General features: G+C 43.6%; 2 protein-coding genes and 2 pseudogenes across 2 annotated transcripts; all 4 read right to left on the reverse strand.

The window, feature by feature from the left end:
- Positions 1-17,216: 17,216 nt before the first annotated feature.
- Positions 17,217-32,386, reverse strand: S100Z (S100 calcium binding protein Z). Its single transcript, XM_066615311.1, has 4 exons — positions 32,321-32,386; positions 28,207-28,348; positions 22,522-22,689; positions 17,217-18,242 (listed from the first exon to the last, which is right to left on the reverse strand). Exons 2-3 carry the CDS (start codon positions 28,345-28,347, stop codon positions 22,531-22,533), a joined length of 300 nt encoding a protein of 99 aa, XP_066471408.1. The 5' UTR covers position 28,348; positions 32,321-32,386; the 3' UTR covers positions 17,217-18,242; positions 22,522-22,530.
- Positions 26,023-26,139, reverse strand: LOC136642252 (5S ribosomal RNA; annotated as a pseudogene).
- Positions 32,387-41,912: 9,526 nt separating the features above from the next.
- On the reverse strand, positions 41,913-45,215 carry F2RL1 (F2R like trypsin receptor 1). Its single transcript, XM_066612542.1, has 3 exons — positions 45,203-45,215; positions 43,436-43,522; positions 41,913-43,325 (listed from the first exon to the last, which is right to left on the reverse strand). The coding sequence occupies exons 1-3, from the start codon at positions 45,213-45,215 to the stop codon at positions 42,232-42,234; spliced, it is 1,194 nt and encodes a 397-aa protein (XP_066468639.1). The 3' UTR covers positions 41,913-42,231.
- Positions 45,216-66,993: 21,778 nt separating this feature from the next.
- LOC136642387 (5S ribosomal RNA) lies at positions 66,994-67,113 on the reverse strand (annotated as a pseudogene).
- Between the last annotated feature and the right edge of the window lie 4,976 nt (positions 67,114-72,089).

Here is a 72,089-nt window from a genome sequence, read left to right on the forward strand (position 1 = left end):
TGACAAAGTGCGTGGCGATGACGAGGGTCCAGGTTCACAGCTGCTGCTCCTCTCTGGTGCTTGCCCAGAGTGCTTGCTCTGGTGCTTGCCTCTCTGGCTCCTGCCCACTTGCTTGGGTGTCGGATCGGCCAAGCCACAGGGAAAGCCTCTTGCCCCCTCCAGTCACCCTCCAGTCAACATGAGGGTTCTCTGGCATTCACAGTCCTGTTGAACTTCTCAAGGGAGAGCTGTTGGCACTCGAATTTGCCTGCAAGCCACTTCATAACCTCTGGCCTGAAAGCTCCTCCCCCCCCAATTCGAGGTGTAATTTCAGCACTGAGGAGAAGGCACTCTTCCCATGCTCCAAGGCACTCTCGGCTTCATAACTCATCACATGTTCTAAGGCTACATCCTGGAATTGGTTCCAATTCAATCCTGATTTTCAAAGGCTAACAAGAAATCTTTCTTCTTTCCTCTATCATAGAGTTCCTCTTTCATATTCAATTCAGAGCCATCATGAGATTGTGTCATCAAAAGGCACAAAGCTACCTTTAGTGTTTTGAGATCACCATGTGACTTTGGATAAGTAAATTTCTCCTAATTTCTCTTTCCCAAATGGTAACACAGATGTGATTTCTTGTCAGTATCAGCAAAAAGAACTATTTCAGTTCAGCAAAAAAACACTGAAGTATTTCTCATACTTCAGATGCTATAGAATTTTTGAATAAACATCATAATCTTAAACAGTGTGACGTATTTTCTTACAGTCCCAAAGATCCATTTCTAAGAAACAAAAGATATAATAGAGAATCTACTCTAGTTCCTAATGCTTGTTTTTAATTCCTCTTGTGATTGACTAGGGGGACCAATGGTTTGACTCAGCTTCATGTGTTCATAAGCACTTACATAGTAACGATCAGGGATGGGCAAAACCTGTATGGCTTGACTTGAGTCGAGTCACAAGTCTCTGCCCCTGCAATTCGACTCTAACATGAGTAATAACGGGCACTTTCCAAGGCACCTTTTTGTGACTTGAAAGGACTCAAGTCACAAGTCCGTCAGTCCCTTTAAAAAGCCAGGCAAGGAAAGAAATAGGGCTGCTGCCAGGGGGGTGTGTGTGTGTGTGTGTGTGTGTGTGTGTGTGTGTGTGAGAGAGAGAGAGAGAGAGAGAGAGAGAGAGAGAGAGAGAGTTCTCTTTAACTACTCCCCCTGCCCATCTGTAAACAAGGCAGGAGGGGATGGGAGGGACTGCAAGAGAGTGGGAACAGAAACAAAAAGAGGGACAAGGGTCATGTGCAGCAGCTGAAAGGCTTACCAGAACAACCCACTCCTTTGGAGATCTACTTAGAAGTAGCCCCATTTGTGTCAGTAATTCAATGTGGCTCCCTCCTCCCAATTCACAATGGAGCCATGAGTTGGAAAGTGTGATCACTAGGAACTGGATCCCCCCCCCCACGCAGCTTCCCTGTCTCCTCCCCCTGCCTGAGCTTCTCCAACCTATCCCAAGGCAAGAACCCCCTTGGGCTCCTCCATCTGCCCTATCTCAGCCAAAGGAAATGTCAGACCACTCATCCAGTGGTCCAGTGATCATAGGTTCTTTCAGAGATGGGCAAGACAGCCCACTCCCGCTTCCTGCCTCCTATTCATGCAAAACATTAACCCTTCCCTGCCTCCTGGCTGGAACTTCCCTGCTGCTTGCCTGGTCTGGATGATGGCCCCACAAAGTCCCAAGTTATTGCAATGGTTTCTGAAGAGTCTGAATGTCAAAGAGTGTTAGCCAAGCAAATAGGACTGCTTACTGCTTGAAGGAGTGGGGTCAACAGCAGTCTGATTCCCTACTACATGCAAGTAGGACACACTAGTATTGCTTTCAGGACACAAATGGGCCACTTTGGTGAGTGCCAGTGGGCCCTTGAGAATGAAATGATGGGAACGATGGGTTAAGTGGAAGAAACTCTGAGATGAAGTGTGTGATCAGAGAGGAGTAACCTTTAATTGCGAATGTGGCCAACCACTATGAGCTCCATCTGTTTAGCTTTAGGGGCAACCCTACTTTATGAACCTAGAGCTGTGCAGTACTTGCAATTTTATACAATACAGATGAGGAAAACTTTTGAACAAGAGTCTTTGTGGTTCAGGAATATCTGGCGAGTATGAAAGAACTAAAAATAAACTAATAGTTGCAGAGATAATTGATGGATTTACTGAACAAAAGATGCTTAGGTTTATGAGACAAAACACTACGATTATACATTCATGTATTAATTTGCAGATGGCAACATTTTTGATGATTAATGTAATCAAGTGTTGTGTTGAACAGTTAAAGGTGCACTTCATTGGATTAGTTCTGTTCTCTGTTACAACTGAGGAAAAAGATCCATATTGAACATCTGTAACAAAACCTGTTTTTCTTCTCTTTCATTCCTGGTTTGGCTCTTCATTTTATTTCCATCTGTGGCTTGTCTTGCTGATTGATTTTGACTGTAGCCCATGGCTAAAACAACTCAACTAAATGCACCAATTGTAAGTGATTGGCGGCTCAGTTCTATTCAGACACCACACCAATGGTCAATCATATCTGAAGCCCACACCAAGATGAGCCCAAGGCAAGGCTAGTTTCCTCTGTAGTCAGAAGCATTGAGGAAGTGGCAGTTTAATAGGGAAGCCTCTTTCCTAGCCAAAAATTCCCACTCTTCCCAAATACTGCTGAGGTAAGGGGACAAATATTCCCTTACTTCGAGGAGGACTTCATGAGTAGCACCCAACTGTAGGATGCAGCACATCTCCCACTGGCACCGCTATGCCAGTGCTGAAAAGGATTGCGCCTTTTGTTACTCAAAAGCTACTCAAATGCTACTGCTAAATTTTAGCTACTCAAACGCTACCATGAGTTTTCTGTTTTAAGACAAAGCCCTTGATATGTCCTGAAATTGCATTATTTCTCATTGTTTGGGGCATCCTTCCCCCCCTTTCCCCAACAGTGATTAGTTCAAGGTATTCCTTTGTAGAAATAAAAAAAAACAACCCACTGGAATCCTACAAAATCTGCTGAATTCACAGGTTGAGTCTTCGCACAGAAGTAAGCACAAAAGCAGGCAGTGTTATTCCAAAAGGATCATCAGCACCTGGAATCACCAAACTTCTTTCCCAGAGATGTCTTTGCAACTCCACAAGGCCCAGGGGCTCTAACTTCTATAGGGTGCTGTAACCTGAGGAATACTGCAAGCTGGCTGAAAGCAAGAAACCTCAATTTCACATCTGGGCCTATCAAGGCCACTCCAAGCCTTTGCAAAACAAATCCGCATGGTTTAAAACATCCCCCACCCCACCCCCTTAGAGCAAATTATTAGAAGTGTCTCTGAAAAAGGCAGGTCTCTTAAGACTCCTATAAAGACAGCAAAAAGTAAGCTATGCAAATCCTACAGCCTACATTGATCCAAGTCAGTCATGGGGTAGGCAGGAAAACTGCAAATCATCACTGGGATCTGATCCACTAAATACGAGTCATATACATTTGATTTATGTCAAATATATATTATATCAAATATTATATCAAATATGTTATGTTGCAAAAAGGTGACCTCTCCACTCTCAATTTGGCAAAGATCTGTTCAAACTCTCATAAAATATCTGTTTTTGTTGTTTGTTTGTTTTACACACAAACACAAATGAAAGCAAACTGGACATGTTAATAACCCAAACAGGTTTTTTAACAGTCTTGTAATGATGGATGCCCCTACATGCTCCTGTATCTTGAGGCAAACAGTCAGCTGCCACTTACCATTCATTACGACAATTCTTGTTAGCACTTGTTTGAGTCTCATTTGTTAATATTACACCATAAAATCTAATAGAACACATTCCAAGACTGACATTGCTGCAGGCCACCTATATCGTCTGTCGTCCCCTCCGTTGACTGTGCATGGCCATATTCCATTATCCAAATCACTGGCAGTACAACAATAGAAGCAATATTGTTTCACACTTCCTGCCTTACCAGCCTACCCCACCAGATTAGGAGAAAACCTGCCTCAGGTCTGCATTGAGAACACTGCCAATGCTGGGGGAGTGCCTTGGTAAGATACATCGCCAAGTGGCGGTGCAGGGTTTCTGGGCTGGAGGGGAGGTGTTCCAGGTTGGGGGGAGGGCAGAGTGGGAGAGGAACTGGGGCGGGAGGGGGTGGGGCCAGTGGAGCCCTGCTCCACTGGATTCTATGCTCCGTGTTGAGCTGAAAAAACCAACGCAGAGCTCCTTCAGTCCAGGAAGCCTTCTCTGGCACTCGCACAACATCTGCAAAATAATTTCAACATCAATGCCTGATGGAAAACTAAATGGGCAGTCGAACGCCCAGGTAGATATATAGACAATCCTACACTTAAGGTGCCAGTTTTCAGCTTACCTTGCCAGCACTGGAAATCTTTGAACAGGATCCATACCCTACATGGTGTTTGCCAGGACTCAGTGTTTAAATGGGGGCTAGTATCTACCCCACAGTGTGATTGTGGGTTTTCCCGCCAAACCATATACCACATTGTGTCTGGCTGCAAACTGAGGGTGTATACTGGCCCATGGTCTGACTTTTTCAGCGAAGGTAACTCTGTCCTTGAATGGCTGGACGAACTGGACATTGATATTTGATCTAGTTTAATTGTTATATAAGTCCATGTATTATATGCCATAAGCTAAATAAATAAATAAAAGCAGACTGGAGCATTGCATCCCTATGCTCTTATTTGGAGGAAGGGGACAAAAGTCCCCTTTCCTGCGAAGGCCTCCAGCAGTCCCAGCGGGGCCGCTGATATCAATGGATCGCCATTTTGGTGCTGTTGGACCGGCGGCACTGCTGCTGTTAGGATTGGGTTCATGTGACAAATAGGATGGAGTCTAATTTTAATCAGTGAAGGCAAATTTTAATTGGTTGAGGCTGTAAGCTAAGGGTGCTCCTAGGGCAATATTTGGTGTGGTGTATTACTGTAATAGGAGTAAAAAAGAAAATGTAAAGAAGTCTTGCACTGGGTGGTAGCCTTTGTTTATTAAATTGTAGGGTATCTTTTTCATTATCCCTGGTGATATTTCTATTAAGGATCTAGGGATGTGCAAATGTATTTCAATTTAATCTATTAATTAACCAGTTAGAGAGCAATCCAAACCTGCACTGGAGCAGGAAAGCCAGGAGGCTTGCACTGCATCCAAGGCAGGTTTGTGGGCAGCAGCGGCTCAGCCAGAGGCAATGGGAAACTCTTCCCCTTACCCCTGGGTAAGGTCTGCTGGCCCCAATGGGTCTGCTCAGACCTGTGCCACCTCTGGAGGTAGCGCAAGTCAAAGGAGAGCGGAGCGGCTCCATTCTCCACAAAGATGGGGGTTGGGATCACTAAGCACTTAATATCACTAAGGATGCAATCATAACTGCCAGGTCCCAGCCCCGCCTCTGGCTCCCTGTGTGCCCCCCCGGGGCCACCCATTGCCCGCCCTCCCCCCGCCCAGAAACGCCTCCTTCCCTGCTCCTCCCCACCCCGCCACGCCAACCTTTGTTGCTTGTGCCGGCGCGAGCGCAACAACTCAAGTGGCTGCGGGGAAGCCAAGGTGGAGGCTTATGCCAGCCCCCACAGGCTGGCGCTGGCGCTTCTCAGAGCACCGGCCTGGCTTTACGGCACATTTGCAACCCTCTTATGCCGGCCCACAAGGGACTTGGGCCGACATAAGGCATTGTTTGGATTGCGCCCTAAGTTGGTTAAAAGGCAAGTGGCTAATCACCTAAACATTCTTTAACTGGGTTAACAGTTCTAAGTTACCCCTGCTAATTGGGTAAGAGGCACTTTTTCAAGTGGGTGCTCCTCTTTTTAGCAGGGGGAGAGTAACTGGCCCACCTCACTCCAGGAGAGTCTTTTCTAGTGGCTGTCTGCTGGTGTTCTTTTTGCATCTTTTTAGATTGTGAGCCCTTTTGGGACAGAGAGCCATTAGTTATTTGATTTTTCTCTGTAAACCGCTTTGTGAACTTTTAGTTGAAAAGCGGTGTATAAATACTGTTAATAATGTTAATAATAATAAGTAAGGAATAAATAACACCGAGAGCATGCCATAAGTGAAGTTTATCTAATTACAATAATGTTGTCTGGTATTTATATGGGCCTTAGCAGCATCAATGTGACCTTTTCACCACTAAAGCTACACAGAGGATGAGTTACAGATACATTTAGTAGAATGAGTCTTTGTCCAATACAATGTTTGGAGCTATTAAAGCCATGGAGTCTTTTCTTGACAGATTTGGGAGAATTTTCATGGCACATACAATAAATTCTCAAAAGCTTGTTCCAAGCGAGTAGGTGTTGTTATAAGCTGTTATCTTAAGAGCTCTTGGTTGTTATAAGAGAATGAGAAAACATATACCTGAATTATACAAATCTTAAGACAAACCTCAGATCACTCCCCCCCCCACAGCAATCCAGTGACATCTTAATAAGATGATAGTTCTCTTGATATATATTGACTGCTAAGGATGTGTACTCATGGCAGAAAAAAAATCTACTCTCACTGCACTTCAGATGGTACAGTGTATACACTGTTTCCTACACCAGAATTGATCTCTGGGTAGGAAACTGTAATGTTTAAGTTGCCCCACAGAGAAAACATGGGATAATGTACCCCCACCCCTCGTCCAGGGCGACCAGATACAGTGGAGGACAGAGTGCCTATACCTTTAATCCTTGTATAGGAGGAAGAATTTGGGTAGCTGCAGCTCAACATGAAAGGGTTTTTTAAAAAGGTGCACCTGCCAAAATTCCATTTTCTATACAATGGTTAAAGGTTTAAGAACTCTGTCCTCCATTGTATCTGGTCACCTGGTCTTATCCCAGTGGAAAATTTCATTATATATTTAATACAAGTGGTATGATAGCTGAACATGCACTGTGCAGTAGGTTTTCCCCAATAAAGTGTGTAGTTTTCAGTGTTCTCAGCTTGCTCTACTGCAGGGGTGTCCAAACTTTTTGGCAGGAGGGCCACATCATCTCTCTGACACTGTGTCGGGGGCCAGGGAAAAAAAAGAATTAATTTACATTTCAAATGTGAATAAATTTACATAAATGAATATATTAGAGATGGAACATATATGAATGAATGAAGGTCTTGCAATAGTTCAAGGCCTATAAAAGGCCTTGCACAAAGCAAGGACAGCCTTTCCTTTGCTACCACTGCTGCATCACAGATGTGAAACAGCAAGCAGTGGAGGGAGCCCTCTTCCCACAGCTCATGCAAGAGGTCAAACAGTTGGCTTTCATGCTGAGAGCAGTTGCATCAGGCCAGCACGGGCTCCAGCAAGTCTCTGGAGGGCCAGAGGCTCATTGGAGACTGGGGACTCCCTGAGGGCCAGATTGGGAGCCCTCGAGGGCTGCAAGTGGCCCCAGGGCTGGGGTTTGGGCACCCCTCCTCTACTGTGTCAATTCATCAGTAGGACACCTTCCTAGAAACCACAATTAATCTTGTTCAATATCCTGTTTTCAAAGTGACTAACTAGCTGTCCCCCAGAAAGTTCATGAGCACTTCTCTGTGCTATAACCTTGAGCGATGCAAATCCTAAATATGTCATCAACCAATATTAGCTGTTATTTCTCACTTTTGAATATACTCTATAGACTTTCATGTGAGTCAGAGAAAGTCATTATTCATTATTCAAGCAGAATTGATCATGATGATAGACCCACCAAGGGTTATATTCGGGAAACTTTTGATACTATTGTCTCACTGCCAAAATTAGGCTACCGCAGTACAGTGCTCATAATTTCATCCTTATTACGCAGACACTCACATTGCAATTGCATAAGTGAGACTTTTAATATTTTCATTTGATGGCAAGAATCATACTCTTCAGTTTAAACTCTCCACTATCAAGAATGTTTTCATTCTGCTAATAAAAATGATAACTCCTAACTATGAAGACTAAACAAAGACTGACTGAGAGCTCCTTCTTATAACAAAAAATAAATAAATTGTGAAAATCAAGTATTCTGTTTTTGTTCCAACCACATTAAGAGTTACTTCTTGCAAAATATTTTGCACATGACTTTTAATATCAAAGTACAATATTAAATATACACTGCATCTTGTATACATAATTGCTTTTCCCCTTCAGAATCAACATGAGTGGGGGAAAGAGGACTTGGGGATAATACTCGTAGGATTGAGGACAAAATGGACTGTATCCAGAAAAGGCTTTCAACATAATGGGACGGGGGAGGGCAGTGATGGAGTGAGTGATGGGCAGTTCAGCTTCTGCCATATCCTAACCCCCTTCTGGAGTCTGATTTCCTATCATTGGCACAGGTCTGACCCATTGCAGGGCTTACCATGGGGCAAGGGAAGAAGGAGTCTGCCAGCCTTGCCCATCACTATGCAAGTAAATAATTTATGTTTTAATATTTGTGTATTTTTTAAAATTTAGGGCCCTTTTATAACAGGCCCGCACTAGCTTAATCCAGCCCTGCTTCTAAAGGTGCCACTAAAACAAATGGTATCTTCAGGTGCCATAGCAGTTTTGGAGGGATATTTTGCAAGAAAATGGTACAGAAATAAAGGGTTAAATATCCCTATTCATCTATGCCAGGGGTGTCCAAAGTTTTTGGCAGGAGGGCCACATCGTCTCTCTGACACTATGTCGGGGGCCGGGGAAAAAAAGAATTAATTTACATTTAAAATTTGAATAAATTTACATAAGTTTACATAAATGAATATATTAAAGATGAACATATGAATGAATGAAGGTCTTGCAATAGTTCAAGGCTGATAAAAGGCCTTGCACAAAGCAAGGCTGGCCTTTCCTTTGCTGCCGCTGCTGCATCACAGACATGAAACAACCAGCGGAGGGAGCCCTCATCCCACAGCGCATGTGAGAAGAAACAGTCACCCTCATGCTGAGAACAGTTGCATCTGGCCAGTATGGGCTCCAACAAATCTCCGGAGGGCCAGAGAATCATTGGAGACTGGGAGTTCCCTGAGGGCTGCACTGAGAGGCCTCAAGGGTCATAAGTGGCCCCAGGGCCAGAGTTTGGGCACGCCTGATCTATGTCATGGTCCCAAACAAGATTGGGGCCCCATGTGTCTGGTATTTTTGTTTAATGTAAACCCCAGACTAGATGATTATGCATATTATATAGATTGGCCCTGTTGCAATTTGAAAGGGAGACACACCATGTATTCTGGAAGGGACTTTCAAGAAGAGCAGCAAGCGAAAATGGGTGGTGTCTTTTAATCGGATCAAGAAAAATGCCATCAGTTTAGAGTAGTGGATTTGGAGGTGCCAAGATTATAGGGAGATATATAATGTGAAAGAGAGCCGAAAGAAAAGGGGGTGGGGCTATAGAAGGTTATAAAGAAGGTGGCAAAAAGTTTGTCTTTAGATCAATTTTGCCACTCCAAGCAAAACATTGAAGTCCTCTCTCCTCTTCCCTGAGATAGGAGATCCGCTAGAAAAAGTAGCAGCAAGATTCTTTCAAAATTAAGGGTCATCTGAGCTGTGCTGCATTGCAACTTTCTTATACCAAGAACCAGCTGTGTTTCTAATTATTCGTTCTGGGTCTGAATTGCCGACTCCACGCAAGCAAATTGAAAACAGGCAGAAGTTGTATTGGTTACAGGTTTCAATGTACAATGTCATGTATTTTTAGAACAAATACAACATAGTCTAAAAAGAACATTCTATAGAAATCAAACAAAAGGAAGCCAAGGACAGAAAAGCTTTAAAAAAAATCAGTTTCATTGTATTTTCAATCGATTGATAATTGACCAAGAATGCACTATAATAATGGGAAAGTGTTTTATAGATATCCCTTGTTACTGCTGCAGTTCATGAAACTAGTCCAAAAGTCTATCCAAAAGTCATATGATATCACGGATGTAATTACCATACTTGTTATGTGTGAAAAAACAGCAATAATTTGCTATTTTAATGGTCTCTTCTAAAGCAGCAGCTATTTAGCACATAGAGTAGGAGATTCTCTATTCTTAAAAATTGAGAGGTCTAGCAAAAAAAACCTCTCCATCTTTTTTGCTTTAGGCTAAATGTTCTATTATGAGATCATAAACTGGCAAAGCTTCAGACTCATATCATTTGCACAAAAACATGAACATTCATGTTTTTCAGACCCTTTAAATTGTTTTACGGTGCAATCCAATGCATATCTGGATTCAGCCCACAGAAGTAAACCTCACTGAGTTCAAGTGGACTTACTCTCAGGTAATTGTGTATTGCGTGTGTATTGCAGCCTAACTCATTATCCATTTCTGAAGTATTTTCCTGAGTGGGTCCTGTGAATCAGAAATTCTTTGCTTTCCATGCTTGGATTAATACTAAAACATCACTATTGGAAGAAAATGGTTTTGATTACCTACCTACTGGAATGGAAAATGCCCTTTAAATTGCTTTGGGGATCAAACATGGGATCACAGGAAAATAAAGTTGAAATTCTACGCACCCCTATGAGTAAAGACATTGGGTTTTCTGTGTGCTCCCTCAGGATGCTTAACAGCCCAATTTTGAAGTCAGTGTCAGCGCCAAGTGCAGTAGCACCAAAGTGGCTACTACTGCATCCTGCGGCCCCACAGCAGCCACTGGAGGTGTCCTGGAGGGAAGGGGCTCCAAGCCCTGACACAGAGTTGAGGGACTGAGAATTGGGCCTTCTGGCCCGACACAGAGTTCAGGATCTGACTGAGAAACGCCATAAAACGATTGCAGTGAGGAAATAGCATTATTTTTGCATAGGCATAAACAAATCAAAATAAAACAGGTTTCCACAATGGATTAGGCAGAGACAGTGTGCCGTGTGTCACTTGCCTTTGTCCTATATAAACTGATTTTTTTTAGTCCTGCAAAAATGTGTAAAATATATGATGTATATTTTACATCATATATGTATATCAAATATATGATGTATATTTTACATCATATATTTATGATGTATATTTTACCCCCCCCCCCCAACATACTGAAAAGTCTGGAGACCCCCTGCTCTAAGCAAAAATTCCACATTCAATGAGATTAGAAAATAAACTAAATAATACAACAAGCAAAAGAGGCTATCTTTCACCTAGAAACATGTGGCTAAGTATTGCTTATTTTCCACAGAACAATGAATTCATAACAGCACAATGATGTGCAACCAATTGAATTATCTCTGAATGAATTCATTAATTGTTACACTGACAAAACCGTCTTATTAAACATGGAGATGATGGCATCTGTATAAGAAGAGTCCTCATATCTCAAACTCATAATATTCAATGGGTCTACGATTCACCTCTTCTCTGACATCCTGGTGCTATCCAAGAGCCAATGAGAAGACAGCTTTGTTATGCCAAATCTAAAAACCCCTTTTTAAAAAACTTATTTTGGTTAAATGGACTTGTAGAATAATTTGCTGAAATCAAATAGAAGTTACTCTTTCTGAGTTGTTTTCTGGTTCCTGCTATTAAGACTGCAAGTTGCCTTTAAAATAAATACATTGCTTTCACAGTGCAAAGTGGTAGTGTGGATCTACATACCTACTGGTACATGAACATCAACCAGCTTGTCCATATGGAGTTGGGTAACAACAGCTTATTTGACATATAGTCAATTTGATTATAATGTTAGCGAAAGATGAGTATGGCTCCTCTGCGGTAGCTTCTTCACCTATCACAGGTAACTATTTGAATTTTAATTCAAATAGATGTTTTTGATGCTCAAATTTGTTTAATCATTTTTAAATTGTTTTTTAGACATCTGTGTAATCTAGACTTCTGCCTAAAGGCATGTTGGCTATTGTATTTGACCAAAGAAAATGGCAAATATTTACAAACTGTGACCAGTGCACATACTCTTACAATATCTGTAATAAATAAAGGAAATTATTACAAATTCTTGGTGATAGCTTCACACAATGAGCCCTTTCACACTAGCCAACTTCAATTAGGACTAAATATTGTGGTACAAGCTTGTGGGACTTTTGGAATTTTGGACTTTTAGAATTCATTTTGGAATTGTGGTGGGGGAATCACGTGATTAATTGCAATTGCCCATAAAAATATCTTATACAGGAGGTCTGGCAGGAAGTCTGGTCTAGAGGGCAGGAGGTCTGGTCTAGAGGGTAGAGCCTCCGTTTGCCTGAAGATAACAGCTGAAGGTCGCCAGTTCGAGGCCACTGGCACTGTGAATGGCAAGACCTTGAAGCAGCTGACAAGCCAAGCTGAGTTTTTCCATCTGCTCTTTGGCTGCCCTTCAAGTGAGCTATGAAGGATTGTCAGCTTGCATGGGAGGAAACTAGAGGCCAGAATGTGATACCAGATCATAAAAGGATCCATCTGAAATGTTGTGGTTCTTGAAAGACAGAACCTTCGTCAATTGTAAAAATCCCTATAGGGATTTAGTATAGCCTGCCTGTGTAAACCGCCTTGAAATAAAGTCTGAGGAGAAATCTGAAGACCATGAAAGGCGGTATATAAATACCTGTATTATTATTATTATTATTATTACACAGAAAAGTAGCATATTAGGGAGAAGAGTTCTTGACTAGTTTGTCTTTCCTATGAGAATGAAAATACGAGAATGCTCTGTCATACAATCCTACATCTATATTCTTAAGTGGATCAGCTCCAGCCCAGAAGAGCTATAACTTACAAGGACAAGATTATTCCTGCTTGAGCATATCACGTATGTCCAGTTTCCAAGTGTACTGCATTTTTTTAATGGTCTGTGAAATAAATTGGCAAAATGAGTCATAACTGTAATGTGTAATCAGTGTGCATCTACTACAGTGTTATTTTCATTTGTATAACAAAATTAATTTCACAGCACAGTGAGTACTTGAGGATTTTGCACGTATAGGGCTCCTTTAACTGAAAGGCAGACCCATTCCTGTAACTACTGCCACAGCATCATGGCTATAAGGACAGAATATGTCTCATCCATTAATTTTCAATTATTTTAATTATACGGAATTACTCCCACTAATGTACAGTCAGTTATCAGTTGGTTGGAGAAGAACAAAACCTGCCCTTATCCCTTCATGCAGATGTCACTTTGTTCATATTTCTGTGCCTGCGGTCAAACATCCATTTGTTCTTGTTGTTTTTAATGCTGGGGTTGAATGAGAAACATACAAGTTCACCTTGAACCGTTTAATGTCCCTTGAGCCATTTGACACATCCACAATGCTGCTAATGCAAGAGGAGGAGGAGGGAAGTGTTGCCTCTCCATGGGTTGACTTTGAGAGCCAATAAGTGAAAGAACTGCAGCATCCGGAAGCTGGCGAGAAAACGTTGACGCCATCTGCCCCCTTATCACGATCTCTGATTGGGCAGAGCACTTGATAATGATAAAGGCTTGTTAACACTGGCTCACTGTATACCAGAATGCGTTAATCCATTAATTTCCCAAGTGCCACTTTTAGTTTCATATCAAGAGGCACAAATGCCAATGCCTGTAGGGTTAGAGGCAGTGTAATTTGTTTTCTAAGCAACTTTCGAAGCAACTAAGCACATCTAATGCAGCCAAAATCTTGCAGGAGTGCTCACTTGACATTGCTGTATTTTTACTGGACTCACATGTAACTGTTAGGATATTAAACCATAAATAGCTTTTCCTTTTCTATTGATTTTTTTTTCCAGGTAGACTCTCTCATACAGGCAACTTTCTTATTTAAGTGTTTAATGGTAGAACTGAGGATGTTTGGATAAGCCCATGAGACAAGTGGCCTTTCTGTTGTTCAAAGAGGAAGCCTAGTCTAAATTCATGATCATGGCACAATTTAATTAAAGACAGCAGATAAATCTTCAGTCTCTGTCTGACTTTGCCTCCTTCACTCTATATCTGTTCAATTGATCTCACTAATAGAAAAGATAGCATTGTCATGTCTAGAACAAAGAATTATACCCTTCTCTTCAGAGAGAGTGTGCGCAGATACAACCCCCTGGCCTCTGCATTTGTCCACATACTAGTGAATCCAAGATCAACAGCACACAGCTCTACATAGAAAGTTGCATTATACTGAGCCAGAATATTGACCCATTGAGCTCAGCATTGTCAACACTGACTGGTAGTGACACTTTAAGGTTTCAGGCAAGACTTTTTCTCTGTCCTACCTGGAGATGCCAGGGACAAAACTGGGTTCTTCTGTATACAAAGCAGGTGCTCTATCACTGATCTATGCCTCTATCTTACACCTATGGTACAACTAAGGAACTTTCCATTTTTAAGATCATTCTTAAGATTGGATCATTCTTAAGAATGGAAAGAAGTTTTGCAACTAAAAATAAGATGGAAAAGCTCACAGACTGTGTAAAGCTCTAGCATCAGAGTAGTGGATACCTCCATATCGAGTTTTAATCTAACATTCAGCCAAAGAGATGCAAGACTGTATTATTCACAGGGCACAATCCTAACCTGCCCTGGAGCAGGTAGGCCTGGAGCAGGTTGCAGGGCAATCGGCCTGCCCCACAACCAGAGCAGGGTTTGGGGCCAAAAGTGGCATAGCCTGGGGCACAGGGAATCACTTCCCCTTACCCCGTGTCATGCTGCAGTAGCCCCAATGGGTCTACTCAGATCTGTGCCACCTAAAGTGGTGGTGCAAATTTGAGCAGAACAGAGCATCCTGAAGCTGCTTTGCACCATCCGGGAACAGTACTAGGATCTGGCATAGCTGCTGGGTCCTGGCCCCACTTCCCACTCGCCACCTGCCTGCCCACAGAACTGCCCACCACCTGCCCTCCCTCGCCCTGAAACACCTCCTCCCCACCCTCCCCATGCTCCCTCCAGACCTCTGTGCCAGTCGAGTTAGGCCGGCACAAATTCACCTGTTGCTGCCACCATGAAGGCTGCATCTGGCCTCCACCCCTGCATGCACCGGTGCGGCTTACTTTGAGGGAGGTGCAAATATGCTTTATGGCACATTTGCAACCCTCCCGGGCTGGCACAAAGAACTTGTGCCAGCCCAGGGCGCACTTAAGATTGCACCCTTAGTGATATTACCTCCACTGCAGTATGTCTGGAGCCAAAGATTTGTTTATGATAGTTTGTTCACCTCAGTCCATTAAGGTTCTTTACATGTTTTGGCATTCTATCTGTGACATTCAATCCTGTCCTGAGTCTACAGGAGAAAATGTGGCTAATGTCTTTGTTCTTTCATTTCAAATTATATGATTGCATAGAAAAATTATGTTTATTATTGACAAGCTAAAGAGTACAACCCTAAGATGGGCTGGAGACAGTCTTCTCTCCCTGTCATAAGAAACATAAGAACAGCCCCACTGGATCAGGCCATAGGCCCATCTAGTCCAGCTTCCTGTATCTCACAGTGGCCCACCAAATGCCCCAGGGAGCACACCAGATAACAAGAGACCTGCATCCTGGTGCCCTTCCTTGCATCTGGCATTCTGACATAGCCCATTTCTAAAGTCAGGAAGTTGCACATACACATCATGGCTTGTAACCCATAATGGATTTTTCCTCCAGAAACTTGTCCAATCCTTTTTAAAGGCATCCAGGCCAGATGCCATCATCACATCCTGCCGCAAGGAGTTCCACAGACTAACCACACGCTGAGTAAAGAAATATTTTCTTTTGTCTGTCCTATCCCTCCCAACACTCAATTTTAGTGGATGTCCCCTGGTTCTGGTGTTATGTGAGAGTGTGAAAGGGCTGTGGAAATAGAAGCCTCAGTTACAATTTATTTAATTACTTATTTAATTACATTTTTCATTCCTGCCATAAAATATCTGCAGTCTCTTTCATACACACAAAACCCAAAGCCAAAATTTCTGTCTAGTTTGCTTTTATTGTCATTTACTGTCACTGTCAAATTTTTAAAGCAACAAAACAATTTTATATATTTAAAAAAGTAGTTCAGCAGAACCAAGATAATCTTTTCAGCTATCAAGACTTAAACCCAGTAATTCTAAAACTGGACCCACAAATGGACTGTGAAAATCTTTTAGATGGTTTTATTAGGTGGCTGGAAATCTGTGCTAAGGAAAATGGAAGCCAAAAAGCATATGGAAACTGGTGATTGCTGGGTCAGGTATGGAATAACAGTCTTGATGTGGGTAGACAGAATTATTTTGGTGAACCTCCTGGAAAAAAATCATGGGGAATTAGTTCTTAAGCAACCAGTAGGAAATAGGGGTGGGAACTTGAGTCAACTGACTCAAGTTCGAGTTGCTAAAATAATGTGTTTGCATGACTCATACAGTCATGTGTCTCTATGACTTGGAACTTATCTAATTTCAGACCACTGACTTGGAAATGAGTCCCCGCATGTGCAGTCTGTCTGTCTGTGCTTACTTTTTCCGTGGCTTCTGCATCGAGCAAAAGACCTCGTGCAGCAATCCAGACGCAGGCATTGACAGATGTGAGCAGCAGGGTAGGTTAGTTCCAGCCAGGACATAGGTACTGGGGGGGTGGCATGGTAAGGGGAGGTGGAAGAGTTAAAGTTTTTGTTTTGGGTAGCTGAATCAAGCATAAGGTAGGGGGAGGAGGAATGCGGTTCCTCTCAGCTCACGGGGCAGGGAAGCAGGAGCAGCTTCTCTTGTCCATCTCCAAAGCAATGGATGGTCCCTTGGACAAAGGATGGGTTGCCTGATTTTTTTTTCCTCTGGATGAGGGACGGGGTTGGTCAGCCATAGGAAAAAGTGGCTTTCAGAAGCCCAGGGAGGGGGAGAAGGAGGTGGGGGAATGGGGGGAGGTAGTTCCTATAGTGATTGAAAACAAGACTCCTGGCTCATTTCTTTTGCATTCCCACGCTTGCTCTCCTACTGTGTGACACGTGCATCGAAACAACTCATGACTTGAGTCACAATGAGTCAGCAGAGGGCTCAGGACAAGTCCCGCTTCCCGTTATGACTCATTTACTAGTTAAGTCAAAGTGGGCAGAGACTGGGGTCTAGACTCGAGTCCAGGGGCGGTGCCTCTGGCACATCCCTGGCAGGACAGAAGACATAATAGTACTATATTTCACAAAGTATGAGACTGCCTTCAGGCCTTTAGCCTAGCCCCTGGCAGCATGAAGCATTCAGGAGCATGCCTGGCCTTTGCTTTTACCCCATAAAGAGTTGATCAGCAACTGCACTCACCCTACTCACTCATGCCCTTGCAACTTGCTAGCCGAGCATTCACTGGTGAAACAGAAACATCCCATTGCCATTAACTGACACACTTGCAGCCCTGTACTGTGGATGGATTCCTTCAAACAACCAGGAGCTTTATGTCAGTTCTTTAAAATCTTATTGCATGGTGTTGTTAGTGCTGTTACCATGTGGGGAGGCAGCAGCCTGTAGCCATAGAGTGAAGCCCAGCATGACCTCTTTTCCACATCTGCTCAGAAATTGGGAGATCCAGATGACTAGTAATGGCATGCTCATCATCAAGGTGAAATCATTGCCTCCCTGCATAGTACAGGCACTAAATAGTCAACCTGTACACAACTACAGTATGACTCTGGGCATTTGAATGTAGCCTTCTTCACCAAATAGGTCCACTCATGAGTATGGCAAGGCTGGTGGGAGGAGGTAAACTTGTAGGTAGTGCCCTGTGCATGCCACATACCAGTCAACCACTTACACCAGTTTCTCCCCTCATGGACTGGCCCACACCATCAGCATCACTGCCACCTCCTCCTCTGAAAGGAGAGGGAGTGTGGAGGGGAGGGTCAAGTGTGTCTCAGGACTCCAATCTCCACACACTTTCTCTTCCACTTGCTCCCCAGGCTCTGGAAGAGGAGGAGGTGGCAAGCAGGGGGTGCACATGCACAAAAATAGAATATTGGGGCAGCAAGGGGGCATGCTACTTCAGGTGCTATGGTGGCCTTGGTCTGGCATTGTTTCTTCAGAATTAATTGGAAATGATGTGGCTATCCATGTCAAGAGGTAGCCAACAATTAGAGTATCAGGGTGCCATGTGATGCCAAATTTAAAGGTCAAATCCAGGAGCCATATTTACATGCCATTTGTTGCCTTTTAAAACATAGCTGCAGTGCAATCGTATGCATATTTACTCATGGGTAAGTCCCACTGTGTTCAGGGGATTTCTTCCTAAGAGTGTTTAGGATTGTGGCCTCAGCCTACAAATGGTCATGCATGCAAACGCAGAAAAAAATTGGAGAGGGAATACTAGGAAAATTCTTGCTGGAGGAGAAGTGAAGGTTGAGGACAAGTACTAGGACAAAAAACAAAGAACACAGAAGATGAAGTCTTGGTGGAATTGAAGTTCCTGTCTCCCATCCTGCCCCAAAGGTGATTGCAACCTGTCAATGCAAACAAAGATGGATTAGTATTAAGATATGGAAACACTCTTAGGAAAAGTATACTATCCAGTTGAAGGCTGCATGTAGTTTAGTGCATTAAGGTGGAAGTAATAAAGCTGCTGTTGACAAAGAAAGGATGTTATACATAGGCCTTTAAAACTGAAAGCAGCATTGTTCTGATCAATATAACATTGGTGCAGGCTTCATTCATTACTGTGAGCACTATTACACCCAATTCCATCCACCAGATTAGCCGGGCCCGCTGCCATCTGGCTCGCCTCCTCTCAGAACGGTCTCCTGCAGTGACTTAGCCCCTGATCATCATGCAGCATTGATTCTGTTGTGCAGCTTTAAGGCTCAACAGTGCACTGAAACATTATTTGGCTATGATTCTAATTGTAATGTTTGCTTTTTGCTTCGCTTGCTGACAATGGAACTAATTAAGTAGATAAGAAAGTGTCAGTTAAGAAACGTTGCTGAATTTGAGCAACTACGTAGATCAAATCTAAAGTCTTACAAGGTATAATGCAGCAGCTATATTTATAACCCATTTAGATTTGAGGGGCAAATTATATGATACATGAACCAGCTGTTCTTCTGCTCTTCCAAGTTACTCTCCCTGTCTGTCATGGGGTTGCTGGCATCTGTAGGAAAGGTTAAACTCTCAAAATCTGCAATGGAATCACAGTTTGAGGAAAGTATGCAAACAGGAGCTGAAAGACAGCCAGCAGGGAAAGGGTTCTGCACTCCCTCCGCCTGCAGCTTCTCCACTAAAAATCACCCCTTCTCAAAGCTGTTTTTCTTGTCAATTTAAAGGACATTTGAGTTTAATGTGTAGTTCAGCTCTGAGCTATCAGTTGAAACTGAGTAATTTTGGAAGTGGGAGCTTGCCACAAAACGTCATACAAAGGGCATGGCTAACAGTAGTTATTTTTCCTCCTTTCACTCAACCTCTCCACTCCCCTTCATGTTACCCAAGCAGCTGCAGCCATACTTTGTTTGAGCCAGGAAGCATCCAACTCAAGTGGAGAACTAAGGCTACATAATCCAGTCCCAATGAAGGGCTCAGGGGCCAAGAAAATGTTGTTCATGAGCCTGTTCCCACATGTTGACCATTGTGAGGGCTAATCTTTAGCCCAGGAGAGAAACCTGGTGCATTCATCCAGATGCATTCATCCCATGAGCTAAGGGCAAACCTAGAAAAGCACCTAATTGCACAAGATGGCCAGATGAAAGATTCATTTTGTTTAAAAACAGCAAAAGAGAGGGCTGAGAAACATAGAGAAACCATGGTGGGAGGATGGGGGCCTTTAGTATTTCATCCCCAATGTAGTTTTCATCCCCAATCATGGCTTTCATGAGCTATTTTTATTTTTTTTAACTTTCCATTGAAAACCACTCTCGCCTAGGAGATGTTCTTGGTCATCAATCGTTCCTCCCTCATATTTCTGCTTTCCTCTTCCTGTTTTTAAGAATTAGATAAGCAGTGCAAAAAGAAGGCAGCAGAGGAGATGGGGTGTGATAAGTGGGTCAGGTGATAAGTGGGTGATAAGGTTGTGCAGGTGATAAGTGGGTCAGGTGGGTCATGACAGGTGGGGTGTGATAAGTGGGTTAGGTGGGTCATGGATTGAGAACTGGTTGGAGGCCAGGAAGCAGAGAGTGGGTGTCAATGGGCAATTTTCACAATGGAGAGAGGTGAAAAGCGGTGTGCCCCAAGGATCTGTCCTGGGACTGGTGCTTTTCAACCTCTTCATAAATGACCTGGAGACAGGGTTGAGCAGTGAAGTGGCTAAGTTTGCAGACGACACCAAACTTTTCCGAGTGGTGAAGACCAGAAGTGATTGTGAGGAGCTCCAGAAGGATCTCTCCAGACTGGCAGAATGGGCAGCAAAATGGCAGATGCGCTTCAATGTCAGTAAGTGTAAAGTCATGCACATTGGGGCAAAAAATCAAAACTTTAGATATAGGCTGCTGAGTTCTGAGCTGTCTGTGACAGATCAGGAGAGAGATCTTGGGGTGGTGGTGGACAGGTCGATGAAAGTGTCGACCCAATGTGCGGCGGCAGTGAAGAAGGCCAATTCTATGCTTGGCATCATTAGGAAGGGTATTGAGAACAAAACGGCTAGTATTATAATGCCGTTGTACAAATCTATGGTAAGGCCACACCTGGAGTATTGTGTCCAGTTCTGGTCACCGCATCTCAAAAAAGACATAGTGGAAATGGAAAAGGTGCAAAAGAGAGCGACTAAGATGATTACGGGGCTGGGGCACCTTCCTTATGAGGAAAGGCTACGGCGTTTGGGCCTCTTCAACCTAGAAAAGAGACGCCTGAGGGGGGACATGATTGAGACATACAAAATTATGCAGGGGATGGACAGAGTGGATAGGGAGATGCTCTTTACACTCTCACATAATACCAGAACCAGGGGACATCCACTAAAATTGAGTGTTGGGCGGGTTAGGACAGACAAAAGAAAATATTTCTTTACTCAGCATGTGGTTGGTCTGTGAAACTCCTTGCCACAGGATGTGGTGATGGCATCTAGTCTGGACGCCTTTAAAAGGGGATTGGACAAGTTTCTGGAGGAAAAATCCATTATGGGGTACAAGCCATGATGTGTATGTGCAACCTCCTGATTTTAGAAATGGGTTATGTCAGAATGCCAGGTGCAAGGGAGGGCACCAGGATGAGGTCTCTTGTTATCTGGTGTGCTCCCTGGGGCATTTGGTGGGCCGCTGTGAGATACAGGAAGCTGGACTAGATGGGCCTATGGCCTGATCCAGTGGGGCTGTTCTTATGTTCTTATGTGTGTGGGCTGAACCCCACTGAGATCAGTGGATGGACACAGAGTGCACACAAGTGCCATCCCATTGTCGTGGAAAGCTGAAAGGGCGCAGTTCCCTCAGAGCTGAAGAGATTCTGTGAGAGAAAAATTGGGGGAGGGTGTCCACATAGTGGTGTGCATCCCCTGCCACCAGTTCCCTCCCATTTGGGCCTCAAGATATGCCCAAGATCTGCTGGCATCCAAGGTGGCTCACCACCAAATGCCACTTGATGGATGGCATGGGGAGTTACCACTGCTCAGCCCCTGTACCAAGTCACCTTCATTGTCATCCCCATTGCTCTCCACCACCACTGCTGCTATAGCTCTCACTCCTGCTACTCTTCCCATGCTCTCTCAATTTGAAAAGGCAGTGGGGAATGCAGCAGAAGAGGACATAGGAGAGCGATTCTCTTCCGTTCCTCTTTTGCTCAGTTAAGGAAAGCTTTTCATGTTAAGGAAGCCCAAGAGGAGCAGTGGAGGTGAACATGGTGCAGTGGTGGTGGTGGTAGTGGTGGATGAAATGGGGGAGGGGTGGAAAGAGGTGTGTTTCTCTGTGCTTCAATTAAAAATAGAGACAAGAGAAAAAAAAAACCCTAATGAAGAAAGTAAAATTAAAGCAAAACAGTTGAGACAAAACAGGAAGGTTTTAATGGTCAACAGTTGTTTGCAGTTAAGGCCAGCTTTGTCTAATTTACCCCTCTTCCTCTAGAACCCAGGCTGAAGGGAAGCAGCCCTGGATTGCCCCAGCATACTACTGTCTGTAGCCAGGATTCCATGAGAGCATGCATGTGAGCAGCCCTCATTCTATAGGTGATTTGGGGGTTCTGGGTCTACACATCTCAATTGGGTGTTGGAAAGAGAAGGCTAATAATCAGACTTGCAGTGCAATCCTATGCATGTCTACTCAGCAGTATATCCCACTGTGTTCAGTAGGGCTTACTTCCAAGCAAGTATATATAGGATCTGTAAGAGGATTGAAAGGGGCCTCTTCGGGCTGCTTGCTGAACAGAACTTCTCTTGATGCTCCATGTGACCCCAAGTGGGCTGAACATGTTAGCCTCACACTGAAATTTTCTGATATATGGTTTATGTCATTTCTGCCCTCTCCAAAACACAACACAAATTCCAGGTGCCTTCACTGACAGGATCTCAACTGAAAATGCAAGCTTTACTTTCCTTCCTTGTGCCAAAAATCTAACCTGAACAATAGGATTTTTTTTTTTTGTACGAGCATTAGGTTTTCCACAAATACTTTCTTTGTGATATTTCATCTTTTTACAGCCTTAGCATTTCTGGTTGTGTGGACATGCAACGCCATGAAATGAGAGGAAAGCTAAGAGTGACTCCAGGGCAACATTTCTAATAAAAATTCCCAAAATCTCTCTTTAGCAATAATCTGAAAAGATTATTGATTAGACATAATTTCTACAGAGTGGTAACTAAATATGCCTTACCTCCCATTTTTATTGTCCCTTTTTCTTCATTTGCTCCTCAAAGAAATCATTGCATGCCACAGTCAATGCAGCAACCAGAACGACAAATTCATTAAAATCCACTTCATTGTCTCTGTTGCTATCAAGATCTCGCATGATCTTATCAACCAGTTGGGGATCCTTCTGACACTACAAAGGCAAAAAATAAATATTTAAAGCACATATTGACGTATGGCTTGATACTGGTTACAGAATCTTCTGAGACATTTAATTACATTAGAGATTTCGTTTTGTTTCCTTGAGGCTGTGCATATACACTGCCTACAACCCTGGAGGGAATTTCTACTTGTGCTGTGACATTTACCATTGGCACAACAATGTCTGCAGCCTGTATTTGTCACAGAAGAGAAAGACTTTGGCTTTGCACAACATACATTTTATTGTTAATATTTCCAACAGTAATTCATTACAAAGCCAGATGTTAATGTTCTTATCCCCTAGGGCTGCCACACAATTAAATAAATCTTACCTGATTAATCATATTGGTCAAATGATTCATGATATTTCCATATATTTACATAGGAATAAAACAAAACTTATTGGCAAAAAAAAATACGTTTTAAAAAAGGCAATCATGCATGAGGGAATGCCTCTTCTAAGATGCCTGCCTTCTAAGGAAAAAATCTAGAAGTCTGCTGACCAATTAGCTGAGGGCCTTTTTTAGCATTAAAGTTTTTAATGAATCAATCTAACCAATTAATCAACTGCAGCCCCAGCTTTTTCATCTAGTTCCCTGAATACAAAATGCAGTATTGACTTTGATTATCTCACAGGGGCTGTGTGACACAGCTCAATTCTAAGCTGTGCCGGCACAGCCAGGCCGCATGCCCTACGCTGCATCCAATGCAGCCCAAGAGGCAGTTGGAGGTCTCCTCGGGGTAAGGGGATATATTTCTCCTTACCTTATGTCAAGCCCCAGGTTGAAACGTGTCAAAACCCAGGAGACTCAACCTGTACTTCATTTGAGCTGGTTACACCATTACTTCACCAGCTCAAATGACTTCAACAGTTCATTTTTTATTTTCATATGCAAAATTTATATGTCTTTGAACCTCTCTCATGCATGAGGGAAAAGGGGCATGCTTAATTTATTCCACAAGGTCAGGCCCTTACAACTTTTGCCAAACAATGCCCTACCTACCTGCCTTTTAAAAACAGCAGCTAAGGGGGCCTTGCAAGAGGTAATGAGTTGGAGCTGTCAGCCCCCCTGTAACTCAAGCTCTCCATCTTACATGTTATTTATGATTACTCGTCATGTAGAAGAGGAAATGGGGAATAATTCATATTACAAATATTCATTTGTTATTATGCTTTTAATTATTATTTTACTATGTAAGCTGCTTTGTGAACTTTTTTGTTGAAAAGCAGTATATAAATTATATTAATAATAACATTAACAACATTAAAGACAACATCAATAAAGTGAATGGCATTCTGGTCAGTGCAGGATTTTCATTCACAATAGAAATCTGACTGAGGCAAAAGCCACTTTTATCCCCATGAGTGAAAAAAGCCCGTGTACCAGCTAGGAACATTGCAAGATTACATGCAGATTTGCCCTTAAACCAAGCACAAGCCTTTCTTTTCGCCCCAACTGAAAAGCTCTGAAGCAATTCTAGCTTGCACAAGCTGATTACTCTGGAGGACTGGGCCACTAACTGAGACATATTAATATGATGGTACTCCGGACAAAGAGAGCCCAGTCCAAGAAAATTGATGTCAGGTTCCTTCCCCACCTTTCCTTTTATAGAACTGCCAATTTTTAAGACTATGAGGTTCCTTAGGATTAATAGACTACAGGATGCCAGTTATATATCAGATTTTTTTTTAATACAAGAATTTCAGTGGCGTATAATTTAGGAACAAAATAGAGAAGCACAAATCACATCAGCACAGATAATGTGTCCTGAAGCGAGAACTCATCTGAGCAATTCCTCTGCACAGCAAAGATAGGAAGCTATATTTAGAGTTTACAGGATTTCCATTCAACCTGTGAGTAAAACACCATAAAACTTCAGCCCTGTAGAAGCTGCACACATGTGGCCCAATCTTAACTTGCCTTTACACCAGTGGAATGGACATTCCACTGGTATAAACTACTTTATGGCAAGGGGCGGCCAGCTCCGCATGAAGATGAGCGCCAGATGCCACCAGTGCAGGTAAGCTGGTGAAGGGTTGGAGGGAAACAGGGTTGAATGGGGCAGGGAATAGGTGGAACAGGGCGGTGACAGGGAGGGTGAATTGGGCCTGGGAGGGGGGTGGGTTCGGCAGTGACAGAACATGCCAGATTCTTCCCAGGTCTGAACCACCTTCATGGATCCAACATGAACTTGTGCCAGCACTTGAGATGACACAGTTCCAGATTGACCCATGGTGGCTGCTGGGGCTTATCCTTGAGCAAGGGAACTAATTTTCAGCAAGGTAACTGAGTAGGCCTCCAATAGCCAGAAATCCTACAGGATACAGCAGAAGCCACACCTGCACTACTGCATTGCCACATGGGGATACAGTTAGGATTGGGGTCTCTCTCTCTCTCTCTCTCTCTCACACACACACACACACACACACACACACACAGAGAGAGAGAGAGAGAGAGAGAGAGAGAGAGAGAGAGAGAGAGAGAGAGATCCTGACTGGTTCATCTGCATATGCTTGAACTACCTCCTATAATAATCTCCCACTTCACTGCAAGTCTGTTTGTCAGCTTTCTCCTCCCAAATACTTTGCTAGTGTGGACAGGAGGGCTACCATCAAAAAGTTGAGATGGACAAGAAAATGGCTGTGGCTGAAAGTAAATGGACAAGTAAATGGCTGTTACTTTCTACCTCGAAAAGCACACTGGATAAGGGAGCACTGCTTCTTCCAGCTGTTGTGCAGGTATCAGTACCTTTGCTGCATCAATACCTATTACTTTGCTGCTCCACTCTCTACTCTCATCCCAAATCTATTTGGATGCTTAGCAACTAAGGGTGCAATCCTAACCCCTTATGTCAGTGCTTTCCAGCACTGACATAAGGGCAATGCAGCTCTGAGGTAAGGGAACAAATATTCCCTCACTTTGAGGAGGCCTCCATGATTGACACCCAACTGCAGGTTGCAGCACATGTCCCATTGGCACTGCTATGCCAGTGCTGGAAAGCACTGACATAAGAGGTTAGGATTGCACCCTAAATTGTCTCATGCTGAGAAAAGGGGCAAAGACTATCATGCTTAGTGTAACCACATGGTTAGGCGATAGCTAGGGTTGAAGGGAAGAAGGGAGGGAGGAAGCTAAGGCATACATGATGTAATTGACAAAAGCCCCCAGAGACTGAGAAAGACTAAGGAGAATATATATATATATATATATATATATATATATATATATATATATATATATATATATATATATATATATAGGAAAGCTAGGGCTGGCATTTGCCACTTGGTTGGCAACCTTCAGTCTCGAAAGACTATGGTATAAGCCTACAGCACCCGGTATTCCCAGGCGGTCTCCCATCCAAGTACTAACCAGGCCTGACCCTGCTTAGCTTCCAAGATCAGACAAGATTGGGCATGTGCAGGGTAACAGTTGCTGTCATATATGTTGTACACATTCTGAAAGCAATTGCTTTTGCCTTTGTACTGTCTAATAGATCTACACTGTGCTGTAATTTGGCATTGATGGCTAAACCAGTAACAGATTAATCAGTATTAAAATAGTGAATCATTAGCTTTTATTATGACTGGCAGCATTAAGCTATTTTATCTACATAATTTATGAAAATTGGAAGTTCACTTCTGTTGAAATAATTGCCCCCAGAGATAGTGACAGGTTTTTTACTGCTTTGGCAGGACTCCAACATTGGGATCAGATTCTATGACCCACATAGTTGATCTTGAGGCAGGTGATAGCACCTTGTTGCTATTGCTACCACCACCCCACTGCCTTCTTTAGCTAGACTTAGCAAAATCAAGGCAATACTATTGCCCATTGCCTGCTTCCAGCCTCTGCTACTCAGAGGTTTATTGCCTTGCAGGAGAAACCTCCATGTACAGCACCTGCAAGTGCCAGATGCTGAGAGTACTGAAGGGAGTGTGTGTGGGTGGGAGAGGGGGGGAACGAACATCTTCACATCATGCTTGTAAGCTCACAGAGGTACCTGTTTGACCACTGTTGGAAATAGAATGCTGGACTAGATGGAACTGGTCTGATTCAGCACATGTGATCAGCTGGGTATGGGTACAGAAAGCAACCACATGAAGGAGGCATGGAAGCAGAGGAAGAGAGGAAGGACGGGAGAGTACTCATCCACTGGCCACACAGTTCCTATTGCAGAAACAGTGCACATGACCGACGTCCCATGCATTCAGTATTTTGGCTGGCCTTGGGTGCTTCCAGATGTGTTGTTCACTCTGGAATTGCCAAGCTCCGTTCACTCACTTTTTCTAAGGCATCTACATAATGTCACCAACATACTGCTCTGTTTTGCATTTTTCCTACATTGCCCCCATTTCTTTTGGGAGCTTAGAAAATCTGACTTTTTTTAAAGTTGGACACTAGACCATTGAAGAGGCCTGCCGGATCAGCTTCCTATATCTCACAGTGGTCCACCAGCATCCAGAGGCTACTTCTAAAACCTGCATATTGCTGAATGGAATATCTTCTCAGGTATAAATGTCTTAGCGGTGCAGTTCCAGTTGTTTGTTTAGAGTTATTTTTTCAGGTGATGTTTCAGGAGCAATGACCATCTAACAAGAATGGAGTCTGATTGCTCCCCTTTAGATTTAGATTAAATTTGCTCCCCTTTAGATTTAGATTAAATTTGCTGATTGCTCCCCTTAGATTAAATTTAGAGATTTTCCTACAGATCAAATTGTACTACATTTTTAAAACCAGTTTTTAATTGGCAGTTTTAACTTAGCATGAGCAAGACTGAAACTAAATGAAAACATTTATCAGAATGGGACAAATTTGTTCTGTACTGTATAGTTTGTTTTGTCATGGCCTGGGTCCCCTGGAAAACCAGGCCTTGGGGATCCCTCCCTGTCTTCCTCTCTTCTCTGGCCTGCCCCATACATACATGGCTGTATTGTATGAGTTAGGACCATCATGTACTGAGTTTTCCCACCAGCAATTCACATCAACAGCATTTGCTAGTGAGAGGCAAGGAAACTCACACAGTGTGTTCTACTTGGTGATACAGCCATGGATGGAAGGTTGTTGGAGATGCAAAATTTGCTGCAGCGATCCATGTGATGTTGAGGCCAGCTCTTACAGTGAGTGATGTTACTTGATTTATACAAACCTAGTCAGCAAGTTTCACAACTTAAGAGAGATTTGAACCCAAGACTCCTCCAACTTAGGAAATCTAATAATATTCTGCCCATTGCACCAGGTTGGCCCCAACATTTTCTAATCACATTGTTGTGAAGAGCTCTAACTACTTGGTCGCCAGAGCACATTTCCTTAGATGTAGCAAAATATAGCAACTATTTGTGCGCACAGTACAGCTGCTGTTGCAGAAAAGACTTGATTGCATGTCTGAATGAACAAATGGCATATGAAATATTCTTCAAGGATCATCAAAAGCGATTCCTTCCCTCCCCTCCAGTTCTTTTTCCCATTAAATAATAAGCAAAAGGGATTTAATGACTCTGTCTTACCGAAAGGAAGTCAGTGAGTTCGCTGGTGAGAAGCTGTTTGAGTTCTCCTTTATTGAGTTTATATTTATCCCCTTCTTTTGCTGAGTAGTGGTGAAAGACCTTGATTAAGGTGTCCATCGCACCCTCCAGCTGTGTCGGCATACTGCCAAAGGAATAGGCGCAAAGACTTATGGCAACCCTCTAAAATACAAGCATTTCTTCTTCGACAAAGAGACAAAAGCAACTGCTCCGGAAAGCAATAGAAAGATTCAAACTTCTGTGCTGCTGAATATTGTCGTCAGACCAGATGCCTACCAATTCTTGTTTTCAATGCTAAATTAAGAGAGTACTTTTATAGATTAATTCTAGAAGAAAATGAACCCTAATGGGTTCATTAGGTGCTGCAATTCAGCAGTGAGCTACCATAAGCTTTCTAGATAGGGTAAAGAAACGACAGGCATATAGCAAGTGCGTTCAGATACATTGTCTCCTACCTGTCCCAACAAAGGCCGTTCCAAAGAAAGTAAGATCTCCCAGACAGACTGTATTCAGCTTGATCTGAAGGGTTCTACCCTAGCCAACTAATTTCCCTTGGACTTCTAGAGGAAGATCAGCAATGATCAATAGTCCTGACTCCTGGCTTTCACTTTATTTGTGACTGCTTGCTATAAATCAACAGGTGTAGGTATCTTTTCCCATGTGGCCTTCCTGGGGCTGACTGGCTTCCCTCCCTCCCTCCCTGTGCATTTAGTGACAAGTTGAGAGCAGAAAAGCTACAACTTCATTAACATGATGAGGACGGAAGTGCAATTAGTTGCTAGGAAGCCGACAACTGGAAAAATGATGATACGTATGGAGCAAAATGAAGAAGGGGGGCAGTGCTTTGCCCCGCTTGCCTAGCCTCATAAGGTCTTGCCCTAAGCTGAATTTAATAGTGAGATTGCTGTAAGTGTTACATGATGGAAATGAAGGCAGTCCCTCTGGTTTTTCAAACTCAGAGAGGTATTTGAGATACACAAGGTGCTCAACTGACAGCTAGGTGTATTCATGTAAGATACACCTCTATATATATGAAGTGGTTGCAGGAACATTTGCACAAAAACATTGTAGCACAAAGAACCTGCTGTTGCCACTGCTTCTTGTTTCACTAGGAAGTCAATAACACAAGAGGTATCCCTACTAATTGGCACCTTGGGCAAGGATGCAGAGAGCATGCAGTGTGCCTCCCTCAGGAGATGTGGGGTTGTCAGAGAAGGCATGAGATCTTTCCTATGTGCCACTTCTTTGGGTGTGCCACTTGGGCTACTGTGAGTTGTTTGCAGAGGCTCCTGGGAAAGTGATTACTGCATGTCTGTTGAAATAGAGCTATCCTTCAGCCATTATTGTGTTTATCACACATGCACACACAACTGCAAATAAAACTTTAGTGGGGGGGGGGTATGTTGTATTTATCCAACCACAGTAACTTACAATTTGAATGCTGGGGAAAATACCCCACTATCTCTCATCATAGCAAAGCACAAATGGGTAAAAGACCAAGGATCCCCTGAAACAGCAGAACTAAATTGGAGACAATCTAAAGCTGAAATCCTAAGCACACTAACTAAGGAGCAAGCCTCACTGAATCCAATGGGACTTTCTTTTGAGTAAGACATGCAGAGGATTACACGGTAAATCCCCTATAACTACTTCATTAGCACAGCATACTTTTTAATAGCAAAACCCCTTATCAGGAATGGCTGTACCGGGCACTGAAAGTTTGTTATGTACACGTGTGGAACAAGAAGCTTAAACTAAGCTTAAAATAACTAACTGAAGGATATAATTGTCAGAAAGTTTGTATGCCCATTATAATGGGAAATAATTTTGTTTGGAGTGTGGCTCCCCCTTGTGTGCTAACATGGAGTTGCTTACTCATTATCTGAGATTTAACACACACAGTTGATTGCTCAAAGCATCTGTGCTTTCTTCCCAGAGGTACACACAAGGATTGGGTAGCTCCTATACAGCAACTAAACTGGGACAGACTGAAAGTACATCATGAGTGGCTTCCCATGCTAGTACTCACAACTAACCTTCTCTTAATAAACCTTTAAACTTCCAGCAGTGTGGCTACTGAGTGGAGCAACCCGGTTCAATTAAATCCAGTGTCAACTACAAAGCTACTCTAGGCACTGGCAAGAACCAGTAGGTGGGGAGGAAAGTCTTGGGCTTGAAGATTTCTTTCTCTGCTGAGCAGCTAGGATGCTCCTAGGCCTCTGGTTTCGCTTAACCTAAGGACTGGCAATAAAGGGTGGCGGCAGATCTACCATGCAGGATTGGTTTTAGCCCTGGTTGTGGTCTTGGCTTTAAGCCAAACTTGAGAGGCTCTGCCTGGCATTGAGAGGCTCTGCCTGGCATTGAGAGGTCCTGGTTGTGGATTGGGGGTACAGATAGAGGACCATCACCCATGGCAACCTGATCCAGTTAGGTCATTTGACCCCTTTTCAGTTTTTAAAACAGAGGCAGCATGAGAGCAATCTTTACATCAGCCTGTCTGCTGCGCACTCAAATCATCCAGAGTTTTACCTGGCAGGTGCAGGAGCTATTTCTGATGAGACAGGTGATGATTGGAGAGAACTTCCTCAGTTGTGGTGCTCCACCCTTGGAATGTGCCCCAGGGAAGCTCACCTGGCACCTAATGTACATCTTTGGGGCATTACATAAGTACCTTCTTATTTTACCACACCCTTCAAATTGCACTGTGTGTTATGTGGCTTCTCACACCTCCAAGTCTATGCTGCTGCTATATTTGTTGCTTAAGATTGTTTTATTTGATTGTAATTTTTGTAAGCTGCCCTGCAATATACAGACTGAAAAGCAGGATATACACATGGAAATAAACTAAGTATCAGCTTCATCAGTCTGTAATGTACACTTGTGATATCTTCTTAGTCTCTCCTGCATTAATAACCACCTGACAACACAAATCTCTAGGACCTCAAAAACCTTTTTGAGCAGCTTGTGTGAAAACACCAAATCAAACCAGAAACTCACTTCTCCAATGCAATGCTGTCAACCACTCCCTGCCTAAGCAGACTAAATGCAAATTATGTCAAAGCATTGGACACGGGGTTCCAGTCTATGTACAGTGGAGTAGAACTTTCTCAAGCTTTGGACTTGACATGTCACATCTGCTCAAAAGATTAGATGTTTGGACAGTCATGAGTGACATCAAAGGTTGCCCAAGTCAGGACCACACCATTCTGAACCCTCAGTGCCAGTAGTCAAATCCAAGGAACCATGTGCGGGTAGTGGGGGGGGGGTGCTAGAGGACCCCAATGCAGGACTCTGCTCCAGAGTCCCTGAAAATCGGGTACCTGCACTGGACAGTCAATGTCACAAAAGGACACTGGCAGAAATCAAATACTTTCTCAGACCCTGTCTGGTAGTGACTTCTGAAATTGGTATTAAGCAACAGCCACTTCTGCTAAATGCCAAAGAAGGAGACTAAGAGGATGAAGTCTCCCATGAGCCCCTTAATCCCACAGCTTGCAAAATGACAGATGTTGTATTCCCACTCTTTTGACAACCCATTGGCAGGAGACAACAGTCCTGGGACAAGACTTTCAGATGAAGTGGGAAGAGGACTCAGACAGAGAGAGGAATCATGTCTGTCTTAACTTCCTGGAATGTTACAATGTCCTGAAAAGGGATAGTAGTTATTGCAGCTCAGTGCAGTAGTAGCATCATCAACATTTTACAGATGAAAATAGAAATACGCTTGTAACAAACACTCTATTTTCACCTCTAGGATCATTGCCTGAGCCCCAATCTATGACATAATGCTTGGCTTTATTCTGCCTTGTTAAAGCTGTATTTATACTGCATTAGTCTGTCCTCCACCAAAAAAAGTCAAGGCTGGTTTTGTTCTTTTGGCCAAAAATGTAGTATCAGCATTCCTTTGTATATTTATATTCTGCTTTTCAACCAAAGGAGTTCTCAAAGTGGTTTATGTAGCAATGGAATAAGAAAATGGTTTCCTGGACCAAAAGATACATTTGTAGGAGAGACACCAGCAAATAGCCACTGAGAGGGATGCTATGTTGGAATGGAAAACATAATTGCCCTGTATTATCAACAACTTGAAATACACCTCAGCAGCTGCAGGGTGTGTGTGAAATGTCCACCCCTGCACTTCTGTACACTGCCACCATGATGTGTGGTCCTTCCTTGAGGAGATTTTGAAGCACACAGAAGATCTTGTTCCAACAAGTCTTTGGCTTGTTGGATCTACAAGCTGATTAAACTGATACTTCGCTATTTCGCTGTTGTCTGCAATCTCACGTTTGCTTTTCCTCTTTTCCAAAGCTGAATGGATGCTGCCTTGTGTGTCTCTAAGCTGAAACAGAAAAGCAAATTTCAATGTTTCATTTAATAGCTCATGCAGGCAAGTGTACTGGAGACCTGAGGTATCACACCTGCCAGAGAAGCACCTGAAGAATGGAAACTAGCATCCCACACCAGCTAAATGTTTAAAGCTCCTCAAAAGCCCAACAGTACAAAACAGTAGGAACAAAACAGTAACAGTGATTTACCCAAGGGAGGTACCAGAAAATAGGAATGTGTGTCTCACTAGAACAGAAGAAAAGCCCTGCTGGATCAAGCTAAAGGTCCATCTACTCCAGCATCCTGTTTCCCACAGTGGCCCTCCAGTTGCCTCTGGCAAGTCCAAAAAGGGGAGAGAAAGACAGACGTCTCTCCCAGCATTGTTTCCCCATAACTGGCTTTTAGAGACATACTACTACTGAACCCAGAGGCAGTTCATACTCTCCATAACTAGTAGTCATTGATAGACCTCCATTACTTTGGCCTGTCCCCTTTCAAAGCCTTCCAAATTAATGGCCATCACTACATCCTGTGCCAACAAATTCCACAGACTGAATATGCACTGCACCTCCTTTTGACTCTCCCAAATCTCCTGCCTACCAGTTGCATTAGATGAAACTAGTTCTAGTGTTGTGTGTGCAAGAGAAAATGCTTCTGCATAGTCTTATGTCTCAATCATGTCCTCCATTAACTGCATTTTTCCCATGCTAAAAAATCCCCAATTGTTATAGTCTTACCTCACAAGGAAGGAGTTCCAGTCTTCTGAGCATTTTTTGTTGTCCTCTTTTGCACCTTTTCCAGCTCTACACTAATACGCCTTGCAGTGTGGTAACTAGAAGCAGACATAGCATTTCAAACATGGCCACATCATGTGCAGCGCAATCCTAACTTCTGCTGGAACAGGCAAGCCAATGGGCCTGCACTGTATCCAGCACAAGATTCAGGTGCTAAGTGGCTCAGCCTAGGGCAAGAGGAATCACTTCCCCTTACTCTGGGGAGAGCCACTGCAACCCCAATGGGGCTACTCAGATCTGTGCCACCTCTGGAGGTAGCGCAAATCCAAGCAGCCCAGGGCTAGCCCAGCCTGCCCGGGAACGGTGTTAGGATCTGGCATAACCACTGGATCCTGACCCCACCTCCTGCTCACTGCCCACCTGCTGCCTGCCCCCCCACCTCCTCCCTGCCCTCCCCAGATCCCTGTGCCGCCCAAGCTCAGCCAACACAAACTCACCTTCCCCAGGGCCCACGACGGCCTGCCTCTGGAGTGGTGTGAAAGTGTTTTACAGCACTTCCATGACACTCCTGGGTAGTCCCTTGCACCAGCCTAATGTCATGTTAGGATTGTGCCCTAACTTGCGTAGGGGCAACAGGCCTTTATCAGTTTTATTCTCAATCCCTTCCTTAATGAGCCCTTCCCACATTTCTTCCACTTCATACTCTGCTATTTTTGTTAAGATCAAAGTGTGACATGAGGATGCAAGAGGAATGCCTTGACACATCTATTTTGCCATCTGTATGCAATATGTCAGATGATCCCTAAGGCACAGCAATGTTCATGAGCATTACAAAACAGCAACAAAAACAAAACACCCAAGTGAAATCTGAGTCGTTCTCCAGAGTATTAAAATCCAACACAGTGAATCAGTTGATCCAACGCAATGAATCAGGTATATAGGGTTGGTCTTACAACAAACTGTCTCTAGGTCACTGTGAGAGCCTTTGGTAGGTGGTAGCAGTTTTGTCACAACAATGGATGAAAGAAAGTTTATGTTCCCAGTAATACAGGATGTGTGTGTTTATGTTGTTCTAGGGAAGTAACACTCAAACAACAGGCAAGGGAGATGAACAACAGTTAGAGAAACCAAGGAAAGAAATCAGTAGGAAAGCAGCAAGTAGTAGTCAGAACCCAGAAAGTGGGATTCATTAAGAGACGGAGGACGTGGTAAGTGGGAATCCCAGCTAAGGGCTCAACAAGTCATAGATTCAGGTAGGATGGGTGAAAAGGGAACTGTAAGCACAGGAGCTCGCAGATCTGGTATCATGGGGCCCTACTTATACCGAAGTCTTTGAGGAAGATGCAGGATATACACTTAAGAAATAAAGACAGAAAAATAATAAACCTTACCTTGGTCATTCAATGTTGTATTGAGATTCTTTCCTAGGGACTGTTTACCAAGGACAAGTAATACAAAATAGAACCAGAAGAGGGAGCCTTTATGACGTATAAACAAATAGCACAAACCTATGTATGTCTACTCAGAAGTAAGTCCCATTGTGTTCAATGGGGCTTACTCCCACGAGAGTGTGTATGGGCTTACAGCCTACATTCTTTATAAGGCAGAAGTGATACGTGTTTTAAATAAGTATATACTCCACTAGATCATGAAACATTAGTTGCCCTACATTTTTCTAGTATCTGTGTAGAGATTGGTGTCACGTATTCTACGAAAGACGCAGTGACATCACTAGGGGGTGCAGGGGGTGCGTGCCTCACCGGGTGACGCGCACTGGGGGGGCGAAGCACTAAAATCATGGTGGTTAGGAGTAACCCCATCATGTTATGTACCCTCGGATGCAGAATTCCCAGCAGAACGCAATGCAAAAAACCAGAGTGAAATATCTCCTTTCTATCAAAAGTTATGGCCAAAAAACCAGAGAGCAAAAAATGCATGGAGCCCTATGGAAAGTGAAACCAAGCCATATCGTGTTTACTCATGAGTAGGTGAACTTGCCTTAGTCCACCGGAAAGGCTGAGAGGAATCCAACAACACCAGAATGGTCCTCAGCCAATGAATGTAGCCCCCAAAAAACACCCGAGAAGGAGGTCCCTCCCTCCAAGCTGGCGAATGTATTGAGCCCTATGGAAAGCGAAACTAAGCCACATGGTCACGTTTACTCATGAATAAGCAAACATGCCTTGGCTCCTGGGTAGGTCAGGCAAAGGGAAATGTGCGGCCACCAGAATGGTCCTGATTTGATGCAACTGGAACTCAACAAATGCTCCAAAAGGCAGCCCACCCATAAAAAGAATGAAACAGAGGCTTGACAGGGTAAGGTGAATCTTTTTCTGTTTTAGGCTGCAGTCCTATCCACTTTCCTGGGAGCAAGCCCCACTGACTATAATGGACTTACTTCTGAGTACATAAGAACAGCCCCACTGCATCGCTCCACAGGCCTGGTAATTTAACCCACAGAGATTCTACGGCAGAGTCAGACCCACCTTCAATCTCTACTTTGCTGGATTCTACCCCTTCCTTAACATAAAGGAAGTTAACTTCCTTAACAGTAAAGATTGTCATTCTAAAAAGTGGATCCCAGTGCTAAACGTTTGGGAACTGCTCCATTAAGATGTTAGTAAGTTGACACCCTGGGGGGAGGTGACACCACTAATGACCAAAATCAGTTTGTAAAAATAATACCATCATGTTATATATCAATCAACGTGTAGTTTCATGCAGAATGCAATGAAACAAACTGCATTGAAATATCTTTATTCTATCAAAAGGTAGAGCCAAAAAACCAGTGGGGGTGGGGCAATGGTAGATCACCACACCCACCACCTGGAGTGTTGTCCTGCCCACTGATACACTGTGATACACTGGCCTCCTGCACCAGGTGATGTGAACTCTAGTGATGCCGCTGGAAAGCCCGGTTAGGAATTTGGGCCACATATATTAGAGAGCCCCTTGGCCTAGTGTCAGGGAGACCAGATACAATGGAGGAAAGAATACCTATACCTTTAACCATTGTAGAGAAGAGGGAATTTTGGTAGGCGCAGCTTTTCAAACCCTTCCATATTGAGCTGTGCCTGCCAAAATCCCCACTTCTCCACAATGGTTAAAGGTATTAACCTTTGTTAACTGTAACAGTTAACCTGTTGTTAACTGTACTCCATTGTATCTTGTCATCCTGCCTAGTGTCACTGTGTTTCACTCTATGACATTTGGTTCTTTTTTTAAAACAGTTAAGTCTCATGGTTTTAGGAGAAAAGTTGGAGGTGCATCAATTTTCAAGGATCTTATTCAGCTACAATGAAGAAAAACCTGCCCTGCTGTGTTTAGTTTTCATAATACACACACAATACATTTGTTGGTCAGGCTCAGAGTGGTTTTGTAACCTCTGTCATCCCTGCAACGTGCATGTTTCAATGCAATTTAAATATCAGTTAATTCCAATATAGATAAAAATATGGTGCAGTTGCTCCCTTCCTCTTCAGAATGCATTTATCTAACCCACCATGCAACAAGAACATTTCAGTATCTTCAAACAAAGCACAGTCCTGTGTGTACTGATACTGCATGAAGTCTGGAGCAACAGCAACAACAATCTTGCTCTGCAACATTCTTGCTGTGACCAGGTAAGTGCATAACACCTGCCCACTTTGTGCAACTCGGACTCCTCCCTTTCCTTTTTGCACACAGGGAGATCTCCAAGTGTTTTGTTATTCATTACATAATATCATTAGGACACAGAAGCGAGTGTGCCTTATTGGAGAATGAAACAGCAAATTGCAAAGTGCTGGAACAGCAGGAGCTGTATAACTTGGAATGGTTGCACAGGCTTACTTCAGGTATCAAAGTCCTTGAGTTATCTTGCACATGCAGTACCGCTCCCTCAGAATACATCCATTCAGGCTTGCACGTCTACATATAGTCCTGAAACCAGAAATAGTGGCAATTCATTCTTTAAAACATGCTTGCTTATAGGTGGCATGAGCGCTATGCATACAAAAAGTACAAACCAAGACACACAATGAACAATTCCATTCTTATTTCCAGTTCTTAATTTCCTAGGATACACCTAGAGTACAGTGGTTCCCAACTTTTTTTGACAGGTAGTTCCCTTGGGTACAGCTGCCCATTAGGGCTATAATTCTATTAGGGCTACATTGTATAGGACAGTGGGGTTTTTTTTGCAAATAATCTGCAGCTTCCTGGGGAATCCCAGCTCAGGAATCACATGTTTAGTAGGTTAGATAGGCTGCAATCCTATCACACTTACCTGGGAGAAAGCCCCATTGTTGACAATGGGACTTCTGAGTAGACATGCCTGGGATTAGTTGCCTACGCCGGGGGTGCCCAAACCCCAGCCCAGGGGTCACTTGCGGCCCTCAGGGGCTCCCAATCCAGCCCCCAGTCTCCAGAGCAGTGATTTTCAACCTTTTTCATCTCATGGCACATTGACAAGGCACTAAAATGGTCAAGGCACACCACCAGGTTTTGACAAGATACACCATGCTGCCAGTGGGAGCTCACATCTCCTATTGGTCTATTAATAAATGACCTTACCCCAAATTCCTGTGGCACACCTGTGGACCACTCGCAGCACACCAGTGTGCCATGGCACAGTGGTTGAAAATGGCTGCTCCAAAGACTTGCTGGAGCTTGTGCTGGCCCAATGCAACTGCTCTCAGTGTGAGGGTGACTGCTTGACTTCTCATGTGAGCTGTGGGACGAGGGCTCCCTCCATACTTGCTGTTTCACATCTGTGATGCCACAGTGGCAGCAAAGGAAAGGCTGGCCTTGCTTTGTGCAAGGCCTTTTATAGACCCTGAGCTACTGGAAGACCTGCATTCATTCATATAAGTTCCATCTCTAATAAATTCATTTATGTAAATTTATTCAAATTTTAAATGTAAATTAATTCTTTTTTTCCCCGGCCCCTGACAGTGTCAGAGAGATGATGTGGCCCTCCTGCCAAAATGTTTGGACACCCCTGGCCTAAACACACACTCAGTTCATCAGTATTATATAGTAAACCACTGCCCAGTCCTGTGCATTTACTCAGATGGCATTCCCCTTTATCTCACTGGGGCTAACTCCCCCATGTGCAAGATTGCTGACTAATGAAATGTGTCACTAGAGGTCACCAGTTCACATTTCACTTCAGCCATGAATGTTCTAGTCTGAGCTAAGCCTCTACCCATTGAAGTTGCCAACTCTATCAAACTGCAGCTACCTTACACAGGCGTGCTCCACTTAACAACTATTTACTTAACGACTGACGACATATATGAGGGTGGCCAAAGCACAATAAAGATGCTCTTAATGCGGCAATTGTGTCTCCCTTGGCCTGCAGCAGAGTGTCTGTTTACACAACAGAGAGGCTCTTAATGCAAAGAGCCAATTTATCTCCAGTAGTCTGTGCAGCCAGCTAGTGTCCGAAGGGAGCGTCTGTTTACATGACAAAGGCAATAGATTGGACTGAATGTTAATCTAATGACCTAATTGCATAACAGAGATCAGAGAAAATATTTCTTAATATTTCTTTTGTTAAGCACACCTGCAGTCTGTTGAACTTTAGGATTACAGAGTTAATTTGCATGGATCATTTGCACATTCAAAAACACAATATAAATGCTAAATATTAACTAAGATGTTATGCAGAAGAATACAGAGGAAGTGTGAACCAACAATTGAACAGTTCTCAGTAGGATTCTTTACATCACAGAACATTAGGTGCTACTCTAACAGACATTGCAGTAGCCTCTTTTTGCCAATTTCTTTCTAATGAAAAATTATGGACTCCAAAATTTCTTTCCCGTTCCATATTTATGTCCAACAACTAAGAGGGATGGGAAAGATGCAATACATCACATGATAAAAGCCAGCAGCAATTAGACTATGTTAGGTAGAAACTAAGCACATGGAAGCAGCCAGGGGTGAGGTGAAAGCAGGAGCACACGTTTCAACAGCACAGAGCTCCACTGACAATATATTCAATCCCATTTCCCTCCTGCTGGCAATCACCTACTACATGCCCCACCACTCCTCTCAATCATATTGCCAGAACACACACAGGTTTTGGAAAACACATTTACCAAGGTAATGCACTCACAATTGTCAAGGTAAAAAGGTTTATTGCCTCTTTGAATTAAAAATAAAAAAAATGAAGAACTCAAAGCTGTGACCCACCATAGCAAATCATGAGTTAATGTTTAAGTGAAACTAGCACAGCAATTATGGTAATAGTCTGAGTGGTAGGTTACAGTATAAGATAACTGTGGATTGTACACCCAGTAACAGCATAAACGTGATTCTCAGAAGTCCCAGTGTTCAATGGCACTTACTCCCAGGAAACTGTGCTTAGGATTGCAGCATACTGTTCCCTTTTCAGGTCCAAGGTCACTCACCCAACCAACCTCTATGCAAGTGTTCATCAAAATTCTGAAAGGCAAGACACACTTTTTTTGGAATTCACAATTAAAATTCATTCTTAAGAGCAACAAACTGTTGCTTTTAGAATACAAAGGTAAACAGCCAAATTAATCCACCCCCTGTATGTCTTCATGAATCACTGGTCTGAGCATGCCTCCCCCAAAGGAGACTCAAAGCCCAAAACATGACTCATGTAGAATTTCAATTGACTCATCTCCAAGGAGTAGCATAATTGAGCCCTTTCTTTTGGATGGAACTACTGAAACATTCCATTGCACCTGATGCAGAGATAGGATACAATGACCCACCCTCACTAGCAGATCAGCAGGTAACAAGAGCTCTAGGCAGACATTATGAAACTGCCCATAATTTCACAACATAGCCCCACTGTCCCATGCTCTCCTTGTAGACAGTGGCCTGAGTATAAGGGGGTAATGTCTGCGATTGCATTCACAGACGTTGTGAAACTATTTCCTAACAGCTGCACAGGACTATGTTCAGAGCAGCGAACTGTATCGCCTCCTCATATAATGGTTACAGTGAGCTTACAGGAACCTTTTGTTTTCCTCTCTTGTGGAACACTGGGAGGTCTCTCATGACAAACTAATGTGGCCCCAACCCACAGGTAGGGCCAGGGCTGTCATTATGCAAACTAGGCAGCCACCTAGGGTGCAGACTTCAGAGGGGCGTAGTACTGACCTTTGAGGGGCAGTCTTATACAATTTATAATTGTATTCCATGATGTCTTTAAACTAAAATAAAAACTTATGGAAATTATTTTGGGGGGGGTGCCGTTCACCTTGGTAGTTAACTTTACCTAGGACACAAAATAGTTTGGCACAGGCCCTGCCTACAGGTGCAGTCAAGATTGCAGAGAGAACGTGGCCCTTGGTTGTTGGTTTAGTAACTGCGGTGATATTTTAGTAGGATTCCATGTCACCCAATATTACTATGATGGAGCTTTGCAAGCCACCTTGGGCATTTGCTTCAGATGGGAAAGGCAGGATATAAATTTTCAAATATTCTTAGACATTTAAATTTTGAAAATCCTCTAGGACAGTGGTTTCCAAATTGGTGGGTCACAACCACCAGGGGAACCAGAAAATCAGCAGCAGCAACACAGTCACCATGATCGCACTACTGCCTGGCAGGGAAGGGTCCCCCCCCCCCACTTACCTGGGGGTCACTATGGCTCTGCAGAGTGTCTGGGGAGCCTGCGACCCAAGGCTTGGAAATTTTGTAAAAAAGGAAAAACCCACTTCTGGTTTTTATCCTAGAACAGGAAATGGTGTTTTTACCCTTTATATATAATCTCCAGACCCTACAGAGAGCCATAGCAACCATCAGGTAAGTGAAAAAACCCCTTCCTTGCCCAGCAGCAGCATGATTACAGTGATTGTGTTGCGCTCCCCCCCCCCCGCCTTATAGGGTTCCCAACATCTGAGTAGGACTTTGGGAGCTACTTTTCTAGAACCACCTAATGCATGCAAAAGATGTAGTTCTAATACACAATACTAAAAGGAGCAACGTCACCAAACACCCTTTAGATCAAAATGACCAGTACAGGAAAATGATGTTTGTTATATTATCTCCTCCACCTCTTACACTGAATTACACCTGCTTTGACTAAATATTTCTCAAGTCAAGTCATCTATTCATTGAGGTGGGGAGAAGTGTCCTAGATTAGACCCACAGTATAAGGGATTTGGCAAAATGAAACCTTACTGTCACATCAACCATTCTACCTTCCTGTATTCCTGTTCAAGACTGCATTGCAATACTTCCAAAAGAGGCACAGCAGAGCTGGAGTATATTAAAGTACAAATTTATGAAAAAGAAATGTTTAATATTGGAAGTGAAATTGCTCCAAAGGACAGTTCTTTAAAAAAGCATATACTTACATGCTACATTAAGACTACATATAGGTCATGTAGCAAATTCACAGCATATTTAAAATAAAATGTACATATGTGTATATATATTATATATCAGTGCAAATAGTCACATGGTCATCAATAATGCAGTCTTTCAGGGCCATCATAGATTGCCAAACTTTTCTGTTGTCAAACATACAATTGATAGGTTTGCATACTGCTGCATGTTGCAAAATGGAATTTTTGTTAGAGAATTTGGCCCTCAAAACTATTGCAAAAAATTAGTGATTACACAAGACTTCCAATATCTTTCAATACAATAACTTGGATATTAGTAGCAGCCCCCTTGGGTCATCTGTATTTACATGAAAAGCCCTCTTTTCAAACTATATGGTCTTCGAACACAGAATTCTTCAGTCCTTTTTAAATAAAAAATACCCACAGTACATAAATCAGGTCTTTTTTTTTGCTTATGCATTCAAGAATATGCAAGCTAGTATAAACCACCGAGTACCCACGATCAGTAGGTGGTGAGATCCGGCAAAGCTCTAGTATGAATCAAACATTGCTAGAGTTCCATTTTTAAAAAAGCAGAACTCTCTCAACCAAAGCAAGTCATGGCTTTCCCCAGTTCCTCGCATTTCAGTTCAATAGGTTGACTTGGTAGTGTTTGAACTGGATGAATAAGAGGGCTTCTTCCTGGGGTATCTGCTTGAAGTGAGGGAAACTTGCATTCTCTTCGTAGTACGCACACTACGACAGAGAAGAGCATGTTTAAGATGATCCCTAAAATCTTTTGAAACAAAGTAATAGATGAATGGATCGATGCAGCTGTTTATAGTAGAGAGGCACAGTGCTACGATATACAAAGCATATATGTTGCTAGAGTTAAAGTTTTTGATTTGGGAATAGTGCACCACAAGCAGAACATTGCTAGGCAAGAAGCAGATCAAGTACATGGAAAGCACGGTAATGATGAGCTTGATGGCCCTTTTCCGTTTCTTCCCAATGGTTACATCTGTAATCGAAGCATTAAGAGTTTTTATCATGAGAATGTAGGCAACAGATGTGAGGATGGCTGGGAACAAGAAGACTCCAATTGCCAGAGAAAGAAAGTAGTTATACATGTCATGAGCCAGCACTCCATGGGGCAAGACATCATGACATGTAGTGATGTTGAGGCCAGCAATATAAACTGTTTGGTCAACAAGGTACAACGGAACGGTGCCAAGGAAAATTAGTATCCATATCGTCGTGGAGATCCCCACTGCAATTTCCGACTTCTTTCTGGAGTGGACGATGGGGTTCACAATCACCCAGTATCTTTGTACGCTGAGGCATGTCATGAAGAGAATGGAGCAGTACATGTTTCCATAAAAGAACCCAACAAGTACTTTACATAGACCTTCACCATAGATCCAGTTATTGCCATTAATATGGTATGCAATCTTCAAAGGGAACCAGACCACAAAGAGTAGATCTGCCAGTGCCAGGTTGGCCATATAGATCACTGCTGGATGCTTCTTTTTTGTTCTGAAGAAGAAGACCCACAGAGCCATGGCATTGCTTGGTAAGCCAACAACAAACACGACAATGTAGACCAGGGGCAGGAAAACTGTCATCAATTTTCCAGTTAGGAGTCTGCTTGCAAATTCATCCACGCTGTACGCTTTGCTAGAAGTATTGCTTACATTGCTTTGATGGCCAATAAAGCTCCTTCCTTTGACAGTTCCACTTCTCACTAAAAGAAAACAGAACTATTAAACTTTCATTGATAGAAGTGTGACATCCTAAAGCCTACAGAATAAACATGCATTTGGGGGGAGGGGAAGAAGTCCCCCTACATCTTACGTGAGCGATATGTTCCAAGGGTAGACTGTAAAGCCAAAATCACACATAATATTTTAGTTAAGGAAGTTTTGACTAACTCTTTAAGAACTAAAATGACAGTATGAGAGACATGCAAAAACTGAGATACTGAGGGAACAGCAGCTTCATTCTCACTTTGGAGCAAAAACAGAGTAAATCAAATGGCAGGCAGAACTGCTTACACAATGTAAATGGTTGTTTCTCTTGTCTTTCTTTGGGAAATGGCCAAGTATGTATTATTTAAAAATCACACCGCCATGTATAAGATGTGAGCCAACTATAGTTTATTTTGATCACTATGCTATATTCACTTGCTTTTGGACTATATAGCTAGTGGAGGGCAATCTGGTAGTAAGAAGATCAGTTTATCAGGTTGTGTGTTGTCATTTTTCAGATTCCACACAGAAGTAAGAAAAGTGTTTGCAGCAAATAAAAGCAGGAAGGGGCACCAACCCTCTCACATGCTCTCCTTGTACTGTAAGAAACAATTTCTATGGGAAAGAGATAGATACACAAATGATGATGGCTCCATCATGTCTAGTTTGACCTACAATAGCAAACCTGAGCAAACAGTTGTTAAAAAAACCCCATTAACTGTTCAAAAGGGACATTTAGCAATCAAAGAAAAATTGATGCCAACATCAATAACTTGATGTAGGCATCAACCCCTAATGACTTAAACTCACATTTTATTGAAGTTAACATTTAGGGAGCATCTGTCAGTAATAACTGGCCAGCAGGCAAATGCAGGCATTCTTAACCTGTGCTACCAGTTGTCCCTTCCCCACTGGGCTGTTATGTCCTCAGTAAGGCTCATTTCTGGCATTGGAGTCTGGGAGGTAAGAAATAAGCCTGCTCATCTTCCACTTCAAGTATTTCAGGTCATCTGTACATTAGCATTAGGAGACAAACATAGCATATGCTAACCTCATCCTCAATTCACAACATGCATTTCCACCCTAAGCCAATGCAAACTAGGTTCAACGTGAGACAGGGTGTTCCAAGCACCCAGCACAGTCAAGCGTCTCACTTTAGCCTTAGTCAAAGCCAAACCCTCTTATGGTGACATTATTAGCCAGCTGATCTCAGCCCTTTGTTTGCTTACACACATTGTAGACATTAGTACCAGGTGCTTACTGAGCTCATTCACTAAAGACTCACTAATGAATCAGTTATTTATTCAACCCACTTTTTCCTATTCATAGGTACAGTAGGTCAAATATCCTGAAAAACCAGAATGAAAAGTCTGTTTTCACTTCTTATTTCTGCATAGGAGTTGGAGGAAGGAGGGTGAGACAAGAGAATTACCCCCATGTATTTTTGGAAATATTATTCCCTTAGTAGGAAGTTCACAACCTAAAACTTACTCTTACTAGCTGCATTTTTAATGAACTCGTATCCTAAATATACAAGCTATTGGGAACTCCATGAGGACTGGAAGTTGGATTCTTCAGCACAGTGCAAAGCTCTTATTAATGGCATATGAGTGCTGAATGATTGGGCAAATCAAATACCTGTATAGGTCCTTGGCACTAAAAGTGAATGTTACTGTTTACCACCTGTCATCAGAAGATACAGCGGACACCATTTAATGCACACTGCATTCATCACACACAGAGGTGTTGTGCACACTGGCTGTATTCAGGCACAATGCCAAATCATGGCCTGACTTTACAAGAACACCTAGCCTCAGGCTTGTGGGTTCTGTCCCTGACATGCAAAATAAAATGTCTGTTGTTTGTGGCAAACCGTTGCGCGCCATAGTGTTCAAGTCGGGCAAACTATGCAACACAGAAGATTCTCACACATGCAAAGAGACCTTTAAGAAGGACCCTACGGATACAAGTCTACTTATTTTTTAAGATAGTAACACTGATTAAACAAGTAGCAGCAAAACCACAATGTAAATGAACAGAGAAGTGCCATCAGATAGCCCTCAAATAACCTAGCAACCTGTGCAGAAGATGCAGGAGACAGGTGCTTAGATTCAAATAATGTTTACAACAAGAGATCAATCAAAAGGCTCACAAGGCAAATTAAAGAGATTCACACTTTAAAATTTATTAAAAGTTTCAGATCTATAGAACAAATTCAAACCATCACACACACACACACACACACACACACAAGAATTTTGGGAAGGCATAAAGCAAATGCAACACATAAGCTCTCTGTAATCTAATGAGGGCTACATAGCAAAGGCTGATTGATGAATTTCTATTGTTTTGTCTAATGCATATCTTATGCAAACAGCTGGCCTAAATGAATAATCCAGTGAGAATCTCCACTCTTCTCCTGCAGTGGCTCCCCCCACCATCTTCTTCCCACATCTTACAGCACAATCATGTTTACTTGGAAATAATTTCCACTAAATTCAATGTGATTTACTCCCTAGTATAAGCACTAGAATGTTGCTTCAATGAAAAGATGATTTAATAAATTCAGTATAGCAGATCCCGAGAACTAGAGAATGAGAGTTTAAGATTCAACTGGTGTGAAATCTTGCATTTCAGAATAGAACAGGTTGGCTGAACTAAATCTCACCTTCCAAATTTATTGGCATCTCTCCTTGTCTTCAAGAAGTGAGAGACTAGAATTTAATCAAATTGTGCAATCATGCCTGCTAGACATAGGACACTTAAATCAGCATGGGTTTCTTGCTTTCTGTCCATATACCAATATTTCACATTAGGCAGTTACATGATTCACACTCTTGTACGCCACATTAATTCACATTTAACTTGGAGTTCATAATCATTACCCCCACCACCACCTTTGGGTATAATCTTACCAGGTTTACTTAGGGCTGCTAATCTACATAACTACTATGCAAAGTCTCATCATCTTTGGTATTTCTTAACAGCGAAATTTTTTTTTTAAAAAGATGTCTTTCGAAGAGATGCACAACAGTCAAGTTTCCATTAACAAGAATTCAGACAGAAAATCCTGGATTTACTAGCCCACAGTGCATTCAGGGGTCAAGAAAGTAACAACATTTAGAGCTTATAAATTTTGACAGGAATCCTAGTTTTCTGGGAATAAGCCCCACTGAACACAGTAGGGCCAGTTTCAGAATAAACATGCATAGCATTGCAAGTTTTACAAAACTTGTCTTAGTAGTTTTCAAACCATATGCCAGGAAGTCTTGAGGTTTCTCAGGGAGATCCCAGAGAAGATCTCAAAATATCAGCTTGCCCACCAGTATAGATGTTCCCCCAAAGGGTGAAGGTTGCCTGTAAGTAGTATCAGAAACATCCCTAATACACAGATACAGTTGATTATAAGAACAAATGTGCAAATGAAACCTGAAGTTTTTTTTGCTGGCTATGATAAATGACTATGCAGAAAAAAGATTTTAAAATTTTATTTTTATATATAAGTGTAGCTAGAATACTTAATGCACAATATTGGAAAACTACAGACATTCTGTCGATAGAAGAATGGTGGACGAAAGTTATGGACTTTGCAGAAAGCTGACAAACTTACGACCTTACATAAAGACAAAATTTTTTTTATGAAGAACTGGAAATCAATTACTGACTTTCTGCATGAGAGAGAATAATGCGTTAATGTTCTATGCCAATAAAGGTCTTATGTATGTATGCGTTAATGAATTGTGGATTTGAAGATTAGAGTGAAAGGAATAGAGAACATTAATCTGAAGTAATAATTTGAAATGGAATACTTATAATGGGAAGATAAGAGGGGCTGTTGGAAGTGTAACATATATGGGTGGCAATTTAGATTGTTAAGATATAAAGCTGTAATTAGAACATTTGTCTTTGCTTGTGCTACATTATTAGAGGTATTCTTTGTATTTTTTTTAATATATCTTTAATGTTTTTATCTCTTTTCCCCTTACTGTGTTTTTTCTTTTTTCTTCTATTATAAATAAAAGAAATTTAAAAGAGAAAATTTCCTAAGGTACATGGAGTCACATTCACATGCAGACCTCAACATGGCTAGGAAATACTGAATGAAACTTCTGTCCCAGAAAGCTCCCTCCCCCCAATCCTCTGCAGCACACAAGGGTTTGGAACCCAAGGCAGAAAAGACTCCACAGAAGTTTGAAAAAACTCTTGCTGTTAATCTCTACTCTAGAGCTGCAAATGGGGAATGCACTCTGCACATGCTCAGGCCTTCCAAGTTTCTTCTTTGTGTTCTTCAAAAGAGACAGAGTCCTGCACTGAAAGAGACTTAGAGCCCAATCCTATGCGTGTCTACTCAGAAGTAAGTCCCATTATAGTCCATGGGTCTTACTCCCGGGTAAGTGTGGGCAGGATTGCAACCTGGGCTTCAGGTCGAGGAAGCCCTGTCTGCCTGGCAGAAGGAAACAAAAGCGGAGGAACAGAGCGCCTCTGGCTCCGTCGCCGACAGGACGCGCGCTCCCGGCTCATAAATCCTGCAGGAGGAGCACTGCTCCTCCCGAGCAAACAGCGATAAGAGCCCGGGACAAGGAGCCGAGCCAGCGGCTCAGCCTCCCTCACCTGCAGCCGCGAGAGCAGGGCGTCCAGGAGGAGGAAGAGCCAGCCCTACCTGTCTGGGAAGAGACCAGCAGAGCGCCGCTCAGAGCCAGGAGCCCCAGCCAGGGCCAGCGGGAGCGGGAGCGCCCCATCACGGTCCGCGGCACCAGCGCACTCCCGGGCAGTGGGTCGCGCTTCCTGCTCCCGCGATGCGACGACGCCTCGGGAGTTTCGCTGATACCTAAATAGGGAAGAGTGGAGGGCAGGAGGCGGGGCCGGGCGCACCTTAGCCGCAGCAGCCCCGCCCCGCCTCGCTTCTGCTGCCTCTCGCAGCGCGCAGCTTCGGGGAAGGCGCTGCCTGCACAGCATGGAAGGGGGACAGGGGGCGCCTCTGCTTAGGAAACTCCGAGCCCAATCCTATGCTTGTCTACTCAGAAGTAGTCCCCTTAGAGTCGATGGGCCTTACTCCCAGGAAAGTGTGGATAGGATGGGGCTCTCAGGCTGCAATCCTAGCCGCACTTTCCTGGGAGTAAGCCCCATTGACTCTAATGGGACTTACTTCTGAGTAGATATGCATAGGATGAGCTCTGAGGCTGCAATCCTATCCACACCTTCCTGGGAGTAAACTCCATTTACTATAATAGAACTTACATCTGAGTAGACATGCATAGGATGGGGCTCTGAGGCTGCAATCTTATGCACACACTAGCTAGTGGCATAGCTAGAGGGGGTGCAAAGCGCTAAGTTTTGCAGGGTCTCACCGCTGCAGTCCCTCCCCCTCACAGCCATTCCAGACAGTGGGAGCAAAACAAAGGCATCCACACCTTTGCACCCCCTCTAGCTACACCACTGAGCCTAGCTGAAGCACCAATCTCAGAAGCCCAGAAAGATGGGTAGCTGTTTCTAAACAATGTCTATGGGTGTGTTTGGCAGTAATCTTTGAGAGGGCTTCTTGGTAGTGGCCCCTCCCTCTGGATTTCCTGGCCCCCAGTGCCCATTTTTCCACATTAGCTACCTGCCTATCTCAGCAGACCTTTGCTGGTCTGATTTGCACTTTTTTCCCCCTCTTGCTTAGAATATTTAGCATTTTGTTATTGGCGCAGACTCATTTTTTGTTAATGTAATTTACATGTTTTATAAAGTGCCCTGAATAAGAACAGAAAGGCAGGGTATTTTTTTAAAATGTATTCACAAAAATAAACCACCTTGTACAAACAGGCCAACATACTCCTCAATATGGACACTGTCTACCCAGGATGCCTGCTCTTAGTGTCCAGTGGAATAGACTCAGATGTAATTCCCAAGGGCATCTAGAAGCCCACCCTATCATCACCCTCCACAGCTCTCCACTAAAACAAAAAAGGTTGGAGAAAGCCTTGTCAGTTTTACCAATGTTTTACAGCCCAATCCTATGCTTGTTTACTCAGAAGTCCTACTATATTCCTTACTTCCAGGAAAATGCACATAGGATTGCAGCCTTAATGTCTATCAGCACTGCTGGGGAGGCACTGCTGGGGAGGCACAGTGATATTGGGGCATCACAAGAGGTCACCACTGGAGCTAGAGAAAGCTTCTTCCAGTCTCCAAGGGGTCCAGTAGCTTCAGACATAGGCAGAGGATTCCATCACCCACTGGTCCTACTCCCTGCCACCAGCCTTGTTCAGGTTCACTGGCCAGCATCCTCCAGACTTCCCTCATCACCGGCAGGGTTATATAGAGCATCTCCACCCCTTGCTCCACCTCTTCCTTCCAGCTAGGCTGCACAAGCCTGGCTTGACAGCCTCCCAGGCCCCCCAATCCTGCAAGCATTCACTGCATCTGCTTCTCTGGAGCCTGCTGACAGTGACTCTTCTGCCCTTTACCCAGATGTCAGTCACCCAACTGGGCTTATCCCTCGATCACAGCAGGACTGCTCCAACTGTGATTGATGAGGGAAGGGGGGGGGCCACCACGCTCTCAAGTCTCTTGCCTCCTCTGGGTCAGTCCCAATGGCAAGGCAGGGAGGCCCTGTGTTGTTGCTACCGCCTCCTTGGAAAAGCCTGCTGGCCAGAAGTTCAGATGTGTCAGGCAAACTAGGCAAGTGGGGTCCTGGGCCAGATCCTGGACAATTTCTTTTTGAAAATCTAAAATATTAGTGTATTTACACAAGCTTGGTGCATATATATGCACCTTGAAGGAAGCAGCAACATCTCTTTGGAGCAGCAACAATGGTGGCAGGGAAAAGGGGTGGATCAGTGACATTTCCCCAGCACTAGTGAAAATGACAAGGCTTTCCCCCCAAACTCTCTCTTTCATTGGAGAGCAGAAAGGGGGATGGAAATGTGCTTCCATGACTCTATCAAATAAATATCACAACTAAATATCAATCCATACAGCTGCCGAGTTTGATCTCCAAATTGTCCATTTTAGCTGCATACAGTATTATATGAATGAAGATGTTATTTACAAGCCCAAACTTTTTATCATAATTACCTAGACTATGATTCATCTTTGTGCAAGTATAAATAGTACAAGTGATAGGCAGATTACTACAACCACAAAGTTAACAACTTTGCCAGTAACTCAACTCTATGAGTCATCAGCCTCATCCATGGACAGCCCAATTCTATATTGATGCCTTGTCTGCCTGAGTGGTGTATGTCATGGGGCATATGTTGTCCTGTCCCAATTTGTTGAATCCTGCCAACCACACCAATTTGTCCCACCCAAATATTCTAACTCCCTTCTAATGCCCACTTTTTGGCTAATTAACACCCCCTCTTAGAAACAACAGCTGTGGTGTGCAAAGGAATGAACACAGAACTCCTTATCTATAGCAATTAACCAAATTTATTGCTATAAATAAATTATATAAATTTATATATAATTTATAATTTATAATAATAAAATTTATTATAATAAATAATTTATTATAAAATAATAAAATTTATAATAAATAATATATAATAAAAAATAAAATAATAAATATTATAATAATTTATTGCTATAAATAAATTATATAAATAAAGACACTCCCTGCAATTCCTCTTGTCCAGAGGCTTCCCCTCCCCAAAACTCCACTTAACTCAGTGAGTAAAGGTCCAACGCCTCCAGCCCAAGTCCAAGCCAGTCTCCAAAGCACAGTCCAGTCCAGTCTTCTGCCATCCAGTCCTTCCCATAGCAGTCCTCTGCAGCAGAGTCCTCCAGCAGGGTCTCAGCAGTCCTCTCTTCTGTGTCCTCCAGCAGAATCCTGGCAGTCCCCTTCTCCCGTAGGTCCTGGTCCATCCATCCGTGTCCCATAGGTCTGGAATACTATCTTGGGCTTTACTCCTTCTGAAGCTGCCTTTTATTCCTGTATGTCCTGTTGTCCAAATGCAGCTCAGCTGTGAGCTACCTCATTAGCCCATGACCATTCAAAGTCCCATCAAGGTCAAATGAAGCTCAGGTGTCCATTAGAGTATCCATTGGTCATGATTGATTACAGCTGTGGAGCCAGCCCTGCCCTTCCCAGAGCTGTCAAAACATGGGAATCACTGTCAACACCATATCATCCACCTGATCATCTTCTGATCTTCCACTACATATGTCTGCAGATGCTGGTGCAATGACAGCCCTGCTAGTGAAGGCCAGTTGGCATCCATGACACTGGTGCAAGGATACTCTGGTGTACCTTGGACGATTGTGCAACTCTTGCTGGCAAGCAAACCAAAGCGAAATTGACACATGGGTAGTAGGAGTCAATGTACACCATATCCTAAATACCCTTCAGATGATGGGTACACCCCTAATGCCCTAAAAATGATATGCCAAAGAAGAGCTGGTATGGGGTGGAACCCATAGGAACAATGGTGAAAGGAAAAATACCAGAAAACCTTACATTTCACCACCCCATTCCACCCCTTTCTGCAATAGAATAGGATACAGATTACACTTGACAGCCCATCACAGCACACAATCCCCAGGACTTAAGTCCCTGCCAGGGAGACTACATCTCAGATAATAAGCTATGTGGCACATAGGGGCAGATCCAGTGTTTGTGTTTGAGGGGGAACATGAGAACTACCTTAACTGAAATGCCAGACCAAGGAAGGGGAGTGGACAAGCCTCTCCAGATTGTCTCCTTGGAGCTCCCAAAGAAGTAACCTCACTCCTTGGTAATCCAGCTCCTTAAGAGCCTGGCCACTGGGTTGGGGAGTCCCACCCCTTCCAGCGACATGGAGTGCCAGAGTGCCAGCCGGGTACGATCTTGCCACCAACACCCCCACCAGTGGGTGTTCCTCTGGCACCCAACTTCACTTTCTATCCCATCGGGTACCCTTCCCCACTGACACGACAGTTTGGAGAGGCCATGCACCTATTGGCTCCCCCCCTTGGATCTGCTCCTGGTGTCACAGGGCTATAGCTCTTGGCACCCATGTGTCGAAGACACAAAAGAGAACTTTTGTGATGGGTATGGAGAAAGGGCTCTTGGTACACACCGGCTCTTTGCACAACCAACCTGTTGTCCCTCACAAATTGTATGACAAGCTACCTCCTAGTGGGAGGTCTGCCCACTGCCCTTCCTTGGCCTAGCATTTCAGTTAAGGTAGATCGTCTCTCAAAATTCTTTGTAGGGACTCGGTCCCAGAAAGGCTCCACAGACAGACACCCAAGTGGAACCTCCACCACTCTGGAAAGCAATGACAATGCACCCCATGCAGGCAAGTGAAGGAGGGGAGGGCATCTTTGGGGAGAGGGGTGTGGCCAGCCATGCAAAAATGAGTGCCTTGTGCATATCTTACAGCCACTATAAACGTGACCCATGTTGGAAATAACAAATGCATACTCTGGACTAAGGATTGAGGCCACACTAATGGATTGGGGTTAGCAAACCTTGTCTTCATGTATGGGCATTTGGCTCAATTCAGTTGTTCTACTCTAGTCTCTCTATGGGCCAGACTAGACATGAAGAGGGAGATACTAGTCAAGAAAATCTCCCATGTTGGATTTTTCAATTAATTAGTCCCACATAGCTGCTTTGAAGATTGAGGACATGGTAAAGTGGGTTAATTCTCTCTCCTTTGCATAATTTCCCCAATCTGAACCACATCTATCAAATGCTGCTGTTAGCTCTGGGGGGGGGGGGTTTACATACTGGTACTCCATCTTCCCTGAAGTTACAATTCTTTTGTGGGGCTTTTGTATTTTCAAAAAAGTCACTAACAGCTGCAACAAGTATGTGAAGAAAAAAACAGTAGCACTGTAGGGAAAGACAGTATAGTAATGAGATGTAAGTAAAGGGAATAGACCCGGTCAAACTCACAAACAAAGGGTCTAATCCAACTTTCCATGCCCAATGCAGCCACAATGCAGCCCTGAGATAAGAGAACAAAAGTTCCCTTGCCTTGAGGAAGCCTTTATGCCCCTCCATTGCAGGGTACATCACACACCCTGTCAGTATGACTGCATCAGCACTGGATAGCTGGTTTGAATTGGGCCCAGAATTGTTTTGCTAGAATTACTGATATGATTTACTGAAATCACATGTCATAATTTTGTGAAGGCATACGCCTTCTCACCTGTGCTGGAGCATACATCTATTCACTTTTTATTATTACTATTATTAACAGTATTTATATACCACTTTTCAACTAAAAGTTCACAAAGCGGTTTACAGAGAAAAATCAAGTAACTAAATGGCTCCCTGTCCCAAAAGGGCTCACAATCTAAAAAGATGCAAATGAATACCAGCAGACAGCCACTAGAACAGACAGTGCTGGGGTGAGGTGGGCCAGTTACTCTCTCCCTGCTAAAAAAAGGAGCACCCACTTGAAAAAGTGCCTCTTACCCAATTAGCAGGGGTAAAATGCAATATTTTAAAATGTTGGCACACTGCCAACATAGCACAGGAGATTGTTTCCTTTTACCTAAATTGTGTAGGTAGTGGATATTGTACAGTGGAAACCTACGCTTACATAAACCTAGAACATGGATCATGCAGACATGGAATAGTGGCACTTACGCACCCCCTTTTCCAAGTGGAATAATGTTTGCACTTGAGAGTTTCGCTCACTAAAATGTAGAAGGAAAGCAAACATGAGTCATTAATGTATGTAAACTTATCCTTGACCTGCATTAGATCACCTGGATTCTGCAATGAAAGACAAAGAGCTTCTTAAACACCAGTTTCTTCATGACTCATGCAATGCCACTGATACATTTCAGCTCCATTATCTCTGCCCCAGGGCTTCATTGTAGGTTAATGTTATAAACATGTGATAAAAACAATCTATGCTTATTTTCCCCTTTAGCTTGTTTCTGCACCCCAGGATTCTTTTCAACCTAAATTAATCATTGTTTTGCTTTTGTAAGTTTACTGCTTTCAGCAGTGCTGGCACTAGGTTGCTAGGAGTGTTGTGGCAAACTCCTATACTGGGCCCCACAAGGCATCCCCCCCCTTACCAAGGGATGGCCTGTTGGGTGCTGTAGCTGCCACTGTGCTTTTGTTTACAAGCTCTTTGAAAAGAAAGAGTAAAGGGACTTATAATAGTCCTTAAAAGCTAAGGAGTAGATGCGCAGTAGAGAAGGCATGCTATGACTTCAAACATCATTCCAAATTCTATTGAAGTTCATATCTGCCTCTTATTAACAATAATTTTTTTGCTTGATCTCTGTTTAGAATGACTAATACCAACATAATTTCCTTCTTTAATAATAATAATCTGTCTCACTCAGTCTTTTTACAATGTGCTAAATTGTATTGGCAACCTTCAGTCTTGAAAGACTATGGTATCGAGCTCTGAAAGGTAGTTCTGGCACAGCGTCTAGTGTGGCTGAAAAGGCCAATCCGGGAGTGACAATCCCTTCCACACCGGGAGCAAGTGCAGTCTGTCCCTGGTCTGTCTCCCTGGCTATGGGCCTTCCTTCTTTGCCTCTTAGCCTCAGACTGTTGGCAAAGTGTCTCTTCAAACTGGGAAAGGCCATGCTGCACAGCCTGCCTCCAAGCGGGCCGCTCAGAGGCCAGGGTTTCCCACTTGTTGAGGTCCATCCCTAAGGCCTTCAGATCCCTCTTGCAGATGTCCTTGTATCGCAGCTGTGGTCTACCTGTAGGGCGCTTTCCTTGCACGAGTTCTCCATAGAGGAGATCCTTTGGGATCCGGCCATCATCCATTCTCACGACATGACCAAGCCAACGCAGGCGTCTCTGTTTCAGCAGTGAATACATGCTAGGGATTCCAGCACGTTCCAGGACTGTGTTGTTTGGAACTTTGTCCTGCCAGGTGATGCCGAGGATGCGTCGGAGGCAGCGCATGTGGAAAGCGCTCAATTTCCTCTCCTGTTGTGAGCGAAGAGTCCATGACTCGCTGCAGTACAGAAGTGTACTCAGGACGCAAGCTCTGTAGACCTGGATCTTGGTATGTTCCGTCAGCTTCTTGTTGGACCAGACTCTCTTTGTGAGTCTGGAAAGCGTGGTAGCTGCTTTACCGATGCGCTTGTTTAGCTCGGTATCGAGAGAATGAGTGTCGGAGATCGTTGAGCCAAGGTACACAAAGTCATGGACAACCTCCAGTTCATGCTCAGAGATTGTAATGCAGGGAGGTGAGTCCACATCCTGAACCATGACCTGTGTTTTCTTCAGGCTGATTGTCAGTCCAAAATCTTGGCAGGCCTTGCTAAAACGATCCATGAGCTGCTGGAGATCTTTGGCAGAGTGGGTAGTGACAGCTGCATCGTCGGCAAAGAGGAAGTCACGCAGACATTTCAGCTGGACTTTGGATTTTGCTCTCAGTCTGGAGAGGTTGAAGAGCTTTCCGTCTGATCTGGTCCGGAGATAGATGCCTTCTGTTGCAGTTCCAAAGGCCTGCTTCAGCAGGACAGCGAAGAAAATCCCAAACAAGGTTGGTGCAAGAACACAGCCCTGCTTCACTCCGCTTCGGATGTCAAAAGGGTCTGATGTGGAGCCATCGAAGACAACAGTGCCCTTCATGTCCTTGTGGAAGGATCTGATGATGCTGAGGAGCCTGGGTGGACATCCAATCTTGGGGAGAATCTTGAAGAGGCCGTCTCTGCTGACCAGGTTGAAAGCCTTTGTGAGATCTATGAAGGCTATAAAGAGTGGCTGTCGTTGTTCCCTGCATTTCTCCTGCAGTTGTCTAAGGGAGAATACCATATCAGTGGTGGACCTGTTGGCTCGGAATCCACACTGCGATTCTGGATAGACGCTCTTTGCAAGTACCTGGAGCCTCTTTAGTACAACTCGGGCAAACAGCTTTCCTACAGCGCTAAGGAGAGAGATACCGCGGTAGTTGTTGCAGTCACCCCTGTCACCTTTGTTCTTGTACAGCGTGATGATGTTTGCATCCCTCATGTCTTGAGGTACTCCACCTTCTCTCCAGCAGAGACAGAGGATTTCATGCAGCTCAGTGACGATGATCTCTTTGCAGCATTTTAGGACTTCAGCAGGGATGCTGTCTTTTCCAGGTGCCTTGCCAAAGGCAAGGGAGTCCAGGGCCACGTGAAGTTCTTCTAGGGTTGGTTCACTGTCAAGCTCTTCCAGCACAGGCAGGCACTCAATGTTGTTCAGTGCTTCTTCGGTGACTACATTTTCTCTGGAATATAGCTCAGAGTAGTGCTGCACCCAGCGTTCCATCTGCTGCGCCCGATCCTGGATGACCTCGCCTGTGGCAGACTTCAGAGGGGCAATTTTCTTCTGTGTTGGACCTAGGGCCTGCTTGATACCATCATACATCCCCTTGATGTTGCCCGTGTCAGCTGCTATCTGTATCTCGGAACAGAGCTGGAGCCAGTAGTCGTTAGCACATCTCCTGGCAGTCTGTTGGACTTTGCTGCGAGCAGTTCGGAGGACCTGCAGGTTGCGCTCACTGGAACAGGCCTTGTATGCTGCTTGAGCTCTCCTCTTTTCCTCAATGACTGGTGTCAACTCCTCAGAGTGGGCTTCAAACCAGTCTGCCGCCTTGTTGGTCTTCTTGCCAAATATGGACAAGGCGGTGTTGTAAACGGTATTCTTGAAATGTTCCCATCTGTTGGATGCGTTTGCGTCGGCCGGGCCTGGAAGAGATTCCTCAAGCGCTTGTGCAAATTCCTCCACTTTTCTCTGATCCCGGGTCTTGCTGGTATCAATGCGAGGTCTTCCTTCCTTTTTCGTGTGATACAGTCGCTTTGTTTGCAGTTTCACTCTGCTGCACACCAGGGAGTGGTCAGTGTCGCAGGCAGCACCATGATAACTGCGTGTGATCTTGATGCTGGGAAGGCTGGAGCGTCTGGTGAGGATCAGGTCGAGCTGGTGCCAGTGCTTTGATCTTGGATGTCTCCAAGAGACTCTGTGTTGGGGCTTTGTGTTGAAGAACGTGTTGCTGACACAGAGACCGTGATGACAGCAAAACTCTAGCAGGCGTTGGCCATTTTCGTTCATCCTCCCAGTGCCAAACTGACCTAAGCAAGTGGGCCATGAACTGTTATCAGCACCAACTCTAGCATTGAAATCGCTGAGGATGAACAATGGCTCTTTTACAGGGATTTTCTTGACAGTGGTGGCCAGGTCATCATAGAATTTGTCTTTGGCTTCTGCTGGAGACGACAGAGTCGGTGCATAAGCACTGATGAGAGTGATAGGTCCTGCTGATGACTGGAGCTGCAGGGACAAAATTCTTTCACTTCCCACAGTAGGTGGGATGATGGATTTCAGCAGGGTATTTCTGACCGCAAAGCCAACGCCATGTTCCCTGGTTTCGTTTGGTGGTTTTCCCTGCCAGAAAAATGAGAAATTTCTCTCCTTAACAGATCCGGAATCTGGCAGCCTAGTCTCTTGAAGGGCGACGATGTCCATCTGCAGTCTGCTCAGCTCCATGTCGATGACAGCTGTTTTGCATGCGTCGTCTATTTCTTGCAGGTCATCAGAGAAGCCAGGTGTCATTGTCCTAACGTTCCAGGTGCCCAGCTTTAGGGCAGTAGTTTTCTGTTTTCTGTTGCATGGTGCAGAGTTGTCGATCCGCTTGTCGGTTTTCACCCTAAACCCCACGCACCCCATGAGGTTAACGGACCGTGGCGAGGCAACACCTTACTGGCTGGGGACTGCCCAGCTTAAGGCGGGCGGTAGCTGCCCAATGAGATGCAATGATCTCTCCCACCATCGGAAGCAGCCCCTGGCGTCATGCTCTACGCCAATCGAGCAAAGACTTATAACTGGTAAACTGCTGCTTCCCGTGTTGTGCCGACGCCGTATGGCGAAGTTGGAGTGTCCTCTCCAGTGCGCGAAGCCTGGGTAAAGAAGGTATGGAGGATAGGCTGTTACCCATGCAGCAAATGTGCATGGGTAACAAATTTAGCAAATTTAGCAAATGTGCTAAATAATATTCTGTTTAACTTGAACATCTGCTGCCAGAATCCAAAAGATACACAAGAAAAATACTTATCCACATTCCATATCATATTCCCACAAAGGTTAAGAAATAGTATTAGGCTGAAAATGTATGTTCTTCAATTACTGAAGTTTAACAGTATTTCCTGTCTAATATTATAGATCTTCTTTACAATTCAAACCTGTTGTTTATACTAAAGCAGTGGTTCTCAAACTTTTAGCACCAAGACCCACTTTTTAGAATGAGAATCTGTCAGGACCCACCAGAAGTGATGTCATGAACAGAAGTGACAACATCAAGCAGGAACATTTTTAACAATCCTAGGCTGCAATCCTAGCTACACTTAACCAGGAGTAAGTCTCATTTACTATCTTTAACAGCTGTTAAAAGTACAGATCTGTAACATTTTCTCAAATGCAGTCTTATACCATAGTAGCATAAAATCTAATTAAAAATAAAATATTGAAATGAATGGGAACCCACCTGAAATTGGCTTGTGACCCACCTAGTGGGTCTTGACCTACAGTTTGAGAAACACTATAAGGGGTAACCTATTAGTCTAGACCAGGGGTGTCAAACATAAAGCCCAGGGGCTGGATGTGGCTAGTGGAAGTTCTTTATCTGGCCTTCAGACTCTCCCAGCACCACCATTAGCTGCTCTCAGCTATGGAGCTGGGCTGAGGTGTTACTGCTCAAGGACAGTCTGTATGATAATTGGGCTCTCCCATATCTTGAAATATGATTGACACCTGCTTACCTGTCTCAGACCCCCCCCCCCTCAGCCAAACCTGTAGCAACCATCAATACAGTGCAACAAAGAACCAAAACTGGGGGGGGGGGGGGAGAAGGCAAGAAGATAGAAAAAGCATGAATTTAGGGGGAAAGCTTATAAGAATTAACTGCTCTGCTATCAGTTGGCAGTGTTTCTTGGCAAACTAACAAAGCGTCCAGCTAGCTAACCAGACACCTGCAAGAGATGAACTTTAGAAGACAGCACACATTTTAATTAGATAAGCAAGCATCCTTGAACAAGTCAAAGTGAGACAAGGCTACTCCGTCCTTGAAAGTAATGAGAGGGCAAGAAGATGAAAGGGACAGAATGGAAAGTATCAGGAAACTTCTGCTTTTGGAGACTCTTTGTTTGAATTGCAACTGAAATAGAGGCAGGCCATTGGGGACTAAAAGTTACTTGAAAAGTTTAAGAGAGCAAAGAAGCTGGCTGAAGCCTTAGTTCAGAGAGATGACACTTTAGCAGGTGCTAGGCAACCACTGAAGAGGAATTAGGTCATTTCTTAGCGAGGATATACACCACTATGCCTGCCAATATCTTTCATGCTTTTTAGGGCAAAAGACATATCCCTTAATACCAACGTACTCAAGGTAACTGGTCAAGATAGTTATATAGAATTAAGACACAGAAGTCAAAATGCTTGATTTTAGTGAAACCGTTAAAGGAAGTTTAAAGGTCTTTGCTTCGCAGAGGTTTGCAGAGGGCCCCACAGTGTTTTACTAAAACCAGGAGAAGAAATGCAGAAGAGAGAAGATCGGTGGCTCAAGCAAGGCCATCCTAATTAGGATGAGTCTGAAGGGGATGTATGCCAAGAAATGGGTCTGAAGTTCTGCCAGAGATGAGGTCTTCACACCTGTGTTTGTACCCTCTTTTAATGATGTTACCTGTCAAACAATCTGTATAATTGGAAGGTTCAGCACTAGGTCAACACTGGGTCAGTACTGGAAACTTTGTGATTCAATATGTTTAATTGTTTAATTTCACCTTTTTTGGAGACCTGTAACTTGAAGCTCACTTATGAGGTGTCTCTAAGGTTATCTACAGTCTATTAAGAGTTTGCCCCATCTATGATGTGGATTTTCAGCAAATAGAAAGTATAGATTTCAAACAAAGAGCCTAGAATTGTATAAAAAGTGTCCCACTCCTCTGAAGAGTGCCTTCTGGATTTGAGCTAAGTCTGCCAGAGGCCACAGACATGTCTTGCTGAAACAATAAACAGCCTTCATAACCTTCCACCTCTCAGTGTCTTGCTTATTTAGTCTCAGCGGCACTGGACAGACCCACCCCTGTCTACCAACTGGTGCTGCCCTTCTGGGCAGGGTACGACATGATCAAAATTTGTGGGGTTTTTTGTTTGTTTTTACAGCTCTTTGGAGACTCACAGAGACCCGCAGAGGGGGTTGTACAGACAGACAGCCATAGTAACCTCCAGGTAAGTTAAAAAAAAAACAAACCCTTTCCTATGAGGACTGCATTGCTGCCGTCTCCCCTCCCCCGCAAACACTGCTATACACACTTACCTGGAAGTAAGTCCTATCAAATTCAATGATACTTCTCAGTAGACATACATAGGATTGTGCTATTATTATAATACTTTGTATTCGTATGGCCACATGCTTTATATCAATGTTGCTGTACAATAAACATGTAAAGTAAATGCTATTAACTGCTTATTGCAAGCAGGGAGCTGAAACTGAGAGCAAGCGGCAAGCTTAGTCCACCCAGTAAACTCATGGCTGAGGTGAAATTCAAACCTGAGAAGTCCTGATTTACATTTCAGTCTCTTAGCTGCTATAATACATCAGCATTACTACATTACCAGTTATGACAGAATTATGGTAAATGAAAGCTGGATGTACTAAAGATCCACTTTATCTGTAGTAGATTTACAAAGATCAAAGATCAGAGATCAGTTTGTTCCCGGACAAACAGTTCGTTCCTGGACCAGTTGATGAAAATTAAAACTCAGACATTTTTTAAAAATTGCAGCATTGTCTTTATCTGAAGAGATAGGATTAAAACCATGATGCAAATGATAGATGTCTATTACAAAACTATAATCCAAGTAGATGTGATGAAACACTAACAGCCCTGAAGAAGAAATGGCAGGAGATCTACGGAGAAAGTTAAGTATGATGAACAAGGCTGTAGGCAAACCCAGTTGTGCAACAGCTTCTGAGCACAAGGGATGCTGTTGAGGTACGCAGCCGACACCGCAACTCCAGAGACCCAAGGTCAGGCAGATACTCCCAAAAAATAACGAGGCACAGACACGGCAGTGCTTCACCACCAGATGTCCTTTACTTGAAGTTATATACAATATTTACAGTGCAAAGGCCGCACAGCAAGCGCACAGCAAGATAGCACTTTTCTCAACTCCACCGACATAGCTTCCCACAGACACTCCACATAACATCTTCCGCACAGCAGCGTGCACAGGCTGCTATATATATATTGGCACTGGCCAATGGGAAGCGGGCTACGATCTGATGGCAGTATGACTCATAGTCTTGTGACTTGGTATTGCAGGGTATTGCCCTGTTGCATCAGCCAATCCCATGATGCACCTGGGCTACACTGCTTGTATGCAGGCCAAGACATCAGGTCCTAGCCTTGCCCTATCTGGCCTGCAAATTTACTATAGGCCTGGGGCACATATCATAACAGATGCAGTGATAACCAGTTGTCACTTGGTGGGAAAAGGCATGCCCTAAATCGATAGCATATGTGGGTATAACACAATTTGAAAACCATGCCATTCCCATTTTGTATTAATTAATCAGGATCTAGAATATATCTGCCATCAGTGCAGCACTCCTTAAAACCCAATGGATTTTATGTTACCTCAAAGATGTGAAACATTCATCTCAGAATGAAGATGAGGTTAGGATCATTAATGTCAGAGCAAGAATGCAAGGTCAGAAGCAGACTTTTCCCAGACAGTTTGTTTATTTGCTGGGTGGTGGCCTTGGTGGGTTCAAAGAAAACACCCAAGCCAAGAGCTGGAACAATGAAGCACAATCTAAAGGAACAATCTCAGAATGCTCAGGATGTTTGATGTCTTGGAAATTCCCTCTTTAGATAAGAGTGTCTGTTAGGAATTTCCCTGCACTCCAGTGCAACAGTGAGAGATACTGTTAAACTATATGTAGTAAGTGATATGCAGTGTCATGTCCTCTTAACCACCACTCTAGAACCTGCAGTTCCTTATATTAAAAGACTCACTTTGCAAAGCTTAGCACTTCCGATGTAGGTGAAAGACACAATTTATGCTCTTGTGCATCCTCCATTTATCCCAACAGCACTTTGTTTTTCAGAGAGATTACAGCCTATGGGCGCAATCCTAACCCATTTTCCAGCACCGCCATAAGGGCAATGCATATTCTAAGTAAGGAAACAAACATTCCTTTACTTTGAGGAGGCCTCCATGAGTGCCACCCAACTGCAGGGTGCACCACATGTCCCATTGGCACAGCTATGCCAGTGCTGGAAAGTTGGTTAGGATTTGAGCCTGTGTCTCTGAACATTTTAAAATGCCTTACTGGGTCAGAAATGGGACAAATGTGATGTTGGGTTGTTGAAAGTAGGCCCATTGACTGAGAAGAAAATATTCAACCAGGCTGTTGAGTAGAGTCAGTGCTGGATTTTCCCTTTATCCGTGCTCTTCTCAGCTAAAAGCTTCTCTTGTTTTGCTGGCTGTATTGATTTTTTTTTTTAACTGATGGCTGTTTTATTGACTCTCTTCTGCATGTACCTATTTGGTCCATCTGTGTTGTTTTTAACCATGTTCATTGTTTCAGGTTTTTCAGCTAGAATTGTAATTTTACTGGCGGATTGTCAGTCAATTTGGAGACTTCTTTAGTCAAAAAGCAGTAGATATATACTGGGAATGAATGAATGTTTGCACCAAACCCAAATGAAAATGGTTCCCAAATGGCCCACAACCTGTGAACCTACAAAGCATATGCCTTAGCTGCTTGTGTGAAAGCACACTCTTGCTTTCACCTGACCAGCCATGACACCAAGGCAATGTTGGGGCAATGCAACATGGAGCAGAGTGCTTGGCTTGGCTTAAACATAAGAAAGCAAGAATCAAATCCACTCTCAGCTAGGAAGCTCAGTAAGCAGTCTGAACTGCCTACTGAGTGGTGTGGTGTGACTAGCAATGTTCTGAGCTACTTGAATAAAGGACAGGATGCAAATGTAACAGAGCAAGCACAGTGGCTATGAAAATGCCTTTTCATGCATCAGTGCATTTACTAGCATTGCAAAGAGATGCTATGGTGCTAGGTCACAAAATGTTCCCAGTAGGAGTTAATCTCAGCTGTGTTATGTCACCATTGTAATAATTACCATCAAAAGTGGTCATACAGGAGTTAGGATCTGGAATACACCCTGGTGTAATTTTCTCCCCGTGACTTCAAATGAATCACACCAAGCAATTCACTGTTCCAATAAGAATTATGCTTAGGACAACACCTGAATATATAAAAGGGTGTGTGAGTGTATGTGTTTAGGACATTCTCACAATACAGCTTCTTAGCTACACTTTGCACTTGATCTGGAAATTAAAAAAAAAAAAGGAATTCTGGAACTTACTTCATTTGGCAGACTATATCTTTGGTTCAGTGGCTTGTTGTCTGTTACTGAAGGTCTGGCCTGGCCTCAGGTGCCTTCCCAAGTGACTAGTAACAGGTATTTCTTGCTTAGAAGTGGGAAAGTGAGGAAATGAGTGCATCAGGGAGGGAACGAGAGGACAGGTTTGGCTGTTATTAAGCTGACCAAATGCAGGAGTGAGTCTAATGCAGAACACACTTGCTAGTTTTTAAATTATACCTAAGCAGAGAGCCTTGCATCCATATTCAAAAAGAGACATTGCAATCTTTATTGCAGAGCAGCTCTGGATTTCATCAGTTTTGTTTTGAAATCTTATCTTGTAATGCCATTAAACAGTCAGCATAGCCCAGCCTTGTCATTCAACTTTAAATAGATAGTATAGTATTTTATAAGGTTGGACTATAGGCGGGGAAGGGCCCTTTTTCTTAGCTCAGTTAATGTGAATGCTTCCTTTTGTGATCGCCTCTTCCTTTTGCATGACTCTTTCAGGGAAAGCACTAGGAGTCCTTGGTCCCAAAAGCAACCCACAATATAAGAGAAGACCCCTTGCTTAGCAGGAAAAGGAAATGAGGTTTTCTCATTAAATGAGGTGAATAAAAGAGGCAGGCCTTTCTTACACAGTGTGAAGTACTAGTCTCATGAAGACTAGTGGTGGGCTACTTGCGTGGGTGGGCTACCCACCCACATGGGCTACTTGCGTATATAAATGCAGAAGCATTTATACACACTGTGAAGAGCATAAAGCACAGCAGTTCTGAACGGAAAGACAAGGAAATCTTATGGAGAGAACACCTTCAGACCCCTCCCCAGCCCGCTCTGCCTTTGCCTGAGTACCAGTCTCCTATGCTGCTAATCTCACAATGACATATCCCTATAGTCCAGCCATTTTCAACCACTGTGCCATGGCACACTGGTATGCCATGAATGATCTGTAGGTGTGCCATGGGGGTTTTGGGGTCGTTTATTAGTAGGGCCATTGGGAGATGTGAGCCCCCCCACCACCACCAACAGCATGGTGTGCCTTGTCAAGTTGTCACAAAACTGATGGTGTGCCGTGACAATTTACTACCTTGTCAGTCTGCCGTGAGACAAAAAAGGTTGAAAATTGCTGCTATAGTCATTCTGGTCCTCAGCTATTCTGTCCATATTTTCAATGTATCAACATCTGGAAACAAGCAAAACCTCCAGTTTCAGGGTCAGTATGCCTATCGATGCCATAGGTGGTAACAGCAGGGATCTTTGTGCCTTGCTTGTGGACTTCCTGCAAGTATGTGGTTGACAGTATCAGGAATCGGGATGCTAGACCAGATGGAGCTTTGGTCAAATCAAGCAAGCTTTTATTGTGCTCCTGTGTTACCATGTTTGCATGCTGGCGATTAATTCATTAATAAGTGAAGTGCTTCCAAGATGTCATAAGGCTGCAACATATTTATACTTATTACCTGAAAGAACGTTGGTTTAAAAAAAAAAAAAACACCCTATAATTTCAAGCCATGATCTAATAACAGTCTTGTTCAAAGAAGGAATGTCAGTGGGTGAAGCTTAGTGGTGAACACAATGAAGGCAGTGTGTGCAGAAGGACATAACAATTTCATTAGGAGGTGGGCACATAGTTCTGAGTTAGTGATGCTTGCTTCATGTTTTCTAATACCTTAAAAGGAGAACAAACTAGACTTGTACTGTGTTAAGCTAAAAAGCACACATATTGCTCAGGTTCACTTGGCTTGAGGATTAGAATTTTTGTCAAGTTTCCTGCTGTCACCTAAGTAGACTTTATTGTCTCCAGAAAAAAATGCAGTGGGCTGGTGTACATGGGGCACAATCCAGTTCCCTGACTGGATGTTCAGAGGACGCATTATAGACAGTGTCCTGGAGGAGGGGGTCAAATGAGACATTCAAGGCGATTAATAATCTCTGACTCACTCTGCTGCTGCAATTCACATCCGCTTCAGTGATGTGTACTAGGAAAGACCTCTAAGACTTCACACTAGGCAAGGACTTAGAAATAGAAGGTCTGATTCTGAGAACAACAACAATGAACAGAATTATCTCCCAATGTAAGCAGAGCAGATCCTGCCTTATGTCCTCTGTTCTGAATCAGTAAGTGGCAGGGGCATTTTTATGCACTAAATGGTGTTTTTAAGCTACAATATTTGGTGTAACAGGGTTTTCTATCAACTTACCTCTGCTAATTGCTCTAACAAACAGTCTTCCCTCCCAGTATTCTAATTTAAAAACTTTATAACTGCTTGACAAGGATGTGTTGAGAATTGAAAATTAAGAGTGAAATAAATAAAATTGGTAATGACATTACACTTTATCTAGTGTGCTCATAAATGTGAATAGAAATATTTGTGCAGCATTTTACCTCAGTATATGCAAGAGCTTCTAGCCTGAGACAGGAAGCCTTCCAAATTGCAGAGGTCATGCCTGACAAAGTTAGCAAGTTAGTGCAAACATCTGGAACTAAGTGAGTGTCTTGTCAGCTTTTAAGGTCAGATTTCACCTCGAACATAAAATGATCAAGAGCAAAATAATGCATTGTTGGTGGAGCTTAAACTTTGTCCTCTTTCAGTATTTGATCATATCTCCCTTCTGACAGCTCCCCATCGTACAAGCTCTCTCAGGCACCTCGGATAATTTAGGACCAAATCCTATACTTGCTGAGCTCCAGTGCTGGCGCTGGGTGTTGCAAATGTTGCAAACATGCCATAAGGCATGTTTGTGGCACCCAGGGAGGAGGGGCCACTGATGCTAGGCCAGTGCCAGTTGGAAACACCTTGAGAGTATCCAGAGGTAAGTTACACTCCTGTGTGGTAGTGTGAGTTTTTGGGGAGGGGAGAGGCATTCTGGAGTAGAGGGAAGGCAGAGGGAGAGCAGGGTGGGGAGAGTGACCAGCTTCAGAGGGGAGGTAGGAATGGCAGAGTCCTGCACTGCCAGATCCCATCCTCCTTGTCAGGCTGTGAAGCAAATCAGCTGGCACAGACTTGAGTAGTCCCATTGTGGGGCCGGTGGCCTTACTGGGGGAAAGTGACAAATGTCTCCTTCCCCTGAAGAAGCCTCTGGTGGCCTCCATGGGGCCACGGGATACAGCAGTCGCCATTTTGGCGCTGCTGCACCTGTGGCCCCACTGTGGATAGGATTGAGCTGCCTGTTTCCTTTAATGACTGAGGATGCCTATGCAGTTTGTCATCCTAAGAGGTTGCCTTGATCTTTCTCCTCAAAGGTCACTTTTTAAAAGAAAACATTTGTGAAGAACACATGTCGTGCATGCAGAAGGAATTGGTGTGGTTCAATGGTTGGCAACCTTCAGTCTCAACAGACTATGGTATAAGCCTACAGCACCCGGTATTCCCAGGCGGTCTCCCTTCCAAGTACTAACCAGGCCTGACCCTGCTTAGCTTCCGAGATCAGACAAGATCAGGCATGTGCAGGGTAACAGTTGCTGCTAACGCATCCATTTTCTGGATTAAAATACCAATTATACCTCATTAGTGAACAAAACCTTATTTTTCACTCTCTCTAATTGTACAAGTGCTTTCTTACAGCAACAACCTTGCCTGCTGAGGGTGGATGCAGTGGCTGCTTCAAGCATCAACCTGGGGGAGACAGCATACTGGTGGGGTGCACCCCACACCCTTTACCTGCCCACTGCACTCCTCTCCCCCATAGCTGCTGCATTCTGACCCTCTTCTCAATTGGTGAGAGTGGGTGGTGGAACAAGGCAGCAGGGTTGGAGGAGGAACTGAGGAGCTACTGAGCCAGGAAAGCAATTGGTAAGGAATTGGAGGAAAAATCTGGAGGAAAAATCCATTATGGGGTACAAGCCATGATGTGTATGCGCAACCTCCTGATTTTAGAAATGGGTTATGTCAGAATGCCAGATGCAGGGGAGAGCACCAGGATGAGGTCTCTTGTTATCTGGTGTGCTCCCTGGGGCATTTGGTGGGCCGCTGTGAGATACAGGAAGCTGGACTAGATGGGCCTATGGCCTGATCCAGTGGGGCTGTTCTTATGTTCTTATGTAACATGGTCGCTCCACTACAGACATTGCCGCCTTCTCCTTGTCCACTCAGTCACTTCTGTGAGTAAGCAACCATGGCAGCAGGGCTGGAAGAGGAGGCTGCAGCAATCCTGTTCCAATCTCTCCCCTTCCAGGAAAGCAAAAGAAATAGGATTACTGTACTCTGGTGCTGCCACATCCTCCTTGCTTATCTGGCTTCTCCTTCAAAATAGGCTTGGTGGCAGCATATTGGGATGGAAGATGGGGCTGCCCAACCTGTTTGGAAGATGCCAGCAGATGAGCAAAAAAGGTGGAAAATGGAGTAATCAATCCATTTCAGGTCTAACACCCAGCTGCATCCAGAAAACAGTAGGACATGTTAAAAGGCAGCAGGCTTGTCAAGTGCATAAGCAGAAGCTCATACACCACAGCTGGCTTCTTAGGTTTTATCTTTACTGCAAATAGAAGAATTGCCTTAATGTTTAGAGCAGTGTTTCTCAAACTGTGAGTTGGGACCCACTAGGTGGGTCGCAAGCCAATTTGAGGTGGGTCCCAATTAATTTCAATGTTTTATTTTTAATATATTAGACTTGATGCTACCAGGGCATGTGATTGTATTTGGGGAAACGTTGCTGATATGTACTTTCAACAGGGTACTGTGTATGTGCTTTTAACAATGACTGTCAGTGGGGCTTACTCCTGGGTAAGTTTGGATAGGATTGCAACCTTGGATTGTCAAAAATTTTCCTGCTTGATGATGTCACTTTTGGCCATGACATCACTTCCAGTGGGTCACAACAAATTGTGAGTCTAAAACATGGGTCCCAGTGCTAAAAAGTTTGAGAACCACTAGTTTAGAGGAAGACTGAATCAGGCCACAAGATAAGAGCATCAACTGAAGGGACAAAAGGTTTCAGTCATTGGCTAGTCCAGTCAGTGGCGTCACTAGGGGGTGCGGGCTGCACCAGGTGACGTGCACTAGGGGGGTGATGCGCACTGGTGACATGCTAAAATCGCAGTGGTTAGGAGTATCCCCATCATATTACACTGTTGGATGCAGAATTTCCAGCAGAATGCATTGCAAAAAACCAGAGTGAAATATCTCTTTTCTATCAAAAGTTATGGCCAAAAAACTGGAGAACAAAAAATGCATGGATCCCTATGGAAAGTGAAAGTGAGCCATATCGTGTTTACTCGCAAGGAAGCAAACGTACCTTAGAAAGGGCAGGCTGAGAGGAATTCACTAGAATGGTCCTGATCCAATGAATGCAGCCCCCAAAAACACCTTAGAAGGAAGTCCCTCCCTCCAAGCAGATGAATGTATTGAGCCCTATGGAAAGCGAAACTAAGCCTAATGGTCAAGTTTACTCATGAGTAAGCAAACATAGCTTGGCTGGTGTGGAAGATCAGGTGAAGAAGAGTACAAGGCTACCAGAATGGTCCTGATCCTATACACCTGGTGCTAAACAAGTGCTCCAGAAGGCAGTTCCCCCCCCCCCCCACTAAAAAGGATCAAAACAGAGGCTTCAGCTGATAAGGTGAAGTTTTTTTGAGACTTGCAAAGCCAGGTGGATCCTGACAGTGATCTGGTTTAAACAGAAATTCTTAAATTGAACTGGGCACTGGGTAGAACCAGCTTTGTTCTATCAAAAGGTACAGCCAAAAAATCAGTGGGGGTGGAGTGATGGTACATCACCACGCCCACCACCTGGGGTGTTGCACTGCCCACTGCATGGGGGGGTGACACGCTGGCATCCCACACTGGGTGACGCGAATCCTAGTGACGCCACTGAGTCCAGTATGTTTCAGTGTTGTTGTTGATAGCAAGGCTCTCTGTGGTTGATTGTAGTTACCATGTCCTTTCCAACAATGTCTTTCACAGAAGTAAATGCAAAAGCAAAGGCCCAGTGTAGTTATCTGAGGGTGACACTGAAAGAAGCCATTATATGTACAGTCACACCAGCATAAATGTTAGGTTATAAAGCTCAATAAAACACTCTTCTTAAGGATACACCTTTGGTTTACTAAATTATAGATTTTAATATTTGGGGGGATTGAAAATTAACCTATGCTTTCAAGATTGCTTTGCCTTCACACTTTGGGCTTCCCTAATACTACACCAAGCGTATCACTAAGGTTTGCTTTTTGTCACCTGGTACAAGAGCTCATTGTGTCACCCCCATGATGTAGTTCCTCCCATTCATGTCCAACATGCTCTCTGTCTGGGCAATGGATGTCAAGAATTGAAAATCAATTAAGGAATCTGTGAAAGGGAGATCTCAAATCTCTTAAGACACCTGTAAAAAGGGAGATATCAGGAACTGGGTGTAAACCTTGCAATGCACTTCCATAAATCAGGTTACAGCCAGGGTCAGTTAAGCAATTTTATACAGTATGTGATTGTATATTAATCATGGTTTATTGTCAGCCACTTTGGTTAAAAAGTGAAATTCCCCCGCAAGAAAAGCATAAGACTGCAAATCAGTGGTTCTCAGACATTTAGCACCAGGACTCACTTTTTAGAATAAGAATCTGTCAGGACCCATCGGAAATGATGTCATGACCACAAGTGACATCATCGAGCAGGAAAACTTTTAACAATCCTAGGCTGCAATCCTACCCACACTTACCCAGGAGCAACTCCCATTTATTATCATTGTTAAAAGAATATACGTATATAGTAGCTTGTTAAAAGTATAGGTCTGTAACGTTTCCCCGAATGCAGTCACATACCATGGTAGCATAAAGTCTTATATATTGAAATGAATGGGGACCACCTGAAATTCACTTGCAACCCACCTAATGGATTCTGGCCTACTGTTTGAGAAACTGCTGTAAATAATAAACATAGTGGAACCATGCCTGCCTCCTGTGTTAAAGCAACTCGTGTTAAATGATTGATGAACCATGGTGACATATATACTGTTTGCTCTGCCCCTGCTGAATAAGGTACAAAGTTTACTGAGCAGAGGAGGCAATATTGTCTGGGAGAAATACATCTATCCTCCAGGGAAGCGTGGCAGTTTTTATTTCTTCTAGGTTTTGAAGAGCAGGCTGTGAGAATTTGACTGACAAGAAACTCTCCCTGTCCCACCAATGACAGGTTCACTAATTCCAGGCATCATGACCTTCTCTTATTTGGGTATTAAAACTGTTAGTTTAAAGCCTCGGGAACAAAGTGCCAGGTAAGTTTAGCATCTGTGCGAGGAGAAGGAGAAGGCAAGTGGACCTCTGAGTTTTGGAGAAGGAGAGGGAAGACTCCCTGAGTTGTGAAGAGGAGAGGAGGAAGAGAAGGAGAAGGTAAGTGTACTCTTTCTAACTCTTTGTCTTCTAACCTTAAATCAACCTTAGATCAACATTGAAATTTAGCTTTACCTTTAGCTTAGCTTTACCTAAGCATTACCTAAGTTAGCACCTAATCTAACCTGAGGGAGGGATTCTAAGGTCCAGCAAGTTGGGGCACAGGAGCTAGGTGAGGGAAATAAAAATATGTACCACAGACATTCGCCTATAAGTTGACCCCACAGATAAGTCGAGGGCAGGTTTTGAGCCAACAATCATGGAATTTTCTATGACCCTCGGATAAATCGGGGGTTAAACTTAGAGGGGTGTCTGACTATAGTTTTGTCTGATTTTAGCCCAGGCCAGATCCTGAAAAATAACCTACCACTAATTGTGACCTAAGAACTGTAGCCTCTAATTTATTAAAAACATAGTAAAAGATCATAAGATACATTTTTATTCTTTTTAAATTCTGGTCTTCACCACCTTTTTGTAAACACTGTCAGAGTAAGTGCACTGTAAACAACATACCAGTAAATCAGTGGTTCCCAACCTGGTATTCATGTACTCCCAGGGACACTCAACAGGACCTTTAGGGGTACTTGAAAAAGAATGGAATAATGGTAGAAAAGGGCACGTCATGCTCCAGAATGCCTTGCAAGACAGGAATGCCTTGCAAGGACCAGCAAGGCAGGAAGGGAGGTAGCTAGTTGGCTTTGAAAGCCTCACCAACAGCTAGTTTTTGGTCATCATTTCATGTATGAACCAGTGATTGAAAACCAGCAGAGTAAAAAACCTGAATATGTAAAGTGATCAATCACCCAGAATTTCTCAATACACTTCTGGTGCAAAACAGTGCAAAGGCAGAGTCTTCTGTTCCTCAAACAGATAAAAAGAGAAAACACTGTGATGAATACATGAAGTCTGGGTTTTCATAGAGAGGAGATGAGGGCTTGCATTATTACGAACATTTTGCTAATATGAAGGGTACAATTTATTATTGCCAAGGGATATGCAAGTGAAAAAGGTTGGCAAGCACTGCAGGAGAACCATGAATCAAATCCACCTTTAAGGTGTCTGGTGTGTTAAGCCAGAAGCTCTACATACAACATACAACCCATAACACATAACTGAGAGTGTGCAA

This window comes from Tiliqua scincoides, chromosome 2 (assembly GCF_035046505.1).
Source record: "Tiliqua scincoides isolate rTilSci1 chromosome 2, rTilSci1.hap2, whole genome shotgun sequence".
Taxonomy (NCBI): Eukaryota; Metazoa; Chordata; class Lepidosauria; order Squamata; family Scincidae; genus Tiliqua; species Tiliqua scincoides.

Coding starts and splice junctions, on each gene's coding strand:
- S100Z (XM_066615311.1), bottom strand. CDS start 28,347: ATGCCGACACAGCTGGAGGGTGCGATGGACACCTTAATCAAGGTCTTT. Junction 22,690..28,206: donor AACTCACTGACTTCCTTTCG/GTAAGACAGAGT, acceptor TTGCCTTTGTAG/TGTCAGAAGGATCCCCAACT.
- F2RL1 (XM_066612542.1), bottom strand. Junction 43,326..43,435: donor CCTTGGAACATATCGCTCAC/GTAAGATGTAGG, acceptor GTTTTCTTTTAG/TGAGAAGTGGAACTGTCAAA.